At 49.8% G+C, this 71,196-nt stretch overlaps 1 protein-coding gene across 4 annotated transcripts; it reads right to left on the minus strand.

Moving 5' to 3' along the window:
• Positions 1–823: 823 nt before the first annotated feature.
• On the minus strand, positions 824–54,584 carry HRH2 (histamine receptor H2). Of its 4 annotated transcripts, none has more exons than XM_032594175.1 (4): positions 54,502–54,584; positions 37,524–37,664; positions 31,268–32,846; positions 824–3,742 (listed from the first exon to the last, which is right to left on the minus strand). In XM_032594175.1, the coding sequence occupies exons 3-4, from the start codon at positions 32,341–32,343 to the stop codon at positions 3,550–3,552; spliced, it is 1,269 nt and encodes a 422-aa protein (XP_032450066.1). In that variant the 5' UTR covers positions 32,344–32,846; positions 37,524–37,664; positions 54,502–54,584; the 3' UTR covers positions 824–3,549. The 4 variants fall into 4 exon arrangements, with proteins under 4 accessions (XP_032450066.1, XP_032450065.1, XP_032450067.1 ...); XM_032594174.1 differs by lacking the exon at positions 54,502–54,584 and adding an exon at positions 38,974–39,165; XM_032594176.1 differs by lacking the exon at positions 37,524–37,664 and having other exon boundaries at positions 54,502–54,571.
• Positions 54,585–71,196: the final 16,612 nt, after the last annotated feature.

Genomic DNA, 71,196 nt, shown 5'->3' on the forward strand with positions numbered 1-71,196 from the left:
CCCACGTTCAGGATTCCACAGCCTCCTCTGGCCTCTTCCCTTCCCTCCCAGGGGACACTGCTCACCCCTGTCCTCAAACGGTGACCTCAACTCTGGTCAGCTCCCCCTTTCACTTTCCAAACCCTCTCATCGGTGCCTTTGGGACTCACTCCTGGCACAAACTCCGTGAACTTCTTCTTGACCTGGCGGTCCCTTGCCTGTGCCTACTCTACTGCAGACTTCCTTGACGGACACGTTTTCCATTTAAAAAAAATTTTTTTTCAACGTTTATTTATTTTTGGGACAGAGAGAGACAGAGCATGAACGGGGGAGGGGCAGAGAGAGAGGGAGACACAGAATCGGAAACAGGCTCCAGGCTCTGAGCCATCAGCCCAGAGCCTGACGCGGGGCTTGAACTCACGGACCGCGAGATCGTGACCTGGCTGAAGTCGGACGCTTAACCGACTGTGCCACCCAGGCGCCCCTCGTTTTCCATTTTAAAGATCTCCTCTTCTCCTACTTCACAAAGGCGTCTCGGAAGCTGGCAATTTCAGAAATACTCCCTTCTATAAACCCTTATCGAGAGCCTACCACGTACCTCGCTCACAGGGCAAGCGGGACAAAGGCCTGATCCTTCCGACCAGCCTGTCCTTCATTGCCAGCATGGTGTCCTATGATGAAACCTTGTTCCCTGAGGACTCTTTTACTTTTTAAGGTAGCTTCCAAGTTGGCTTTTACTGCAGTGTTTTCTCATAACTCTTTTTCTAAATCAAGACACGCCGTACGATGAAGTCTGGGGAGTATTCCTCACCAGGAAGTGAAAAAATAAAACCGCGAGGCAGCATCTGTTTCGATAGCTTTATTGGAACACGGTCGCAACACAGAACATGGATCTGGGGACCCACCGCAGACACTCCTCCTCTAGACAGCATGTGCCCCACTTCTGCAGCCAGCAGAGGCTCTAGGAAGCCTCCAGAAGGGTGGCGGCAGCTCAGAGACAGACCCGAAGGAGGCCCCTGCAGTGGCAGGTGGTGTGTGGGCACAATGGGTTGGAGCCCTGACCAGCTGAGACCGTGATCAGCCAGACCAGTCTTATGCCTCCAACTACTTGGCCATGACTTAGAGACCCACCTGCCTTAGACCCCCAAGAAAACTTGAGGAAGGGATTCTGGGGCTTCCAGATGGAATCCAGCCAAGAAATTGAGCATCTCTGAGGGCCACTGGGGCAAATCATGCCTTCAAGTATGCTGGCAGATAAACTGCTTAAAGCCCCTGCTATGTGCCAAACGCTCTTCTAGGGACTAGACATACAAAGGTCCAAAGAAATAGGCAGGGCCCATGACCTCCTGCGTGGGGGAGATGGACAGAGAACCACACAGATGACTGTAAATTACAAACAATCAATGGCTTCTGAGGAGAGTTCTGGGGTATGTGAGGGAGGCCTGACCTAATAGGGTGGGTCAAGGAAGACTTCCTCAAGAAGTGATATTTCAGCTGAGATCTCATGGTCTCACGTCATGGAAACAGCCTTGTGCATGGCCTAGTAGCTGCAAAGAGCAATAAAATAAACAAACAAAAGAGAGAAGCCAGTGGGGTTGGGGTGAAGCGACAGAGGGGACCATGGCAGGAGGAGGCTGGAGGGACAGGTCAGGGCTGACCATGCAGGGCTGGTGGGCCATGAGAAAGATGGTTTCTTGCATGCGCGACGTGACCATATTAGTGTTTTGCACAGCGCGTTGTGGCTGTTGGGTGGGGAGGCAGGCTGGAGGAAGGCCAGCAGGGAACATGGAGAGCTGTCAGGAAGCTGTCTCAATTGTCCTGACCGAGGGATGGCAGTGGGGCCGAGTGGGGACAGGGCAGGTGCAGAGAATCAAGCAGAAGGTGGGGACATGTGGAACTAGGGCTCAAGAAAACTGAGCAAGAGGAGCTAGAAAGGGAGGTGCCAAGGCTGACCTCCTTGGCCAGTGGCTCGGGCTCTAAAGCCAGTGGCAGACGTCTGAGACTGGGAACCCGGAGAGGAGCAGGTGCAGCGAAAAGGTCTAGAGTGTGGTTGTGGACATGCTAAAAGCGAGGTGCCTTTGAAACACCCAGGCTGGAGGTCGTGGCTGGAAAGCCACAGTCGTGGCTGGAAAGCTCCCAGAGGAAGCTTGGGGTCCAGGTACAAATCTGTGAGTCATTTCCTCACAGGGAAGCCTCCTGGTAACTTCAGTTAAGAGGGCGCAGACGAGGTCACAGAGGGAGAGAAATCGCAGTGAGAAGAGAAAGCCCTTGGGACAGGCACACCGGACAGCCGGGGAGAGGACAGTGAGTCGCAAGAGGACTGAGAAGGCATAGGTGTGCAGGGAGGGGGACGCCACGAGGGGGTCTTGGAACCAAGGAAGGAGTGGGCTCAGGGAGGGGCAGTGGTTAGCAGTGAGGGTCCACGCACACCCTCATTTCTCCAGGCTGTCATCACCCTCACTGCCTTGGGTCTCATCAACAACCCTGTAAATAGGCCATCCTACCCCCTTGGACAGAGGAGTCAAGAGATGGCCAGAAAGATCGCTACTGACGCACCCAAGGTTACGTATCCAGCAGAGGGCGCTGTGGGGCCAACTCCCCCCACCCGGCAAGGCCACCTCTCCCTCTAGGACTCCGGCGCACTAACCACCACCGCCCACCCCGGACCTGCCCCGAATGTTCGAATGCTCGCTCTGCTCCACACCACTTCTTGATGAAAAGCACCAGAGAGGGTTAGTACTGCAGCATGAAGGGATCCCCTAGGCTCCGGCTCTGAGCCTCGCTAAGAGGCAGGTAGGCTGAGTCAAGGAAATACCTTGATCTCTCTCCTGAGAAGCAGTGCAAGGTCATGGCAAGAGCCTGGGCTTGAAGCCGGGCTTTTTACCCATGCTCCCACTTGCTAATTCCCTGCACAGCTATTTTTCGAGTGCCTCCTATGAGCCGGGAACACATACTAGCTGAGTACCCTGAGGCAGGCCCCGGTCTTCTCTGAGCCTCAGTTTCTACTCTGTCATGTAGGTTGGTGATTCTTACCACATGTTATAAGGATTATGTGAACTCATGTAGATGAAGTACCCGGCACACAGAAGGTGCTCATTAAAGGCTAATTTCCCTCCTTTCCTTTCTCTTCTCTTCCCTTCCCTCTCCTTCATCCTACAGAACCCATGAGGGAGTGAGAGACTAACTCTTTATGGCAACGCCGTCTGCTGTGCTCAGAGGGCCTGCGCGTTCCTGCACGTACAAATCCATGCACACACCTGTGCACGCACCTCCAACGTCCAGCCATCTCTGCTCGTGACTCAGGGCCAGCACCAACGTGAGCTCTGAACCCATGGGATTCAGTGGACCCAGACCCAGGAGAGTTCTGAGCATCTGCTGAGAATGCCCGGCACAGGACAGGCCGCACCACACTAGACCCAAGGACCCCGGCACCCCGCTGCGTGCTCTGGGACTCCCTAGACTCGGGCTAGGGCGCATCTTCGGTGGCTCTGGGGGCTTCTGGGTCCTTAATGGCTCCAGGAGTCAAATCTTGGTGACCAGAAGCAGTATCTTCTGTGTCCTGGGCTGGGTCTAGACAGCCTCGGAGGGCAGAGTCCTCACCGCTTCCTGGGGTGGTGTCCTCAGTGGCTCCTCGGACAGTGGCTCGCCTGGCTGCTCCTCTGAGGGGCCTCTCACGTGTCTCTGGAGGAACCTAAGCCCCCACAGACTCTTGCAGCAGCTTAGAAGGTTGCTGGAGCACACAGTGCAGGATAGCGCTGGCTTCCTGAGGAGACACAAGCACAGGTCAGGGCTGAGGTGACCATGGAGCAAGGCCAGTGGGCCCAGGACCTAGCCTCTGGCCTTTGCTTCCTCTAAGCTGGCCTTGGGAAGGGTGGGGTGGGATGGGGTGGGAGCCCTTCCTTTGCCACCAGGGCTGCCCACGTGCAGCCGGGACTTCCCTCAACCCATAAAGGAGACAGCATCCAGGAGACGTGCTTTCCGATCTCAAGTCTGCTTCTAACATGCTCTGTGTGCCCCTGAACTCCTCTGAACCCCAAACGGAGGAAAAAATAACCACCTTTCCAATTTTTGGCAGGATTAAGTGTCACACAGTATGTACGAAGGTATCCCACACATTGTCTGGCTCACAATAGGAGTCCAGGTAATGTTTGCTGTTTCTGACTCTAGATGAAATGGTTCCCGAACAATCTACAGCACGCCTTGCAGGAGTTCGGGGGAAGGCTGGGAGAAGAAGACACACAGATTTATTCAGCCTTGCCTTAAAATCAGTTGCGAACACATCTGTCCATTAGAAAGTGTGCTCCCTAAAGGCAAGGCACTTGCCCCGACAATTATGGCTGGCATATAGTAGTTCCTCCGTTAATCTCTGTTGAGTCAATCTGATCAAAGAATAGATCGCTGAAGACTGAGTTAGCCCAAAGCTTGGTAGGAAAGTTTTTAACAAAGCATTTGGCATACATTTTGAGGAATAAGAGGATTTCCCTCACTTCTGGGCATACAAATTTCCTTGGCCCCGTTGCCTGCTACAGTGTGGATGGCAGACCTGCTTTTCTCTTTAGCTACTTTCAGGGAGTCAGAATTCCCTCATCACTTTTATTTCAAGCTTCATGAAGTCAGAGGGAAAGGCTCAGCGTGGCGCCCCTGTTTTCAGTGCCTGGAGACCTACCCAACACCTGCAGATCTCCCTTTATGACCGAGAACAGGTGGCAGGCTCCGAGCTTTCGTCAGGCGATTGGGTCTGGTCAAACTTTGATCAGACCTTGTTTTGTGTCATTGTATCTATGTTCACGAGTTCTTTGTGTTTTCCACAAGTGATAGTACATTTCCATTTATGGTGACAATATCAAGTTTCCTCGTAAATAAATTTCAGCGCAAGGTGTGTTATCATGCAGGTGGGAGAAGGCTATGGGCTGGACTGGATGGGGAAGGGAATGCGCAAGCAGCTGCGGTTTGGGGAGTGCGGTTCCTCGTCCCCGACACATTCCAGCTCACCCTCAGTGCAAACACAGGAGAAGCTAAGTAGTGCATGGTGACCTTAGAGACTCTGTCTGGGGTCTCTGTAGCTCCAGGGCAGGACAAAATAGCTCTGTCTAAAGCCACCAATGCCTCCTACTTTCTGGCTTCCCTGCCTAGGCTGGAGTGGTAACTTTCCTTGTCGGTTTCAAGCTGGGAGCCACGCATCGCTTGGTCCTGAGACCCACTGCAGTTCCTGGGGGTGTCCTGTGAAACTCACACGGGGCCTCAGCTCCTGCCATCATCTGTTAAGGTAATCTGGCTGCCAGAGGAATCAAACTCCCTGCTCCTCCCTTCTACATAAAGAGAGCAAAAGCACCGAGCTCGCCTTTAGAATCTGTTAGATGGGGGTTGTGGGTTTGGATGCCTGGCTTTGTAAGACACAGATGACAGTGGCCGCCGACCCCCTAGCTTTCCTAGGAGTGTAGGTACGCTCCAGCTTAGCCACTGCTAGAGTCCTCAAGTGGCCCAAACTCTCTCTGTAGGTCTGGCCAGCCCTTCTCTCCCCAGAACACCTGCCCTCGCCTGGACCTCAAGGTCATACCCCTGGCACCTCCGAGGCTCCAGTCCTCCATGCCAGCCAGTGTACATATTTGACCAAGCAGGCAGGTATCTACCCTTGGATTAACATTCCAGACGCAGCTCTGATAAACCGATTTTCACTGAAATTATCAAAGAAAAGCTAGCTGTGGCTAGGAAAGAACTACCTCCCTTCAAACGAGCTTCCACATCACTTAAAATAATATTATTATGGAAATATCACATGATCCTGGTAAAAAATTCAGGTCGGAGAGACAAACAAAACAAAGAAAATAAACATCTCAAATAACTCCTCTACTCAGCCATATCTTTTTGTTACCTGTCCGTTCTGGCATTAAATATTTTTAAATGAAATACATTATACACCCAAAGAGACTACATAAAAAACAAAAATGCATCATTTAAAGAATATAAAAGAATACGAAAATGGATACCAGTATAACCACCTCTCAGGTTACGAAACAGAATTTACCAGGAACTGACTTGTTTCAGCAAATATTTACGTATCCCTAAAAAACATATTGCAGTGTTCTGCCTGCATTTTACTTTTTGGGTCGGGTGTGGGGGGGAGGCTGTAAATTACAGCTTTTTTCTTTTCATGAAATAATAATTAATTCAGCAGTATTGTCATTTTCCAAACGGGGACAGTCCAGATTTAGCTCCCACAAGGCTGTTCACAGATGACAATCATCTTGAAATAAAACTTGAGTGGACAAATGTGATTTATCTGCCCCACACGCCTTCCTTTGGGAACCATCCACTCCCCACAGCATGTGGTCCGGGTGGGAGTGCAATCACTGGGCCCCATCCCCTAGGGGATGCCTTTGGATTAAGCTATCCACGTGGCAACAGTGACTGCTTGAGAGGTGAGTCCATAACTCAAACTGGGAGAAAGAGAGTCCCTTCCACGACTACTGTATCTTTCTTATGAGGCAGAGAAGCTGGGAGCACGTGAAACAAAGGTAAGTCAAGGGCTATCCAACTGAATTACTATCGCTTGCAACCGAAACACTTTTGTCTAATACAACAACACAGAGCATTAGTTGAGGTAGACTATTTCCAATATGGTCAGCAAAACAACCTTCTACAACATTTTATAACTAAACACAACCAACCTTCTAGACTTTATGATCACAGCAGTGCTCTAAACCCTTTATGGCTGTAAACAAAACAACTTTTACGATATTTTGGAACCGCAAACGTAAGTTTCACATGCCTGGAAAGACCTGCCACCTATTTGACGTTTTGAGTGCATTTAAAAGGCTTGAAAAAAATACTGGCTTATTTATCGCTTAATACACAGTTGCAGATACTAAGATTTTGGTTATTTAATGCATGTAGTGGTTTTGGGCATACACAATCTCTCAGCATACATCTCAATCATTATCACTTAGGTAAGAAGCATAAACTTATGTAATAACTATAATTTACTCTGGACTGAAAACATGTCACCGCTTGTAAAAAAAAAAAAAAACAGAAAAAAACAAAGATTAAAACTACAAATCGAAAGTATTTAAAATTTAGTATTTCCCTTTTATATAAATGAAATCATGTCTTATGATTGTTCTTCTGTAGCTACCTTTTGTTGTTACTGTTTAATGCCATATTTTTTTTCAGTTAATTGAAACTGTGTTGATGCATGTCCCTGCAGTTCATTGCCACTGTTGTAAAGTAGTTCATTACATTGTACTCCAATTTATTTGTCCATTCACCTGTTGATGCACATCTGAATTGTTTCCATTTTTTTTCAGTCATGTCCTTATCATACTTGCTTTTGAATTTATACTATAATGGCCTCATCAAATGAATAAGAGAGTTTCCCTTTTTCTCTCCTCTGATAGGATCTGTGCAGAATTGGAATGATTTGTTCTTGGAGTACTTGGCAGAACTCCTTTGAAAACCAAGTATTACTGGTGTTTCATTCATTTTATTTATTTTGAATGGTTACAGGACCATTCCAGTTTTCTCTTTCTTTCCAAGTCAGTTCTGGCAAGTTTATTTTGCTAGATAAAATTCCCTATATCTGAGTTTTCTGTTGTTTAGGGCATAGAATGGATTACAGCACTCTTATTATCCTTCTTAATCTCTGTAACATCTAAAATTTCTAAAATAATACCCCCCAGACTCTTATTGCTTACTTATGATGTTTGTGATTAATCTTTGTAGTTCTGTAAATTTTACTTTACGTATTTTTGAAGCTAGTTTATTGGGTATGTACAAGTTGAGAATTACTATCATTCCAGTAAATAGAATCTTTTTCAAAATATGGTGACCATATTTATCTTTAGTAATATATTTTGCTTAAAATTCACTTTGTCTGATATTAATATAGCTACCCAGATTTCTTTTGGTTAGTATTTGCCTAGCATATTGTATTTTTCTTTCCTTATACTTTCTACATTTTTGTTTCCTTAAGTCTATTTCTTGCAAAAAAAACATTTGTTTAGGTTAAAAAAAAAACAAATCGGACAGCCTTTATTTTTCTTAAGTGGTCAGTTTATTCCATCTACACATATCATGATTACTGATATACCTTGACTGATTTCTTCAATGTGATTTTGTGTTTTATATTTGCCCCACCTCTAACCTTTCCTGTGTTTTCTCGCTTTGCTTTAAATTTTTTTTAACGTTTATTTATTTTTGAGACAGAGAGAGACAGAGCATGAACGGGGGAGGGGCAGAGAGGGAGGGAGACACAGAATCGGAAGCAGGCTCCAGGCTCCAAGCCGTCAGCCCAGAGCCCGACGCGGGGCTCGAACTCACGGACCGCGAGATCGTGACCTGAGTTGAAGTCGGACGCTTAACCGACCGAGCCACCCAGGCGCCCCTCTCGCTTTGCTTTAAATTGCCTTTTCTCCCCTCATTCTCTTTCTTTCTTATCTTGTGGAATCTCTAGCCTCTTATAAAATAATTTTAAGATGCATATTTAACATAATAAAGGCTAGTGGCGTGGAGCCCTCCTCTGCTCCTTAGTTTGCCATCCATGCCAGCTGTAAGTTGGGATGAGACATTCAGCCAAATTTCAATATTGTGTAGACCGTACTACGTTACAGAGTCCAGAGAGACTGGTAGGGTTAGTATCTCCTGACCCCCTCCATAGTCCCATGGCCTGTCCCGCCCTGAGCCCTAACCCTTGAAGCTAGGATGTAAATGGGGGTTCTTGAGGGCACGTAATGCAGTGTCCACACAGTAAGTGCCTATGGTAAGCAGTTGTCGTTTTCACCTTTTCCTATCATCGAGTCCCCTTCTCTTTGGGATCCAGCCTTCCTCACTCTTTGCCCACGTGAGGGAGGGGGTTGACCTCTTACTCTTCGCCCTGGCTCCAGGCCTGGGTGCAGAGGTAGACACATGACCCCCTCCCCCAGCCAACAAAACGTAGGCCTGTAACTTTTTGGTTGCAAAAGTTGGAACCATAGGAAAGGACACATTTCCCACTGGACCTGCCAAGGTGGTAAGATGTGACCTCGGAGCTGCTGGCGGCACCCCAGGGAGACTCTGACCGAGGCTGAAGTTAACACAGGGTGGAACTGAGTTGAAAGGGGGAGAAGGATGAATTTCTGACGACGTGTGTGCATTGGGAGCCAGCCATCCTTGAAGCTACTCTTGTTCTCTACAGTTTTATGAGCTGGTTCCCCACCTCCACCAATCCCAGCCTCTTTTAACTGGGATTCTGCTGCTGGTGGTCAACAGTGTCCTAGTAATATTCCTAGAATCTGAATTTGAATCTGAATCCCCTCTTTTCATACGGAGGGTGTTACAATATATTCAGCCACCCACAGTCTGGATCTCATTTCAGCGCCACGCTCTGTAGAGGAAGCCTTGCCCAGGTCCTCCCTGAACCTGGGTTTTCTCATCTGTGAAATAAGTTGATAAGAGCAACCTCACAGGACATACCGTTAATGACTGTCAGTGCCCTTTGCTATAACCTTCTATTGCTTATAGTACAAATTATCACACAGAACCACCACGTGCACGCATCCCTCTGCTATTACTTCTACCTGTGTCTTTGCACACGTCCCGTTGCTTGAAATGCCTTTCTCTTCTTGCCGTTCAACTTCTACTTCTGTTTCAAGGTTCTGTTCAGGCATCACCTCCTGTGGGAAGCTGTCTCTGAGGCTTCCCGGGATCGCCGAAATCTGCCCCAGCTCCTGGAGCCCCTCTGCTGAGGCCCTGACCTCCTTGGGATAACTATCAGTTTCCCTGTCTATTTCCCAGACTAAAGCCAGGCACCGGACCTCTCGTCTGCATCCCACTGTCCAAGTTTATCGTAGGCGTTCAGCCATGTGTGTGAAAAGGAAAAACCCAATAAATGTCAGTTTCGACAGTGATTCTCCCATGTTCCGACTTCCCCAATTCACAGATTGGCAGAAACAGAAGCACTTCCCCTGCCATTCTGGCAGTGCCTCTGCTGTGTGAGGTAGCCCACGCCGGCTTTATTTCCATATCTACCTCTCTGCGGCTAGCCTGGAAGAGCCTCGTGGGCAGGAATGCCGGGAAGGGCAGCGAGGGACGCCGGCCGTTTCAGCCAGCACCTCTGAGGCTAGCCATGTGCCGGAGAAAGTGTGAGATTTGGGACGAGGAGTCCTGAGTGTGGTTTGAGACTTCCTCATTCTCCTGCCGTTGGGTCGCAGTCAACTCCATGCCTTCTCCTGGGGACAATTCCAGTGAAAGGGCTGGGAGAGGAAGGCCCCCCTTCCCCCTCGTCTCCCGCAACGGGCCCAGCCATTGGCTGTTTTGTACCTTAGGGTCACCGAGAACCAGCGGTCGGGGGACTGTGTGTTGAGGGTCTGGGCTCACGTCTGAACGCAGGTCCTTGCTCTCTGGTTCCCAACAACACGGCAGAACCAACCACTGCCCGTGTCAGTTTCACCTACATCCTGGGAACTGGGTCACCGGAAGTCCTTTCTCCTCTATGAGGAAATGCAAGTGGAGATTAGAAAGGGGAAGAGGCTCTCTCACATCCTCAGAGCCAGCCACAACCCACCAGAGGTCTCTCCCCTGCCTCAAACTTCTGTCATAATGAGGGGTGACCCCCCCCCTCTCCAGGCCAGACCTAATTTCGGGTTGCTCTGAAGTAAGCTATGAGGTGGCAATTTGGGGACACCACGACGCCCAGACACCAATCAGAGTATTATCTTCCTATACCTGTGTTCCGGCCACAAATTGATAGTGCCTGATAGGCCGAAATGACCGAACTTCAGGCCTCTCTGCTCATGAAAGAAACTAATTTTTCACGCCCTTCTCTTAATTTTCTGGAAGCAAACACGGAGAATTTGCCTACACCAGCATCTGCTTTGAAGGGACGGTGGAGAGGTCTTTCTGTCCTTCAGCAGCCAATGCCAACAGCAAACTGGACAGAGGCTTCCTGCAGGAGTTTCGCTCACACGCTCGGTTCACCTTCATGCCAGACAAGGTGAGAGGCTTCCCGGAACTCCCTGGGACTCAGTTGATATAAAGAGGTAACAGTCATAAACCATTGGGCCCTTTAAATTTTCTCCCCATGACAAGGGAAATAGATGGTGACGGTCCAAAAGCTTTAGGCTCCTAAAAGGGATCTTGATTAGGGACCTCACAGGACATGCATCCCTGCGTGCTGGAGCGTCACAGCCTGGGACTGCTCTGGGAACTCAATGACGGAGGGGTTGGCTGCGACTCTAGCAGTCCCCGAGGGGCCTGCCACAGAGCAAGTATCATGAGTTGTACTGGCGAGTGAATAAGTGATTCACAAGAACTAGCATTTACTCAGTGCTCATGCGCTAGGTCCTGACTGGGCAGTTTTGCATCCTTTTTCTAGTTAACCACTGGCACTATGAGGCAAGCACTGGTGTCCCATTTCACAGACCAGAAAACTGAGGCTCTGGGCATCTCAGTGATGCCCCTAGGTCACCCCATAGCAAAACTCAAATATGAAACAACGGCCGTTGTCTCCCACCTGCACCCCCTTCCCACTGGGGCACGCTCCTTCTGGAAGACCAGACTGAATGAATTTGATAGAATGAGCTAGTATGAGAGATGTGGAGACGGTTAAGGGCGGGGCCGCTGGTCTCAAGTGACTCACGGGTGAGGGTTGGTGTGTGGACACACACAGCCGTGTGGGTGTGTGAGCGCGTGCCAGGGCCTGAGTGTGTCCGGGCGTGCATGGGCAAGACTGTGCGGCACAGAACCATTCCTGGCTCCGGGCCTCAGGGGAAGCGACGTGGAGCAGGTGGCATCTGAGCTGGGCCTGAGGCGATGGGTGGGAACTGAAAGGGGATGTGGGGAGGGGGGGAGGTCTCTTTGGGCAGAGGAGGCAGCCTGAGCTGAGGGCTGTGTTCTGAGAGCAGGGGTGCCTAGTTCATCCGGCGAAGGAGGAGCCCCGGGATGTAGCTGGAGAGGAGACGGCACGGGATCCTATAGCCAGAACATGATGGGCGCGGTGGGCGGGTCTGCATGGGACCTGGCAGGTGCTGGAAGCTGCAGGATGTGGGGGGGGCGGGGAGGGGAGGGGTCAGGAGCCCACCGATGGACAGTCTCAGCTCGTGGCCAGCCCTGGCCCTTCTCCATGATTTTACAACTATGTGGGTCAGTGAGATGGCACCCGAGTGAGTGCCAGGCACGGGGAAGGAGCGTGACCCTTTGTCCCGTGTGCCCACCACGGGGAGGGCAGAGGCTGCAGGGCGTGGGGCTGCGCAGTGTTCAGGGGTGTTCTCTCTAAGACTCTCGGTCACCAGTCATGTTGAGCATTTACCGTGTGCCTGGCCTGCCAGGTGGGCACCACCCACATGTTTGCAGATGAGGGGAGCAGCCCTTCATGGAATTAAGTGACCTGACCAAGGCCACACAGCGTGTGGGTGGAGGAATGGGGTTCTTGCCATGTCTGCTTGGTCCAAAGCCTGTGCTCTGAGCCCTGAGAGAAAGCAAGTGATAGCCGCCATCCCCGGAGCGACCCCCCCACTCCGGCTCTCAGCATTTATAAGTATGAGTTCATTTAATCCACACACCAACCCCATGGGGTAAGTGCTATTACTCTCCCCGTCGATGGAGGAGAAAACTAAGGCACAGAGAGGTTAGGAAACCTGCCCGAGGTCACACAGCCAGTAAGTAGAGCTGGGTGTTACAGCATGCTGGGCTTGTTGCTTGAAAAACTGAAGGCGTGGGGGGCCCTAGTTTCACTCAACCCCTCCTGTGCCTCCACGTTATCCACATCCTGCGGCTGTACTCGGACCGCCGAATAATAAAGTGCTCATGGGTTGGGCACTTAACCCTGAACTCTCCAGCACCTACATGACACATAGGATATAGTCGTTAATTTATTATCTCTGACAGACGAGGAAGTCTGGGCCCCGAGAACTTTAGTCAGTTGCTCAGCGATTCCCAGCAAGCAAGTGGCAGAGCCTTGAGGGAGCCCAGTGTGGCCCAGCTGTAAAGCTGGAGACGCCCTGCCCACTCTGCCCCCTTCCAATACACAACGTGGCTCTCGGGGAGGCCGGGCATCCTCCGTCGATCTGGGTCACACTCCGTTCCACCCTGGTCCCAGCCTTGTGCTTCCCCCGCCCTGTTGCTCAAACCCTCCAGTAACCCCCACGAAACTGGCATGCTTGCCCAAGCCTCTCCTTGAGACTACAGAACGTTTTGTAAAACTGAAGAAGGTTCCAGAGCCCCTGCCCTCTTGCACCAGTGGGTGCTTATGTCGGAAGAACCCAGGGCCCCTGAGTCAATTATCAAAGTCATTTCCTATCACTCGTTCTGCCCTACTTTTGTGAGGCAGGCGAAGTGGCATGCCCATTTTGCAGATGGGGGGACTGAGGCTCAGGCAGGCCTGGCATTTGCCTAAGGTCAGGTGTGGTCAGGTGCTGCATCGTGGACCGAGCTCCCTGAATCACCATGCTGGTCTCTTCGGTTTGAGACTTGTTTGCTCTGAATGGCTCAGGACCTGGACGTGTGACAGGGCCTCCTCTCTCTGACGGCTCCTTCCCAGCCATTTCAAAGACTCTTCTCCCCTCTTCCCTGTCCCCTCCGCCCCCTCCGGCCCCTTCTCCTTGCATCTATGTCCTGCCCTGGCCAGCCCCCCCTTACAGCCCTTCCAAGATGCTTCCCTTATGTGGCTTTGAGGAAGTGATACCTTCAGATGTGGCTGGCGGCCGGCAGGGAGGCCAACAGCCTGTCTAAAAAACAACCGTGCAAAGTGTAACAAAAGGCTTAAAATCTCCCTCCCCTTCTACCAGTAATGCTCTTCCCAGAAATTCAGTTTCTAGGGAAATAATCTGAGAGACACAAAATATCCTCTGCGTGGAGATGTTCATCACAGGGTTGCTTATAATAGCAAAAAAAAAAGAAAAAAAAAAAGTGGATACAACAGCAAAGTACGTAGGGAAACATTTCAGTCAGTGATGAGGCCCTTCATGCACCCCTCCCCCCGCAAGCAAACTGCCATGGGCCGGTGTCCACTGAGAGATACCCCCACATGCCAGGCACTGTTCTCAGGCCTTCATATTTATTCTCTCCTTTAATCCTGACGATTTTTTTTAAGTTGGTACTTAAAACGCCCCCATTTGCAGACAAACAAACTGAGGCAAGGAGAGGCTAGGTAAACTGCCCAAGGTCAGAAGCTTCCAGGCACCCCGACTCCACCAGACTCAACCACTCCCAGAGCCGTGGCGGTGACTGATGACCATCACCAGGAGTTAGTTGTTGAGGGCAGGCCAACGTGCCAGGCGCTTCTCCCTCTTGCTAGTCCCCATTGCCATTGCTGCCCACCCCCCCCTCCCCATCCAGGCCGGCGAGGGCACAGATGATTCCTTAGGCCCCAGACAGAAACAGCAGTGAGAAAGTCTTAGGGTGTTTGGCGTTCAAGAGCCCATGAGAGCAGTCCCCCACCACCCAGAGAGGAGGAACCAGCTGGGGACTGGGCCAGGAGCCTAGAGTTAGGTGGGAGAGTAGGCCCTGCCCCTGCCGCCCTCCCTTGGGGTCACTGGGGTGACTGGAGGCGAGGTAGGGGTCACTGAAGGATGAGTGTGGGGGTCTGAACGCACAGGGGCTTGTGCCCTACTCCCAGCTGGAAGCCAGGACAAGGGAGGGATCCCTTGCACCCCAATTCCTCTGCTCCCATGGGGGGTGCAGGGGGTCCCCCCCAGATCTCCTGGACCTACGGTGAGCCCCAGCACATGACTGGGCTTTGAGGCCTGCCTGCTGGGAGAGGTCCAGGGGGCTGGGAACCTGAAGCAGAGGCCAAAGCCCCTGAGAGAATGTGGTTGGTCTTCGGCAGTGCCAGATAGAGCCCAGGAGTAGGTCAGCGGTGTCCCCTGGGCCCGACCATGGTGCAAACACCATGGAGGGAACCTGGCAGGACAGGTCTATCGCGGTCCAGAGGGTGCTGTGGGGGTCAGACAGCCTGGGGAACTTCGCTTACCCTGGTGGGAAGGAGATGGTTGGGGGCGGGGGAGGAGAGTGGAGACGATCTCGTATTGAGTTGGTTCAACTTCCAAAGTCACCACGTTTACAGCTGGAAGTGACTGAGCTCTCGGACCTGGAAAGCATGCGTTTCTCCAGCTTCCACGAAATGGTCCAAGGGCACCCAGGGCGGAATGCAACAAAGAATCTTACAGCTGGGCGGGCACAGGGCACTAACAGCCCTGCTCCTTTCTCCAGCCTGGGACATTGGTGCTGTAAGGACCAGCCTCACTTTTCAGATGGGGACAGAGTCCTAGAGAGGGGAGGACTTGCTCAAGATCAACTAGCCAGCACAACGGGGAGATCAGCCCTCAGAGCTCTCTCAGCAGACCACAGCACTACACGGCATCGCATTGCCCACGAGCGCACCCCTCTCCCCACGCTGTCCCTTTGCCCAGAATGGCACCTCTGCTCCTCGGCTTAGAAAATTCCAACTGTCCTTCAGGAGTCAGCTGAGACGTTCTGAGACATCACCTCCCTCTGGGCCCTTGGTAAAGGAAGAGTGGACGAATGAATCAGTAAGACTTAGCAGCCCCCAAAACAGGAGACATGTGGCCTGCTGAGGAACTCAAAGTGTGTCACCTCTTGTTGCCAGGATATTAAAGCCACGTTGGCTCAGGAAAAGCCTGAAGGGAGGAGAGAGCCATGATTTCAGGGATTGCATAAGACGGCGACAGAAATGGGGTTTCTCTTTGACTTTCCATTTGAATGTTCCCTTTCAACAATGATTAAGTATTTATAGATACTGTGTTTCCAAAATCAGTGTGGAAGTTCCCTGAACCCTCTGGGCATTGGGACTGCCTTGCCGCCTATCCCAAATGTCCATCCCTGGGTCACAATGGCACGTGTTCAGTCCCGGAATGAGGAAGACCAGAGTCTCATTCATGGGCCTGTGATGCCCAAGCCTGTGACCCTCCCTCCACCCTGCAACCTCCTGCACAATCTGTACAGAGAAGCGGACCCACCGAGGCTTTGTAGAACCACTTTTTGCTACTTTTTGCCAGTTGGGACAAACTCCCCTGTCCCCTCCTTTCTACCTCTGGGCAGAGAGTAAGTGGTCCACGAACCCCAGGAGAGACTCAGGGGCTGTGGACACCCTGAAATGCACAGTGGGTCTCAGGCATTACCCTACTCCTGTCCCCCAACGCTGCCACACACAGCCCCTACGGGTTTAATGAACACCCCAAAGCTGAGAAGCCTGTGACCCACTGCTGTTTCTGTAGGAGCAGTGGCAGCTGGCAGAAATCTTAGCTCTCTTTAACAGATAAGGAAACTGGGGCTCAGAGAGGCATGCGATCTTCTCACGGCCACACAGCCAGTCAGTGGCAGAGGCGATGAGAAATCCAGATCCCCCATCTGCCAGGCTGGGGTTCTTTTGGCAGCCCCACCGTGCACCTGCTCTGCACCCCTACCTGCACTCACAGCTTGGGTCGTGACAAGGACACGTTTTCCTGAATTTGCCTCCGTAACTCAGAATGATTCATTAGTATGAAAAACATGCTCTTCGCTGCCCTTGCCAGAAGATTCTTGACACAAACACACTGGGGGTTTGGCATAAAATCTCTCCCTTGTTAAGCATTTATATATAATGAGGGTTGAAATGGTCCCTTGAGACTGATCCAAGCCCCCCATTTTCGGAGGAGAGATATGAGGCTCAGGGGTCAGGGCCTGATTTGAACAATTCAGTGGCACAGCTGCGATATGAATCCACAAAGCCTGCCTTGAACTTTCCAGCTGCTCCTTTGTAGAGGGGTGAAAGAGAGGAAGGAAGGAAGGAAGGAAGGAAGGAAGGAAGGCAGGCTACCACTTACTAAGCATCTACTCTATGCTAGGTGCTTTGTATAAATTGATGCTGAGCCTTATTGCTATCCCCACAGGGAGACATTTTCATCCCTGTTGTGCAGATGAGCAAGCTGAAGCTCAGAGAGAGCAGGCCATGGGCCCGGAGTCACAGAGCCCAGCAAGTGCTGGGGCTGGAACTGACACCCATTTCTTTCCCCTACACCAAGGGTTGGCAGCAGGCCAAATTGCCTGCAGGCCAAACCCAGCCTACCAACCTATTTTTGTTGAAATGGTGGTGGTGGTGGTGATAGGGGGGAATCAATAGAAGAATAACATTTCAGGACTCATGAAAATGATATGGAATTCGAATTTCCGCGTCCATAATAAAGTTTTATTGGAACACAGCCATCCCCATTCATTTACGTATTGTCTGTGGCTGCTTTCACATCGAAAGAGCAGAGTTGAGTAGTTGCGACAAAGAACATACGGGTTGCAAAGCCCAAACTATCTACTATCTGGCTCTTTGCAGATAAGATTTGCTGACTCCTGCCTGATGCCATGCAATTTCCCAGGGAGCCTGGAAAGTCCGCAGAGCTTCCCTTGTCCCTGCGCAAGGGTGTCAGGGCTGAAACCCAGGCCTCCTCCTGTTTGCCAAGCTGTATGCTCTGGGGCTGGATCCCCTGGAGAGGGGACCTTCACTCATTTGTTCACCTGGAGTGTTCACCCTCTTCTTATGGGGAGAAAGCTACTAGCAGTGGCCCCAAATGCACAGTTCCCCTTCCCTCCTCATCACAGCCCCTGGGAAGGCAGCCCCAAAGCATGTCCCATCAGATCTGCTGCAGAAGGAGTGGATAGCGAAGGTGGGGAACAAGCAGGGGCAGGGGTCTGCATGAAGCCAGAGGGAGGGAGGGGGGATGGCCTGGGCACAAGCTGGGGCTTCTAGCTGGCTTCAAAGGCACAATTCCCAGGGAGTGAAATGAGGAGTTCTCTACCTTTCAAGTGACTCCTGGGAAGTCACTATTTATTCTCCTTGACTTTTAAGGCTGTAAAAGGCTTCCCACCTCCTCTCTCTCTGCTCTCCTTCCCCTAACTTCCTCTCTGGGGGTAGAAAGGAATCTCATTCCCCAAATGCTCAGAAGAGACAGAAGATGAAAAGGATTAATTTCTTGCTGTAGCTTGTCTGCTCTCCTGCAGCTGTGCTGAAGCATGAGCACTGCAGGCCTGGGAACGGGTGTTCTGGGCAGGTGGCAGGGACAAGGGGAGTCTAGGGGTCCATGATACAGCTTCATGCCTGGAGCTCCCCAAACAAGGGCTATAAATGGCCAAAAGCTTCCATAAAGCCCAAGCGCTTTAGTGAATGGGACCATGGATGCAGGAGGGGTAGAAGGAAGAAACAGAGGGAAGAAAAGAAAACACAAAACAGAAAGGAAGAAAGGAAGGAAGGAAGAAAAGGCAGACAGAAGGAACCTGGAAGACATCATGCTACATGAAAAAGCAGGGCACGAAAGACCACACATTGTATGAAATGTCCAGAATAGGCAAATCTGTAGAGATAGAAAATAGATTAGTGGTTTCTTGGCTGGGGGCCGGTAGGGGATTGGGATCGGGAGGTGATCGCCAAAGGCTACAGGGTTTCATTCGGGGGGTGATGAAAATGTTCTATGATTGGTTGTGGTGATGCGGCACAGCTCCGTGAATATACTAAAAACCAGTGAATTGTATACTGAAATGGCTGAATTGCACAGTATGTGAAGTATACCTCAATAAAACTGTTACGGGAAAGGAATAAAGATGGAAGTTGGTGTCCAAGATGGCGGCGTAGGAAGACCCTGAAATCGCCTTCTCCCATGGACACACCAAGTCTACGGCTGCACATGGAACAACTCCTGCTGACAAAGGATGGAAATGTAGCGGCACATTTCTGTCCACAACAAGGCATAGAAGGGCCACATCAAGACAGGTAGGAGAGACAGAGATGCAGTCTCACCAAAAACCTCAACCCCGGCGGGATAATTCACAATACGGGAAGATCTCATGGGTCTGGACTCTCTCTCTGAGGAGAGAGGGGTTTGTGCTACACATTGGGCACCCCAACCTGTTGCACTTGCACTGAAGAGATGAGGCCCCCAAGCATCTGGCTTTGGAAACCAATGGGGCTTACGTCCAGGAAACCTGGGGTCTGTGGAGACGAGATACTCCTTTGAGGGACTTATGGCTCATGCACGGACTCGCTCATCAGGGGACCAGCAGAAAGGCAGCAGTTTAAGAGGTGACTGGATTGTACGTGCAGGAGATGCATTTGCGAACCTAGATTTTTGGGGGGGGGGAGGGGCAGAGGGAGAGGGAGAGAAAATCCCAAGCAGGCTCCGCGCTGTCAATGCAGAGCTCGACGCAGTGCTCGATCCCAGGAACAGTGAGATCATGACCTGAGCTGAAATCAAGAGTTAGATGCTTAATCGATGGAGCCACCCAGGCATGCTGCAGCCACCCAGGCGGGCTGCATTTTGCTAATCTTACAGTATTCGCCAGAGAGGGCAGAGGTCAGTTAGGACTTTGGGGATGGAGGTGCTGGTGAGCGCCATTTTTGCATTTTCCCTCTACCTTGCTAGCACAGCTAGGTAGGCCCCAGCCTCAACACTCTCTGACAGCCTCACTAAAGCTGGTGGGCAAGTGCAATCCACATGGGGGATACCCCTCGATCACCTGCCCCTTGTGGCCAGAGGTGCTTGTGTTTCCGGGCCCCATGGGACCCAGACAGTTCTGGGAAGGCTACTATACCCAGGGCACTGCACAGACAGCAGACTGAAACATAAGTCCCACCTGCCTCTGACAAAAGCCCATCTACTTGTCCTAGAGCTTTAACCGAGGGACAGGCTTCAGGTTTGCCAGACATCTAGAGGCTACCGAGGCACTCTCCGGGAATGTAGGCAAGGAGAAAGCCTTCCCTCGGCCTTTACACAGCTCACTGGCATCTCTTAGAAAAGAGCTTACACACTTGCCTGGAGCCCTGATTTTTGCAACAGTTGCCCATAGGACACCTCCAGATTTCGTGGTCTGGAGGCCAGCAAGGTTTACAATTACAGTCCCACAGGACTATATATATTTGCATACTTAAAAAGCTGCTGCTTAAGGATCTGGCTTCCAATCAGCCTGAAATTAGGTGCTGCCTATGATTACTCCCTTTGGAACACTGGCAGGTCTGGGCATACCTTCAACAACAGAGGCCTATCAAGAATAAATCAGGGGGCGCCTGGGTGGCGCAGTCGGTTTAGCGTCCGACTTCAGCCAGGTCACGATCTCGCAGTCCGTGAGTTTGAGCCCCGCGTCAGGCTCTGGGCTGATGGCTCGGAGCCTGGAGCCTGTTTCCGATTCTGTGTCTCCCTCTCTCTCTGCCCCTCCCCCGTTCATGCTCTGTCTCTCTCTGTCCCAAAAATAAAAATAAACGTTGAAAAAAAAAAATTAAAAAAAAAAAAAAGAATAAATCAGGATGGGGCCCCTGCGTGGCTCAGTCGGTTAAGCGTCTGACTTCAGCTCAGGTCATGAGCTCACGGTTTGTGCTGGCAGCTTCAGATTCTGTGTCTCCCTCTTTCTCTACCCCACCCCCACTCACGCTCCTCTGTCTCTCTCTTTCAAAAGTAAAATAAACATAAAAAAATTAAAAAAAAAAAAGAATAAATCAGGCTACTCAGACAATCACAAAGGTTTGAGGGACAAGTAAGAGCTGGGGCAAGGTTGAATGATAAGGTTCATTTCCTGTATAAGGCCACTCTTTCAAGACTGGGGGAGGTAGTTGTTTTGACTAATACATGGAAACAAACACAGAGAGGCAAGCAAAATGAGGAAACAGAGGGATATGTTCCAAACCAAAGAACAAGACACAAAATGTCAGAAAAAGATCTTGATGAAACAGAGATAATCATCTACCTGTTAAAGAATGCAAAGTAATGATCATGAAGATTCTTAGGAGAAGGATTGAAGTGAGAACTTCAATGAAGAGACAGAAAATACAAGAAAGTACCAAACAGAAGTGACAGAGCTGAAGAATACAATAATGGAACTGAAAAATACACTAGAGGGGTTCAAGAGCAGACCAGATGAAGCAGAAGAACAGATCAGTGACTTGGAAGACAGAGCAGTAGAACTCACCAAGAGAGAAAAAGAATTTTAAAAAGCGAAGATAGTTTCAGAGACTTATGGGAGAACATGAAGCAGAGTCACATTTGCTTTATAGGGGTCCCAGAAGGAAAAGAGAGAAAGGGGCAGAAAATTTGTGTGAAGAAATAATGGCTGAAAACTTCTCTAACCCGGGAGCAGAAACAAACATCGAGGAAGCTTGGAGAGCTCTAGATAAGATAAAACCAAAGAGAATCACATGAAGACGCATTATAATTGAAATGTCAAAACTTGGGGCGCCTGGGTGGCGCAGTCGGTTAAGCGTCCGACTTCAGCCAGGTCACGATCTCGCGGTCTGTGAGTTCGAGCCCCGCGTCGGGCTCTGGGCCGATGGCTCGGAGCCTGGAGCCTGTTTCCGATTCTGTGTCTCCCTCTCTCTGCCCCTCCCCCGTTCATGCTCTGTCTCTCTCTGTCCCAAAAAAATAAATAAACGTTGAAAAAAAAAAAAATTTAAAAAAAGAAATGTCAAAACTTAAAAAGAGAATCTCCAAAGTAGCAAGAGAAGACAACTTCCTGCATACAAGAGAATTCCCATAAGATCATAAGCTGATTTCTTGGCAGAAACTTTGCAGGCCAGAAGGGAGTGGCATGATATATTCAAATTGCTGAAAGGAAAAAACTTCCAGCCAAGAATACTCTACTCATCAAGGTTATCGTTCAGAATTGAAGGAGAGATAATGAGTTTTCCAGACAAGCAGAAGTTAAAGGAGTTCATCACCGGTGGCCTTACATGAAATGTTAAAGGGATTTCTTTCAGCTGTAAAGAAAAGGCATGAACTAATAACAAGAAAATATATGAAAGTAAAAATATGACCAGTAAAGGTAGTGGATTAACCATGCATAAAGCTAGTATAAAGGTTAAAAGATAAAAGTAGTAAAATTAACTAAAGCTATAATAATTAGTTAAGTGATATACAAAATAAAAGAATGGAAATATGACATGAAAATCATAAAACATGGGGGGAGGATATAGAGTTTTTAGAATGCATTCGAGTTTAAGTTGCTATCAACTCAAATGAGACATCTGTATACACTATTCTATGTGAACCTCATGGTAACCATGCGGCAAAAACCTATAGCAAAACATAATGAGAAAGGAATCTAAACCTCATACTAAAGAAAGGCATAAAACCACAAAGGAAGAGAGCGAAAGAAGAAGAACAAAAACAGTGAGGAACTATAAAACATCCAGAAAACTGACAAAATGGCCGTAAGTACATACTTACCAATCAGTGTAAATGGACTAAATTTTCTAATAACAAAACACAGAATGGCTGAAAGCATAAAAATAAGACAACGATATTCTGCCTACAAGAGACTCACTTCAGATCGAAGGACACACACACACACACACACACACACACACTGAAAGTGAAGGGGTGAAAAAAGATATTCCATGGAAATGGGAATGAAAAGAAAGCTGGTTTAGCTCTACCTATATCAGACAAAATAGACTTTAAAACAAAGACTGATAAAAGACAAAAAAGGGCACTATGTAATGACAAAGGAGTCAACACAACAAGATGGTAACACTTATAAATACGTATGTGCCAGCAGAGGAGCACCTAAATATAGAAAGCCAATACCAACAGAGAAACTGACAGCAATACAATGATTGTAGGGGACGTTAAAACTCCACTTTCATCAATGGATAGATCATCGAGACAAAAAAATCAACAGAGAAACATTGGCCTTAAATGACACATTAGGCCAGATGGACTGAAAAGATATATACAGAATATTCCATCCCCAAACAGTGGAATACACATCCTCTTCAAACACGTACGGAACATTCTCCAGGGCACATTACGTGTTAGGCCACAAAACAAGTCTCAATAAATTTGAGAAGACTGAAATCATATCAGGCGTCTTTTCTGACCACAACGGTATGGAGCTAGGAATTAATTACAAAAGGAAAACTGGAAAAATCACAAATACATGGAGATTAAAAAACATATTACTGAACAACCAATGGGTCAAGGAAGAAATCAAAGGGAAAATACAAAAAAAAAATACCTTGAGACAAAGGAAAATGGAATGACAACAATCCAAAATTGATGGGATACAGCAAAAGCAGTTCTAAGAGGGAAGTTCATAGGGATACAGGCCTACCTCAAGAAATAAGAAAAATCCCAAATAAATAATCGAACTTTACACCTAAAGAAACTAGAAAAAGAAGAACCAATGAAGCCCTAAGTTAGTAGAAGTAAAGAAATAATAAAGATCAGAGCAGAAATAAATGAAATAGAGACCAAAAAGAGAAAAAAAAAAAAAAAAAAAAAGAAAAGACCAATGAAACTAAGATATGGTTCTTTGAAAAAGAAACAAAATTGACAAAGCTTTAGCCAGATTCATCCTAAGAAAAAGGGAGAAGGCTCAAATAAGTGAAATAAAAAATGAAAGAAGGGAAGTTATAACTGATAGCATAGAAATACAAAGGATTATAAGAGACTGCCAAGAACAATTATACATTAACAAACTGGACAAATTGGAAGAAATGGATACATTCCGAGAAACATACAATCTTCTAAAACTGAATCATGAAGAAATAGAAAACTGGAATAGACCGATTACCAATTGTTAAAGAGACTGAATTAGTAATCAAAATCCCCCCCTCCCACTCCCTCCGAAAAATCCTAACAAACAAAAGTCCAAAACCACACAGCTTCACTGGTGAATTCTACCAAACATTTAAAGATTTAATACTTACCCTTCTCAAACTCTTCCAAAAAATTGAAGAGGCGGGAATACTTCCAAACTCATGTTAGGGCCAGCATTACCCTGATCCAAAATCAGACATGGACACCATAGAGAAAAAGAAAATTACAGGCCAATATCCCTGATAAACGTTGATGCAAAAATCCTCAACAAAATATTAGCATGTCAAATTCAACAATACATTAAAAGGACCACATACCATGATCAAGTGGGATTTATTCCAAGGATGCAACCATGCAAGCATGGTTCATCTCAAATTAATCACTGTGATACACTACTTTCACAAAAAAATGTATAAAAATCATATGATCATCTCTGGGGTGCCTGGGTGGCTTAGTTGGTTAAGCACTTGACTCTTAATTTTGGCTCAGGTCATGATCTCACGGTTTGTGGGTTGAAGTCCTGCATTGGGCTCTGCACTGACAGCATGGAACCTGCTTGGGATTCTCGCTCTCCCTCTCTCTCTGCCCCTCCCCTGCTCATGCATGTTCTCTCCCTCCCTTTCTCTCTCTCTCTCTCTCTCTCTCAAAATAAATAAATAAACATTAAAAAAAATCATGATTGGGGCACCTGGGTGGCTTAATCAGTTAAACGTTCGACTTCAGCTCAGGTCATGATCTCATGGTTTGTGAGTTCGAGCCCCACGTCAGGCTCTGTGCTGACAGCGTGGAGCCTGGAGCCTGCTTTGGATTCTGTGTCTCCCTCTCTTTTTTCCCCTTCCCCACCCCTGCTCACTCTCTCTCTCTCTCTCTCAAAAATAAATATTAAAAAATTTTTTAAATCATGATCATCTCAATAGATGCAGAAGAAGCATTTGACAAAATTCAATATCCATTTATGATACAAGAAAACTCTCAAGAAAGTGGGTATACAAGGAACATACTTCAATATATTAAAGGCCACATATGACAAACCCACAGCTTACGTCATACTCAACAGTGAAAAGCTGAAAGCTTTTCCTCTAAGATCAAGAACAAGACAAGGATGCCCCCTCTTGCCATTTTTATTCAACACCATATTGGAAGTCGTAGCCACAGCAGTTAGACAAGAAAAAGAAATTAAAAGCACCCAAATTGGAAAGGAAGAAATAAAACTGTTGCTACTTGCTGATGACATGATACGATATCCAGAAAACCCTAAAGACTGCACCAAAAAACTGTTATAAATGAATTCAGCAAAGTTGCAGGATACAAAATCAACATACAGAAATCTGTTGCATTTCTCTACAGTAATAATGAACTATCAGAAAGAGAAATTAAGAAAACAGTGTCTTTAACAACTGAATCAAAAAGAATAAAATACCTAGGAATAAATTTAACTAAGGTGGTGAAAGACCTGTACACTGAAAACTATAAAACACTGACCAGAGAAATTGAAGACACAAATAAATGTCAAGACGTTCCATGCTCATGGACTGAGAGAATGGACATTGCTAAAATGTCCATACTGTCCAAAGCAAGATTCGATGCAATCCATATCAGAATTCTGATGGCTTTTTTCACAGAACTAGAGCAAATAATTCAAAAATTTGTATGGAACCATGAAAGACTTTCTCCAGCCAAAGCAATCTTGAGAAAGAAAAACAAAGCTGGAGGTATCACACTCAGATTTCAAACTATACCACTACGCTACAGTAATCAAAACAATATGGCATTGGCGTAAAAACAGACATAGATCAACGGACCAGGATAGAGAGCCCAGAAACAAACCCACACCAACCTGTGAGCAGTGGTGGGGTGGGACTTCTACTGGGGCTCCCTAGTTCCACACCAGAAGCAGGAGAATACCCCAGCAGCTTTGCTGGGTAACAGCCAGGCACAGAGGCAGAGGTAACAAAGCAGCCAGTGGGATTCCAGTGTGCAGGGGGGCGGCCAGGCCCCTTCGTTAGGGGGGAGCTGCTCTGGGCACCTCTGCAAAAAGCACCATAAAGGCTGTTAAGAAATGCTGGAATCAGTGTGCCAAAAAGTTAGACTACTTTAGAACTCAAACGATAAGAGTAAACAAAGCGAGGCTCTTGGCGGGGTAAGCTATGGGAAACTTCCTTTCTGAGCAACACTCCTTAAGAAGAATGCGCTCACGGCTCCTGGAACTCTTTCACGCCAGCTGCATCCGCAGAGGCCGAACTTGGAGCAGCAGATGAAGTCAACCCCCCACTCTCTTGTGCCGCCAACCTCTGGCCAAACCCGGACATGCTGGGGAGACATCACGGACAGCCACAGAGCAGCAGGCTGTCGGGAACCGTGGGCTCCCACCCCTCTCGGAAGCTCCCTTTCTGTGCCCTCGGTGCGAGTTACCTCACCTCTCTGGGCCAGGGGGAGGGGCTGGGCTACCGTTAGGGGTGTCTTCCCTCTCCAACACCTGATTCAGAGCCTGTGGTTGGCTTCTGCTGTGAGGCCCGCCCCTGACACCACTATTTGGAGGGAGGCCCATTGTGACATCCAAGTTAGAAAAGGGAACCAGGAATTTCTGCCTCCCACTAGTTCCTGGAACTTCCCTCTTTGAGTCTTGGTTTCCCGATCTCTGAAGTGAGGGCAGCATTATGCACCTCTTAGAGTTCTTGGGAAACCAGAACTAGATATTCACGCATTCATGCATTCATGCATTCATGCATTCGTTCATCCAACAAATATTACTGTGCCCATCCTATTAGGGATACAACAGTGGACAACACAGACACGGTCCTGCCCTTGGGGAGCATGCTGTCCGGGGGTGCAGACATTAAACACACAGAAGGCATCAAGAGGAATAAGATAGTCTGGACTGAGGCAAGGGTGCGTGGGGTACACGGCCTGTGAGGTCAGGATGAGACCTTTGTGTTTTATTCCAAGAGCATCAGGAGTGGAAATCTGCTCTCTGGCTGCGGAGGGAGGGAGAGCAGATGGGGAGGGGGGCCTGAGCGGACAGCTGACCAGGGGCCTCGGAGAAGAAAGCACCTTGCCCTCCTTGCCTTCCTTTGCATCTCTTCTCCCAGGGTCTTTCTTGAGCTCTGACTCCAGCCTGCAGGTGCTCTGTCGGAATGAGGAAGCGCCACACCCAAGCGAGACTGTTGATACTCCAGGTGCCCATGAATATTATCTCCCTGCCCTCGGAGATTACCCAGAGCAAATGAGCATGTAGAAAAAGGACCCAAGAGCCCTGGGCAGGGGCCCAAAGAACTCTGTCTACTCCTAGCTCCTCCAGTATTTGCATTGGACCTCAGATAGGTCACTGGCTTCCCCGTGTCCTCGTTTCCTCATCTGGTATCTATGGGACTAGCACTGAATCCAGGCTAAATTTAAGTCCAGGTAGCATTTACTGTGCAAAGACCCCAAGCTTTGGGGTCAGACAAGCTTGGGCTGGAATCCTAGATTCCATGTTTGAGGCTGTGTGGCCTGACGCTGGCTACTTTGCTTCTGGAAGCCTGCAGCTGGCTGAGGGCCCACACTTTGAGAACCACTGCCCTAGAATAACACCCCTCAGGGAGGAGGACCTGTGATTCGCTCATTGCTATGCCTCAAGCAGGGCTGGCGTATAGCAATTCCTTGCTGTGTGCCTGGGGAGTCGGGGTGCTGAGAGGTTTGTTTTGGCAATGGCAGAAGTGGGTCGAGGGTGGGTGTGGGCCGTGGGATGTTGGCAAGAAACAGGAAGAGGGTAGAGCTTCTAATGCCAGGTGAGGAGCTGGGCCTTGTGGTAGCTGAACATGGTCCCCAGAGATGTCCACATCCTCATCGCTGGAACCTGAGCACGTTACCTTATGTGGCAAAAAAGAACTTCACAGGTGTGATTAAGTCAAGGAATTCGGGACGGAGAGATTATCCTGGATTATCCTGGTGGACTCTAAATATAGTCACAAGAGCCCTTATAAGAGAGAGGCAGGAGATCTGGCTACAGATGGGAGAAGGGGATATGACAAAGGAGACAAGAGGGACAAGTGATGGGAGAGAGGGGTCGTGAGCCAAGGAGAGTAGCTGGAAAAGGCACGGACGTGGATTCTCCTCTGACGTCTCCAGGAGCAACCAGCCCCATCCACACCTTGATCTCAGACCTCCCAAACTGTTAAGAGAATCACTCTGTGTTGTTTTCAGCCACTAAGTTTGAGGTCATCTGCTACAGAAGCCCTAGGAAACGGCTGCAGACCCCTCTATCCAGGAAGAACAGTGGAGGCCACTGAGTGGGGCGGGGCAGCACACGGGGAGAGGTGACGAGGGTGGGGTGAAGGCAACCACTCAGGGGCAGGAGAGGCCACAGAGAAGGGAGGACGGGCCAGCTGGGCCCCTCCCTCCTAGAGTCTCCCGTTGGCTGGCACCCTGGCTGACCGTGTCCCTCCCTGCTCCAAGGGCAGGCCCAGGTAGTCCCTTCAGAATTCTCAGCTCAGACCTCCACCCACCTCAGCAGTGATAAGGGCCTTTGGTCAGGTCAGTGCTATCGGTCATCAGGGAAGCTGGGAGCCAACCTGATGGAGGGCCACATGAGGCCCTGATACCCTGGCAGTCTCAGCGTGAAAATCAACCTTTGGCTGTTCTTGGCCTCCTGCGCCCCCCGGTCCCCACCGTCATGTGAAACCCTCCAAGCAGTTCACCATCCTCCTCTGCCAAACCCCTCTGCCCACCGTTTCCAAGGCCTGGAGAACAGAGCATGGCCACAGCCACACAGAACATGTGCTCTGAAGGCTTTGGCTCTGTGGCCACTGGGCGTGATCGGGGCAGGCGCAGCCTGGCTTCAGCTTCAGAGCCCCTCTCCCAGGGTGGCTGTGAAGGTCAGAAGAAAAGATGGGCATACACAGGGCGCCCAGCACCCAGAGGACAGCCAGTAATGGGGGCTGCTATCTCTCTACTCAGAATGTGGCTCAGAATGTGGCTTTGGCTGACACAGTAGCTTGCATCACTTGGGCCATTTACTTCACTTTCCCGAGCCTCACTTTTCCCATCTGTAAAGCGGAGATTAAACAAGCACCTACTTCATGGGGTTGTGGGAAAAGCGAAATGAGGTCACGAGGCCGAAAGTACCACCCTGGATGAATAAGGTCTTTCCCGTCCCCGTTTAAGGCTCAGCTCAGAGGTCTACTCCCTGGGATGGGCTCCCTGGGCCACGAGCCACCTCATCCAGGCACCCAGCACACTGGGTTGCGATCCTTGGCAAGTGCTGCACTGAACCGCTGCCCGTCTACTCTGCAACCAGACCATGAGCGATTACAGGTGGTGAGACCGATGCTTGGGGTGGGGTGGGGTGAGGGGCTTGCTTTATGTCCCTTTGCACCCTTAGCACCCAGCACAAGGGTGGGGACAGGATGCCCACAGAATGATTACACACAGAAACAATGGCAAACATGTAAAGCTGGCACCCAGTGGGTACCCAGTGTCAGCTCTTGTGGCTGAGTACTTACTGAATGCTGTTCCCTAAGGATTAGGGGCGAAGGCAGCCTATAAACCAGGGGATCACACGGGTAAGAGCAGTGGCTAGTGGCATGCATGACTACACTGAATCGTGTCAATGGGCTTCTACAGTGTCTAAGCCCTTCTTCAAGGTCTACGCCCCGTGCTTTGTTCTTTGCTTCACGAGCTAAATTAGCTTTGTACTCGAGGTCACTTTCTGAATGAGGGAACGTGGAAGGACGTGGTCAGAAGGGGTCTTACCCATCAGGGCCAGATGTGGAAGTCTTTAGATCTGCATTTTGGAGAGACATTGCTGGGTGGTTTGGGGGACGGATCTGAGACGGAGAGTCTCAAGGTTAGGAGGCTGGAGCAGGAGCAACGAGGCTTGTTCCAGAAGGCTAGCAGTGGAGGGGTGGAGAGCCCAGGATCCAGGTCTATGGTGGGACACTCCATACCTGGCTGCTGCCAGGACCAGAGGGACCATGAGGCCCAGGGGTCCAGTTGGGCCATTTTGCTCCCACAGCACTCCCCAGGGATCAGAACCCAGAGGGTGTGGGTCTGCAGCACCTGTCCAAGCTTTTCTCAAGTCCGATGCTCAATTATTGAAAGGAGACAAACGTCCCATTGGGGTTGTAGAGCCTGTTCACATCTCTTGGCTCACTTGTGCATCGGGCAACCCTGGGAGGTGAGTAGGGCAGGCTGCATGAGGACGGACCCCACACTCTATGCGATGAGGAAACTGAAGCCCAAGAGGGACAGGGACTTGCTCAAACCGCAGCGTGAGTGAGGACAAAGCTGAGACCGGGGCTATGCAGTTGACTTTCCATCCTGTTCATCACAATAAATGCCCAAAATGTCACTTCTGCATCTCCAGTGCTCAGCACAGTTCCAGGCATGTGGTGGGAAGTTGATAAATGTTTGCAGATAAATGTATGTATGTATGTATGTATGTATGTATGTATGTATGTATATGTGGATGGATGGATGGATGGATGGATGGATGGATGGACAGGTGTATGTATGTATGTATATGTGGATGGGTAGATGGACGGATGGATAGGTGTATGTATGTATGTATGTACAGATGGATGTATATGTGGATGGAGGGACAGATGGATGGAATGGTGGATGGGTCAGTCACACAGACCAGCATTCTGGCACGGTCTGTTGGAAGAGTAAGGAAAGCAACATCTGTTGAGCACTGCAATGTGCCAGGTGTTCTACCAGTGCCCATTCGTTCACCCCTCTCAACAGCTAGAGCTCCCCCAGACCTGTAAACACCCTCTCCGTGCAGTGGGTGAGCTTCCTCAGAGCCACTCAAGTGTTTGATGGGGTTTCCCTTAATACCCGCATTGGCTTTGCCACCAGTGCATTTATCTACAGCTCATTCTGATCCTGTTTTATCTTTTCAGCCTGGATACCTCTTGGAGGTGGAATCCTGGGGTGTCCTCTCTCTTGCATCTCCTGTACCCCTAACATCCAATGCTCTCCTAGCCTATTTTTTTTTTATAGCCTCCTAGATTTTGCTCTATTCCCTTCTCCTCTCTCATGGGCCAGTACCACACCCTCTTCACCGATGGCCCCTTCTCATCCCTCTTGTCCACACCTTACAGGGAACCAGAGCTCTCTATACAAAGCACAGAATTGCCTGGGTTACCCCCACCCTTGCTTCTAATCCTTCCACCTTCCCCTTAGACCTATGGTATAAGGTCCAAGCTCCTAGCCTGACCTTCAAGCCTGTGCCTTCCCAATTTGGTCAGTCCTCTTTCTCTTCTGACCCGAGTGCCCCTAGCATAAGAGCTGGTGCATAAGAGATGCTCAACGAATGTGGACCGAGCTGGGTTTGTGGTTACTCCCCAGGTGGCAGCATCAGCGCATGGCCATTTGAAGGTGGTCCTGGAAAGCCTGGGTGAACACTTCAGATGACGAACCAAGTGGCAGAGTTGGGCTTCAAACTCAGGGCTCCTGATTGTAAGGACAACGTAGATAGAAAAAAGGGCCCATAAGTTCTGGAGTCAGAGGGCCTCTGTCCAGGTCCCAGCTGAGTGGCCCTGGCCAGGTTCTTTGAGATTTAATGTGGTCCTTTAAAAATGAAGGTACAAGATTCTACCTCAGGGGGATTTGGGAGGACGGAACCCCACGAGGTTTGCAAAGTGCTCACGAAGAGTTCCCAGCACAGAACGTTCAACCAGCACCTGGTGAACAGCCGCCACCTAAGGGTTATCACTAGTGGGTCCCCCTCCCCATGCACTTGTCCTGCATACAAATGGCTGGGTGGTTACCTGTCTGTGGCTCCTTGAGGGGCTGTGGCCTCTGTCCCACTCCACACCTGGAGCTTCAGGGGCTTGTCTTCCTGCCGCGTGGGTTCTCGGCTTTGATTCCTGGCCAGCTGAGAGCTGCCAGACCTCAGAGTAGTGTCGTGGGCATTGTGGCTGGCAGGTCCGCAGCGGAAGAGCTGCTGGTATGCCGTGCGGAAGTCTCTGTTTAGTGTGGCGTACAGGATAGGGTTCAGGGCCGAGTTGGCATAGCCCAGCCACAAAACGACGGCTTCAAAGGCCTCGTTGATGGCATCATCCCCTCTCAGCCCACGGTAAACAAACACAGTGAAATAGGGGAACCAGCAGATAATGAAGGCTCCCATCACGGCGGCCAGTGTCACTGTGGCTTTGTGCTCCCCGATGGTAGCTGCCTTCCAGGAGCCGATATGGTGGATCCTCTTGGCCTGATCCCGGGCAATCTTGAAAATGCGGTAGTAGGTGATGCACATGACCAGCAGAGGCAAGTAGAAGGTGACCAGCCCATCCACCAAGCCATACACCAAGTTGACCTGGACTTTGCACTTGGGGATGGTGTGGTTGAAATTGCTGGTCTCATTCCTGCTGTTCCACCCCAGATGGATAGACAGAAAGGACAGGGTGATGGAAATGACCCAAATTAAGACAAGAGACACAGCCACTCGGACTGGGGTGACCAGCACAGGGTAGCGCAGGGGGTCCGTGACAGCGCAGTACCGGTCGAGGCTGATCATGAAGAGGTTAAGGATGGAGGCCGTGCAGAGCATCACATCCAGGCTGGTATAGATATTGCAGAAGACCTTGCCGAAGCTCCACCTGCAGGATAGCTGGTAGAAGGCTGAGAAGGGCAGCACCAGGAGGCCAAGGAGCAGATCAGTGATGGCCAAAGACACAATGTAGCAGTTGGTCAGACTGCGGAGCCGGCGGTTCAGGCCCACAGCCAGGCAGACCACCACATTGCCGGCGACGGTGATGAGGATGAGGACAGCGAGGACCACGCTGACAGTGATCCTACATGGGGGAGAGTCCAGACAAAAGGAAGAGGCTGTGCCGTTAGGTACCATCCTGGAACCTCACGGCTCCTTCCTCTGCCCACGGCCCCTGGCCGCTGCTCGTTCAGCTCCCCCGGGTGCCAGTTATGTCAATCACTGGGCTCTAGGCTTCCGGGAGAGCCAAAAGAAAATGTCCAGACATGGGGAGGCTACGACGACTGCCGCAGTACCGCTTTTCTAGAAATAAATAGAGCCGTCTCCGAGGAGGTATTGGGCATGAACGTGAATGAAGAAGAGCGAAGGAAGAGAGAAGGTTCTTGGTTCAAATTCCAGTCCTCGAATTACCCCCTGCAGAGCCAGCTTCCTCCAAGGACTGAAGCAGGTCTCCACTCTCCAGGTCTTGCATAGAGACTGAGGCACCAGAGCATGTGTCTGGAGGTGGCTTTGGTTTTATGCAGGAGAGATCACGTGGAGATGTGGCCACATCGTTCTCCATAGCTGATGGATGCTCCCACCCATGCGACGGGGGTCAAGGACTGCTGCGTCTGCCTCTTAGGACCATTGGAGAACAGGAGCTGAAAATGCAAGGGTCAAGTGTTGAACACTTTGCAATCAGACTAAGAGCGTGACTGATTCAAGGTGAATCCGTCTAGACCTCGATCTCCCGGCGAGGCTCCAGGAGGCACAGGGCCAATCTGGACACCTCTCCTTAGGAGGGACTGAGGCAATCAGGATACACAGTGGGAGGAGGAAGGGAGGCAGAGTGCAAGGGACTGGACCACTGTGTCACCTAGTGAGATACGGCTGGAGTGGATACTTATACGGGAGAAAGAAAGAACTAGACAGAGACTCTAGACACAAGAACAGGGACTGCATTTGCTGTTCACTGCTGGTCCCCAGTGCCTGACCCCACAGGGAGGCATTAAGCATCTAATGGATAAATGATAAAATGAATGAATAAATCAGCAAATGTAATGAATTTACTCTGATAAAGCACTGAGAACTTGACGCTGTGGGTTTTACAAAACGTCACCACACAGTAAACCAGGAGCTGACAAAGTTTCTCAGGAGCAGGCCAGGTAGTCAGTATTTTCCGCCGTGCAACCCCCAAGGTCTCTGCTGCAATGACTCAACTCTGTCACTGTAGCACGAGGGCACCTACACAGACAAGGTGCAAATGAATGAGTGTGGCTGCGCTCCCAGGAGGCTTTACTACGGATGCTGAAATTGGGAATTTCACGTAATTTTCACGTGTCACCAAACAGTGTTCCTCTTTTGATTTTTTTTTCTAACTCTTTTTAAAAACGATTTCCAAACTATTCAAAAATGTAAAAGCCATCCTGAGCTCACAGGTTGCACAAAACCGGGCAGAGGGCCAGATTTTGCCCGCTGTCATAGTTCGCCAGCGGCACCTGCTCTAAACGTCTCTCTAAATCTTACTTTTCTTATATAGCAGCACACGTCATCGGTCAGCCAGCACAGAGCTCACTCAGCCTCTCCAATGGCTGCACAGCAGCCCGTGGGGTGGCTGGCCATGGTTATTCTATTATGCCCTTATCACGAGTATTTTGGTGGTTTCCAGTTCCTTCCTCCCTCCCTCCCATCCTTCCTACCTTCCTTCCACCTGTCCCCATGCAAACCCCACTTCAACAGAATGGCTGCACACACAATACTTCCTGGTTAAATCCCAGAGACTCCCTCCTACTGGTGGCATCCTATGATCCCAACTGATGAAAACAGCTAAGGCCCTGATGATTCCCTTTCACACAAGCTGATCCTGATTTTCCAGACAGCAGCTAGCAGGCAATCTACCGCAACCTGGGAGTGTGCAGAAATCAAGCTGACGGTAGACCCCCTCTCAGAAGCAAGCTAATCGCCATGTGACAAAAATTAAGCCTCTCTTAGGCTCCGGCCTGGAGCGGTTTTGCAACCTGAATACGAGAAGCATCATTTAATCGTAACCACTGTGTTGGTGCAAGGATCACGGCCTCTTGGTCACCTTCTGCCACTCCAGCTGGTTCAACCACCAGGCCTTGTGAGCTGGGCCTCTGGGTATTATTTTTAGAAGATCTTTTCATTACATAAATAACACAAGCAGCATGGCTCTCACTGGTACATTTAATTAACTGTGGGGGGGATAGCAGCAAAGCTCTCTTTTTTGAGCATCCCTGTCTCCAAAAGCAATTTTTTTTCTGAGTCTCTGTATACCTCTTATACAGGTATAGGTATTTGTGCCCTGGGACCAATGTTTTCCTTAGCGTTCGGGGTTTTCAAACCTGAATCGAAGCAGTCTCTCACATAATTCAAACTTCATCTGCCCTCCCTTCTTTCCTTCTCTTCCTTCTGTCTGTTCTTTTCAGCAAATACTTCTTTCAGAACGTAACGTGCCAAATGCTGTTCTAGGTGCTGGGGGCACAACGATGAACAGAGCAGCGGTAGTTGCGTTTTTCAGGATGTCTCAAAGAAGAACCACTCTGCCGAGTTTCTCTTTTACAGCCCAGGTCCCAGAAGTTTCCGGTGACCTCTCGTGAAGGCAGGTGAGCATCTGATGGATATGCGTTCGCCTGGAGCTTAATCCATCCTGTGCCTTCTGGGTAGAGTGACTGCCCTAGAGGGCCACGGCACCACAAGATCATTATCATTATTTTCATCATCACAGCTAACATAAAAAAAAACCAACACTTTCTTGAGCTTTCCTTTCAAACTTCCAAAGCAATGACATGCTTATGGCAGTAAACCAAGTATGCTGAGGTATACAGGAAGGGTCAACGGTTCGAGCTATAGCACACCCAGACTTTCATGCCCGGAAGGTGACTGCTGCTGACGCTTTGGTATGATGGGGGCCTTCCAGTCTCTTCCCCGTGCTTCTATTTGTACACAGGCACACACACTACACAATCCTGAGCGACCTCCTTTCCCTAATTTCTTCATTGCATAAGGATGCCCCTGTAGGTCACTTAGACCTAATTCGTTCTTTTGAGAACCTAGGCTGTGGCAATATAGCCTCTGTCACGCTAAGATGTATAAAGGATTCTGTGCCGGGGGGGTTGCAAGAGGCAAAAAGTGGGAAACGATCAGAGTGCCCAGCAGCAGGGGATGGCTCGAGACATTACAGCACCTCCTTACTGTAGGATAGCCCTGGGCATGGTGAGATCCCATATTAAATGAAATACCGTTTCATGCTCACAATAACTCAAGAGTGAGCGAAATCACTGCTCCATTTAATGTCTGAGAGACGGAGGCTCAGGGAGGCCAAGGGATGTCACAGCCCTAGTAAGTGAGCAGAGAGCCTGGATTCAAACTCAGCTCACACTCTTCAGCCTGCCTTACATGCCTGTGCTTCGATCAGACTTCAACCCATCCTTCCAGCTGGATCTCACCAAACACCCCTGTACTTGTCCCCTAACTTTGCCATTGAGGCAACCCAGGCTTTCCCCAGATGTATTAGCCCTTCTCACACCTGCCTTTGCTGTCTCCCTCACCTGGAGCTCTGCTCTTTCCTGTATTCACTTTAACTACTCTCCTTTCAAGGCACCGCTCAAACACTCTGGAGCTTTCCTGAATGCCTGTACTTTGTACCAAGTTATACCGTTGGCACCTGCTACCTTATAGTATAATATGGCTTTGTGTTTGCCCTCTCCACAGGGCCTGGATCTTGCCCACTTCTCTCCACCCCCTATCCACCCATCCACCCACCCACCCACCCGTCAACCCATCCATCCATCCAACATTTTCTATTGTCCATGTAACAGGAGAGGTACAGGGTATGTGGAGTGTGTGAGTGTGTGCGTGTGTGTGTGTGTGTGTGTGTGTGTGATTTCCCCACCTTGGAAATCTACAGGTATTCACCTCAGAATTCAGTGGGTCCGGTGAGCGTCTGATGGGCCTATTTCTCCCCGCATTTTATGGCGAAAATTTTCACACACAAAAAGTTGAGAAAACAACACAATCTTATCTAACACAGATCTTATCCAACTGTTCACGAAGACCAGATAATCATCTGTTCTACCTCTCATTCAGTGTGTGTGTGTGTGTGAAAATTAATTGAAAGTCATTAGAACAGGCTCCAGCCACTTCCTCTACTCATCTTGCACGCTGACCGCGGATGTTACAGCTGCGAGTCGCACGGCTTCCTCTCCTCATCTTTGTCTTAATAGCCTTTGAAAAGGCACCTTTGGGAGAATTTGCTCAGGGTGGCAGTACCCTGCACTGCCCCCGGGGAGGCTTCTGACCTTTACCTGCAGTGATCACCTAGCAGATGCAGCCATAACAAAGAGCGAGGCACTGCGGGGGCATGCTGGCCAATTAGCCTTCCAGAGCAGCCCCAGCCCAGCGTGATAAATGCACTCACTGCACTCTGATGTCTTTCAAACCCACCGTGCTGGGCTCTGTGCGGGAGGAGGTCTGATTGCTCTCCATTACGAGCTTCGGTTGGTCTCTAAGTTTAGATCCTTGACGTGACATTCAAGGTTCTTCGTGACCTGGTTCTGTCTTCTCTCTTTAGTCTCAGCTTCTGTCTGCCATGTGCAATTTCGTGTCCCAAGACAACACTTTGAGAAATACAGTGCAGGTGACATTGAATTCCTCCTGGTTTTGAAAGTCCCAGGCCCATCCTGACTCAGTGCCTTTGCACATGCTGTTCTCACTGCCGGGAATGTCCCTCCTCTCTTCTATTGACTGATGAGTCCTCGGTTTTCCTTCAAGGCCTGGCCTCCTCTGCTATCTCGTCCAGAAGCCCAGAAGCATTTGTTTTGCCCCCTCAATTCTACCTCCCACTTACACCCACCTCTGGCACAGGCTTGTGCTTTCTGGGGCACACTGGGTAGAATGCTGGGTTTTCAAGTGTCTCCGGAAAACTCTCCTTCTAGGGGGATCCTTGGTGATTCAGCATCACAATGTGTCTCCCCAGGAACTGAGTTGTGGTGGGTGGGATCCAGAATATCATTTTCCTCTGCATTCCTCCCACACAGCACAAAGAATACGGTCGAGGGCCACCCCACCAGCACAGAGGTAGCCCGGAGGCAAACCCAAGTCTACTTCATGCCTCAACTTCCCTCTCACTATTCCTCACAGAGGAAATGTCACTGGTTGTACATTCTGTTTGCTAACTAGAGGGATGAGGCCATCTAGAAAAGCCACTAGTCTCGAGGCTCAGGTCTCCTCCTTTCAAATTTTATCAAACTGAGTCCAGCATTTTCTTTTCTCTTTTCACTGGGAAGTAAAATGAAGTTCCTCTTTCAAGGTTTACGTACCTGAGTTCCGGGCACAGCCACCTGGGGAGCCGGCGTTGTGCAAGCTGCCAGCAATTTGGGGGAGATCAGTTAAGGCTTGGCTGATTGGGTTTCTCACTTGGCCTCACAGATGAATCTGATTTTCCAGGCAATAATTTTATACTAGGAAAAGAAAACGGTATTCATCAGACGACCCCTGTATGCTAGGTACCTTCTGGGTGAACCAGTAGGCAATCCTGTGAAGAAGGGTGATTTGATCCCCTTATGCTGTAAAAGTTGACACACAGAGAAATGAAGGAGAGTCCCAGGGGCTGAGAGCGGGGACTTTGGACAGATCAGTGTTCTAATTCCAGTGCTGTCATATAAAAGCTTTGTGACCCTGGGCACTTTCCTGCAACCTCTCTGAACCTTAGTTTCCTCATTTGTAAAATTTGTAAAATAATATGCCCCCCTTCACGTGGTGGATGTGAAAATGCACAGTAAGAGTCTGTAAAACACTTACTGCCTGGCACATGGTAGGTTCTCACCAAATGTTATCTGTATTATTGTCTAAAGCTGCACAGCCGGGAAATAGCATTCACGAGCACCTGAGTGCCTTCCAGGGGCAGACACTGTACTGGGCTTTTAAATACAGCAGTGGGCATGACAGAAACATCTAGAAGCTTCTGTTACAGTGGGGGAGACAAATATTAAGTAATTCACTGTAGTATTGCTCATTTAATTACAGTTCTCTTAAGAGTTATATATAGAAAGGGGAGATAGAAAGGCAAAAGTTATATATAGAAAGGAGCCAAAAAGATTATATAATGGGGGAGCTGCCCGGGTCCAGGAGTTAGTTACTGAAAGCTGGAGGAGATATTTGAATTGAGACGTTAGACGCCAACTCAATGAAAATGGGGGACAAACAGGTTCCAGACCGAGGGAACAGCTCCCACAAAAGCTCCAATGCAAGGCCTCTGGGGTAGAGGGGGAGTGTAAGCGTAGTGATGTGACTGGAGGCAGGAGGAGGCTCGCTGCCCTGCTGTTTACACGAGGAGATGGGGTGTGGCAGTGGGGGTGGGCCTGAGCTGAGCCCTGCCGACCACACCCAGTAACCACTGTGGGTTCGGAGACATAGAAGTCACTGGGTCCTGGAAAGGCAGTTCTTCGTCTTTATGAGCCATAATTTCTTAGAACTTTCCCCCTATAACTGGCCATTTCAAATGTCCTAGGTACCTGCTGCTGAGTACATCAGAAAGTGGCCCCAGCAACAGACCCTCAGGAGCTCTAACCCTGTCAGAGTCCCAAAAGGGCCCGAGGAATGGGGGTTATGTCACGGGGCAACGTTTTATTCTTTAAGGAGGGAAGACAAGCCTTTGCAAGCTCCAGAGTGGCCATACCCACACGGGGTGCTGAGCAAGCGTGACTAAGGCTCAGACGGCGGGAATGGAAATGACCTTGGTCCTCCCAGGGTCCTTTTCTTCCCACTTACCGATGCCAGCCGATGCACAGCTCCGCTTAAGAAATGCTGACACGCTAGGAGCCCTGGGGGCTCCTTCTTACCATCACTCGGGAGCCTGAGGCAAGCTGTGGGGCCGGGGCAGGGAATGCAAACCCAGTGGACACGGCGGGTCCCAGCCCCTGCGGTTCGGACACAGCCAAGCCCCACGGTGGGGGCAACGAGGAGCTGCAGGAATTCAAAAAACTGAAGTGTGACTCTGGCTGGTGGCAGGTGACAGCTGTGTGTGTGCACGCTCGCACACATATACAGAAGGCAACATTTTACTAAGCCTGGAAAACCCCATTAGTGTTAAGAACACTCAGACTCCTGACCCAGCAGTTGTGCTTCTAGGAATTTGTCCCGTGACTCCCCACGGTGCTGATCGTGTTAGCAAAAGCTGGAAATGGTGTAAAAGTGCACAGGACACAGAGCAATGACGCCATCGAAAAGACGGAGGAGGTTGTCTGCGCCCACTTGGGATGGTCTCCAAACATGTGCCGAGTGGGGGAATGTGTGTGTGTGTGTGTACCCAAGCATCCACACGCGGCTGGCTCAGGAAGGCCACCTGCCAAAAGGGCAAGGTGGGCTGCTTCCCGCGGGGACCTGGGGGCCGAGCCGCGTGGGAGTGAGACTTCTTTCGCCATGCACCCTTTGTGACCTTTTGGAATCTTTTGTACCTTGGGTAGGTATCACCTTTTCAACACCTAGCAGCCACACGGTCCGACAGGTGGAGGAGGGAAGGGGCAGAGTACGCTGGGCAGAGGGAACAGCACGCAGAGGCACGGGGGCTGGGTGATCAGATCAGTCTGAGGAGCAGGATCGGCCACGTGGTTGGCCAGGGCTCCGGACCAGGGTCAGTCCGCTCGGTCCGCAGGGGCCTTTGTAAGAAGTCCTCCACTCCAAGCTCATGGCCCTCAGGGACCATCCTCCCCCCACTCCCCCACAATCACTGCACAGGTCTGGACTCAGGCTGGTCATGCCATGCCCTCCGCTGCTTCCCCTGTGGTGAGCGTAAAGATAACCGCGCCTGCCACACCCTGTATGAGCTGGCCTCGGCCAACCTCTCTGGCTGATTCTTAGGGGGAAGGTGGAGCCGGGGCTGGAGGGCTGAAGAGTTTGGACTTAGTTCTGAAGGCAATAGGGAGCCACTGAAGCTTCAATCACTAGGCTCAAGATTGTCCAGGAAACCGGTAGAAGGTGTGGAACACATCTCTCCTGATCCCAGTCAGCCACCAATCAATGAGGACAGGAGGACACTCTTCTTCCTCGTTACCGCATAGAGAATGCTTACTTCGCAACAGGCCCAGGGCTCTCGATGTATACACCACCTCATTTACTCTTTATCACATCTTGAAGCAAGAGAGCTTTTCTGCATTTTATAAATGCAGGAACCAGGGCTCAGAAAAGTTCAGGAACTTGCCCCAAGTCTCAACACCATTAGGTGGATTTGAATCCAGGTCTGTCGGACTCTAGAGTCCCTATCGTGGGCCACTGTCTATTTAGCTTTTCCTGTGGGGAAAGGAATGATCCTTGGGCTTTTCAAAGAGATGGTGTGATTGGGCATTTGCGGCACAACATTCTTCCTGCTTCGCGATAACATTCGCGTTGGTCTTTCATTTGTGTGGTGGAGATTTCTAGCTCCTTCACAGCAGTGGGCTGGGTGTTTCATAAAAGCCCTGTAGGCAGGAAAAGACTTCTGGTTGAGACTCTTCTTACAGAGAAAGGTCCTAGACTCCCAGTCATCTGAGTTTTGGTCCCAACTTCCATTGCCTCCAGGGGCTCAAAGCCGGGCATTGTGTTTGCTTCTGTCCTCAAGAGTGTTGTGTTCCAGGGGGGCCTGGGTGGCTCAGTCGGTTGAGCGTCCGACTTGGGCTCAGGTCATGATCTCATGGTTTGTGAGTTCGAGCCCCGCATCGGGCTCTGTGCTGACAGCCCAGAGCCTAGAGCCTGCTTCAGATTCTGTGTCTCCCTCTCTCTCTGTCCCTCCCCCACTCACACTCTGTCTCTCAAAAATAAATAAATGTGCAAGAAAAAATTTTTAATAAAAAAAGTGTCGTGTTCCAAGAATGGCCACCCCCCTGCCACCACCAGTGGGGCCCCTATGCATAGGCTGAGAGGTGAATGGATCTGAATGTTGTGTGGAGTCTGGGACAGCTTGACACGGGTTGGGGAGAGCCCCACCCCCTCCTTAGTCCAGAGTGGGACGGAGGGAGGCGGGTCAAAGTGGACATTTTATTATGATGAATGTTATCACTCTGGCATCATACCTAGGGAGAAGGTGACCTGGACCAGAAGCTGGGACACAGATCACTTCTGTGTGCTGAGCTCCTACAGATATTCTCCTATCTCTGTGAGGCCAAGATGATTACCGTTCCTGTTTGACAAATGGCTCGGAGCAGTTAAGTCACTTGTCAAGTGCACACAGCTGGTAAGGAGGCAGGCAGCGGGCTTTGAGCCAGCCCTGGTTCTACGGTCTCTGAGTGTCCATAGGTTCCACACCTACCCAAGGTATGTACCTGGCCCAGCTCGTTCCCTATGTGTGTCACCAGTTCTTGCGAGGGTGTCTTCTTCTCAATGAGACACCCTCTGCAGCTCGCCTGACCTCTTCCAGGGGTTGATGTGGGAACCCGAACCACACCTGGTGACAATAAATTCCCTTAGTTATTATCGTTTGTCTGAGAAACTTTATTTCCCGTGTCCTTTTTGCTTCAATGAAGGTGAAGGTCACATCACATAAAGCTAACCATTTCCAAGTGTACAATCTGGTGGCATTCGGCACATGGACAATGTTGTGGCTACAGGACACGTCCATCACCCCAAAGAGAAAGTCCACACCCATTCAGCAGTAACTCCCCATCCCCCGTTATCCTGGTCTCTCCCAACTCCCAGCCTGCCTTCTGGCTCTTTGGATTCACCTATTCTGGATACCGTGGGCACAAAGTGCATGTAAGATTGGGAAGTGTGGGGCTGGGGGAGATCCCCAATTCTCCTTTCCACCTTCTGCTTCCCTTTCATCCACCTAGGTGCTCAGCTAAGTGCGTAGGCATCCTCCTTGACATCCAGCCTACCAGGGAGCCCAGGGAATCTCCCTCTGAAATATGTGTATCTAGGATGTGGCTACCTTCCTTGGCCCCTGCCGCCATCTTGGTGCTAGTCCAAGCCGGCATCATCTCTTGCCTGGACTTTTACTTTTAAGTTTCTTTATTTGTTTTGAGAGAGAGAGCGTGCGTGCACATAGGAGAGGGGCAGAGAGAGAGAGAGAGAGAGAGAGAGAGAGAGAATCCCAAGCAGGCTCCGAGCTGTCAGTGCAATACCCAACGAGGGGCTCAATCTCACAAACCTTGAGATCATGATCCAAGCCAAAATCAAGAGTTATATGCGTAAGTGAGCCACCCAGCTGCCCCTCTTGCCTGGCCTTTCATGACAGCTCTTGACCGGCTCCCTCCTCTCTTGCCAATGCTATACTGTGACACCCTCACCTTGGCTCATAAGGCCCCGTAGGCTCTGTGCCCTACCTCTCTGGTCTCCTACGTTATGCCCATGGCCTCAGTGGGCACGTGACCACCCTGGCCTTGTTCCAGTGCCTTGGACATGCCGCTCGCTCCCCCTTGGGGCTCTGCCTGCGATGTGATGGGCTATTGACCTGGATGTCCCAGTGTTGCCGCAAAGATCAGTTCTGCACAGGGGCCCTCCTTGACCCTCAGAAACAACTCTCTTCACCTCTATCATACCCCTCCACTTGGCTTTCCGCACAGCACATCTTTTTTTCCCGGCATTTTTCTTGCTTCCCTACTTGTTCGCTATTTCCCTGTCCCCACTGGAACACAGGAGCCATGAGGGCTAGGATCCACTCTGTCTCGCTCCCTGCAAGCACTTAACGAGGGCTCAATTAATACTTATCGGATTGACTAAATGCACGTTGAAAACAGCCATCATAACAATATCGTATCCCATTTATTGGGTACTTTGAAAGTGCCAACCGATGTTCTAAGTACTTTATATACTTTATCCCATTTAATCTCTGCAACAACCCTATTATGTGCATTCCATTCTTCATTTCCACTTTCTAGATAAGGAAATTGAGATTTATGGTGTTTTGTGATTTGGCCCAAGTCCATAGCCAGCAGCAGCTTGGCAAGTGTGGGAAAGGCCTGGGGAAGGCCTTTTCAGGGCAGGGGACGGACTGGGCTAAATGAAAACTCTGCCTTGGTTCTCCTGAAGGAGGTGAGACCCTGGATTGCCAATGTTTGCAAGGGGGCCCAAATCTCTGCCATCCAGGGCAAACTGCCCAGGGGGCCGGGGTGGGGTGGAGAGGGCATAGGGTTGGGAATTTGGACCGTGAGTTTGAGTCCCTGGTACGATTCTGACTTGCTATGTTACCTCCAAGTTTTATATCCTAATTTTCCTCAGCAGAAAGTGAGGACATGGGATTAGAATATCTCAAAGGTTTCTTCCAGCAACTTTATGTATGTGTGTATGTGTAGAGGGGGTGGGAAGGGTGCAATCATGAGCTCCCCAAATAAGAAAATAGGAGTGCTCTGGGTAGAAACAACATTCAGGGGCCACCTGGTGGTCAAGAACCCCTTGTTCAGCATCCCTGAAAGGTAGTCATCCCCAGTCACCTTGCATACCTCCAATGATGGGGGATTTACTATCTTACCAATAATTTGCCAACCAGTCACAGCCATTTAAAAACATACAGAGCCCTATACACGCTGTTTTGGAGGCACAGCCCACTGGATAATAAGTGCTTTGCAAAAATACGTATATTCCATAGAAAAGAGAATGTGTACTTAGCTATTTAGTATAACGAGCTGCCACTGACTAGCTGTCATAGTGTTACATTTGTAGATAGCCAATTAAACACTCATTACTCGCAATTTTGTGGTTTTCTTTTTGTATGTTGGGTCTGGTACTCGCGTGTGCCTGTGTGAGTTTGCAGACATTTTTGTAGGTTCCTGAAAAGCTCTGAAGCCCCACGGGACAAATCTAAGTCTCCTTTCCCAGGCAGCCCGACAGGGCTTCATGTGCTCCTGAGCTTCTGCTTCTTTATGATACAACAGCCCTCGGGCCCTCCGACTGGACTCACCACCATCATCTCTGCCATCGCGGCTGCCATCACCGCCACCACCGCCCTGCCCGTCACTGCTGCCATCCTCCTCCTCCTCACCGTCCTCATCCCCATCACCGTCATCACCTGCACCCGCAGCAGCCGCCGTGGCCACGGGAGCTGGGTGCCGGAACTGGGGCCTCCCTCCCTCTCTGATCTTCCTTCCCCCTGACCTCACTGCAGCTTGCGCCCTTCCCGCAAGGTACAGCTTGCTCTCACAGGCACGCGTCCTCGTGTGGCCGGCTGGGTCACCTTTAAGGACCCAAGCAGCAAACAGCTAACATTTGCCAGGAACGTTCACCCACACTGGCTATCTTCTATAATCCTCCCTGTCCTCTCCCACCTTTCATGGCCCCTCCCCCGGCCCATGAACTCATTTGGGGTCCTGCAGAACTCTGTGGAGCAAGCAGTCAGGGCGTTCTCTATTACCCCGTTTTGCAAATGTGACACAGAGAGGCCAAATGCCTGGGCGGAGGCCACACAGCAGGTCAGAGGCGGGAAGAGCCCTCCCAGGTTTCCATTCCCAACAGCTTGCCCTGTCCCACACCCCCTGTGTTCCCCACACCTCATTCGTTCGTGCACCACCTCCACGGCTTTTGCCAAGCCCACAAAATGCCAGTCCTGGTTTGTTTTTGTTTTTGTTTTTGTTTTTGTTTTACTTGCTATCTTTCTTTAACGTGTTTGAATTTATTGCAAAAGGAATGGCTCTTATCACTGTAACAATCAGCAGGATCCCTTTCCCTGCAACGGGTCACCCTGAAAATCAAGGCGGCGAAAACGCAATCAGTGTTAAATTCCGTGTGGCTGCTGCTGCCCAAAGAGCCAGCCTCTCTCCCTGTTGGAAAGGCAGGCTGGCGTGCCTGGAGATGTGCTTACGACGGATTAGCACCAAACTGACGCTTTCCCTGTGACACGAGAGGAGGACGTGAACGGAGAAGGGAATCCTCTCGCTGTGGGACTGGATGTGCTCTAGCATCCGTGGAACCGACCGCCCAGGTCCACTTTGGGACCCTCAGGGCTGCCGGCCCCGCCCCTGAGGAAGCATTTTGCCCACCGGGGAAGCCAACCCCGTGTCGGGGAAAGAAGCCGGGAACTTCTCTGAGGCTCAGTTTCCCCATCTGTACACGGGGCGTGATCCCACAGGGTGTGGCGCCGGTCAGATGAGATGCGACACGAAGGGCTGGCGCTAGAAGTGAGGCGGCACCCTAGCAAATGTCATTCCCAACCCCCCGGCCACTCTCTGCTCTTCCCTCACTGGACGTGGAGGCCTGCCTTTTCGGGGAGAGAAGGCACCCAAGGCGGCCAGAGCGGGGGAAGAAATGAGCGTGGCAAGTGCACACGGGCCTCCACGGGGACAGTCTGGGAGCAGGGGCAGCTCACGGTAGGCCCAGGACTGCCTACCGGGGCCGATGGACCCGTGTCCCCGGTAGCACGCTTGTCCTCTCAGCCTGCAAACCTCAGTGAAACACCGGGTCCCCCACAGCAGCTGCAGGGCCTCCTAATTCCAGCCCCGCTGCTTATCAGTGGGGCAATTCTGGCCAGGCCACCTGGCCTGGAGCCCTAAGTCCCCTTCCTGTGAAATGGGGATGATAATCTCAACAGCACAAAGGTGCGGAGAGGCTTGCGGGCTTAAGAGCAAGGCACTTCTAGACAGCCAGCTACCCTGCTGCTCCTGTCCGCGGTCACAGCAAGCACTGGCTTGGTGTCTCTCTGCCTCAGACTCCTCGACGGGCACAACGGAAATGATGACGGGTTCTACACATTTGACTATTGTCAGGAATAAACGGGCGGAGGCGTGGAAAGCCCTAGTAGTTGGGGTTGAGGGGGTGCAAACCCCCTACGGGATTCACAAGCCCTCAGCACCACGCTTGCTGCAGAACATGCCTTCCTCCAGCTCTCCCCTGGGCTCTGTCCTGCCCTGTCCCGTCTCCTTCCACGACCTCACCACATCCCCTTTCTCAGCTGTGCCCCTAGCAGCACCCCCAGCTCCTACCCTCTGCCCTGGGGAACCAACCCACGACCCTTCGGCATCTGACCCAGGTGCCAGGATTCCCAGAGACGTCCACTCAGCTCAGTCCAAACACATCACACACTGTAGGACCAACTGTATTGTTTACGACAGCTGAATACTGGAAATGACTTGCAGGCGTTTAAAACTAGGAGACTGGCTGAGCAAATTATGTCATAATGGAATTCTCATAGCGCTTACTATCACGTTTTGGAAATTATGAAATAATGAGGGGACCTGTTTTTTTTTTTTTTAATTTTTTTTTCAACGTTTATTTATTTTTGGGACAGAGAGAGACAGAGCATGAACGGGGGAGGGGCAGAGAGAGAGGGAGACACAGAATCGGAAACAGGCTCCAGGCTCCGAGCCATCAGCCCAGAGCCCGACGCGGGGCTCGAACTCACGGACCGCGAGATCGTGACCTGGCTGAAGTCGGACGCTTAACCGACTGCGCCACCCAGGCGCCCCGAGGGGACCTGTTTATATTTAAGTAATAAAATAGCAGAATTGAAAGTGTATATAGAAGATGACTGGAACTCAGAACTCCTACCTTATCAACCTACAGGGGAGAAAAACAACTAAAACTTATGTCTAGAAGGCAGGCTGCACAGTAATAGTGGTTTTCTTTGATGGTGACAATGACTTATTACTGTCTTCTTCCAGATCTCTTTACCAAACTTTTCTACATTGGGAATTAATTCTACGGTGACTAAAATGACAACACAAAGGTGCAGAAGTGCGTATGACATGCTCCTCTCATGTCAAAAACATGCACATACGTATACATGTAAAGCGTGTATGTTTTTGCGTAAAGCAAATTTGAAAGGATACATCACCATGAACTAACATAAGTGACCTCCTCTTTTGGGCAGAGGACTGGGCAAATGGGGGTCAGGGTGGAGGGAGGCTCCTTTGTATATTGTATTTCTAACCACACGGATGTTTTCTCTGATCAAAAGGTGAAAAGAAGAAAAGCCCATAATCGTCTAAGAAATCTTCAGCAAAGGCGGTAAGTATTTTTCCAAATGGGCTCTGTGGACATTTGTTCAAGTTGCTACTTAAAAAAAGGAATTTGTGGGGTGCCTGGGTGGCTCAATTGGTTAAGCATCTGACTTCAGTTCAGGTCATGATCTCGCGGTTGGTGGGTTCCAGCCCTGCGTCAGGCTCTGTGCTGACAGCTCAGAGCCTAGAGCCTGCTTCTGATTCTGTGTCTCCCTCTCTCTGCCCCTCCCCTGCTCACGCTCTGTCTCTCTCAAAAATAAACATTAAAAAAAAAAAAAAAAGGAATTTGTGCTGGAAGTACAAGGTCTTAATGGTGGACTTGACTTATTTTTCCCATGGAGCCCACCCTACAAATAATGCTCCCAGGACCACTTTAGGGAACGCAGAGCAAGGGAAAACTAGGAAGACTGTCCTGCCTCCCAGGCCCGAGGGTGCCCTGGGCCAGGCAGGCTGTGTGTGAATTGTCTATACCCACTGTGGGACTGTGGGGGTGTGGGCATGGTAACCCAGAGAGAGGATGCGTGCCCCGGCCAGAGGGGTGGCCACTGTGGTCACGATGGGTCAGTGCCACCAGATTGCCACGTTTTTCAAGAGAAGCTGGAAATCTGGATTTTAAATGAAGTCTTCTGGCTTTAAAATAAAATATCTAAACTTTTCAACTTTTTATTTTTTCTCTAACATCTTCTTCTGATTCCCTGTCAAAGACCTCCACCAACTGCTGGCTATGAGCTCAGCATGTTCCTGGTGTTCTCAGAAAGCTGGGTCTGCCCCGAGGATTTACTTCCATTTCTAACCACCCACCCTCTTTCATTATTACTTTGAGAACTTTGATCCAGATCAACATAAACTCACTGGCCAATTGCTCAGGGAGCTTGCCTTCCTTGTGGTTGAAAGTCAGGCTGACTTTCACCACCTCTGTCCCATGAGTGTGGTAAGGAGTCCCAGAGAGGGTTAACCCTAGCAACCAACTTTCTCGTGGGTCGTGAACGTTCTGCGTCAGGTAGTGACAAATGGTGGTGCTGTCGCTAGACTTCTGCTCTGGGGCTCTCCCGTCCTCTACAGCCTCAGTTTCCCTTCCCTTCCTGCCATCATGCCCTCTGTGCACCAGCCAGCCGGAAAGTCTCACCCTCCCTTTGACTCTCCATATTCTTGCACCTCAGTGCCTTTGCACATCCCGATCCCTGAGTCTGGATCACCCCCTCTGGCAGCTGCCTCTGTCCTCCATCCCTCAGCCATCTGGACAGTGCCACACTCAAATGTCAGCTCCTTGTGCCTTCTCTCTTATAGCCAGAACCCCAAAAGGCTGGCATCCACTGTTCTTGCGTCGTTCATTATTTAGACTCCCATTTCTCCTTCAAACCCGCCCCCACCCCCCACCCCCTTGCATATGCCTTCACCTTCCAAACAGTTTTTGAATCTGTTCCCTTTTCTTCGGCTGCAGTGTTCCACCCTTGATCCCAGCTCACCTGGACAAGAGCAGGGGCATCCTATGTTCCAGGTCTCGGCTCTCTCTCAGCCCCACCTGCCTCCGCACTGTGTTTTAGAAAACACAACCTGGTCACCTCAGTCCTCGGCCTAAAATCCTCGCGTTGCTCCCCGGCCTATAGGACAGAGTCCAAACTCCCCAATTTGACATTGTGGGATCCTGCCCTGTTGACTCCTCTGTTACCTCCTTCCACTGCCCCTTGCGCCTCGGGCAAAACCTAATTAATTGTCCTGCGTGCCCTGAGGACACCTGGAGGTTTCGTGGCTCAGTGTCTCTTAACCTCTTTCTCCACCTGCAATCCTCTTTGTCTACCTGCTGCCTTGCCATTGACCTCTGCACCCAGCTCTGGGAATCCTGCCCTGATTCCCCCAGGGCTGTAGGTTTGGAGGCTAGACCATTATTCTTGGCCGGAAAGGTGGGTGATCGCTGAGCTGAAAGTGGCCAAGGCGTCCAGTCCTGGCTGGGGCTGTTGACAATTCTTCCTGCTGCTCCTGGAGGCTGGGCACCAGGTCAAGGCTGCCACATGCTCCTGGAGACTGTCCCCACGGGGCTGGCGGTAATCAGCCATGCTGCCTGCTCCAATCTGTGACCAACTTGGCTCCAGCCACCTTTCTCTCACTGCCACGGCGCGAGGCCCGCACCCTCCTGGCAGCGCTGTCCCATGGAAGCTGGCATCAAAGAAGGACAGAGTCAGAAAGGATCTGTGAGATCAGCTAGTGTGCCCCTGCCTGGTTTTAGATGGGGTAGCGGGGGGCCCAGAGAGGGACAGTGGCTTGCCCTGGGTCACACCGTGATGAAAGGTATAGTGGTGCCTGGAGCCCAGGTCTTCCAGATCTTATCAGATAGGAAAGAAAGAAAAAGAAAGAAAGAAAGAAAGAAAGAAAGAAAGAAAGAAAGAGAAAGAAAGAAGGAAAGGAAAGGAAAGGAAAGGAAAGGAAAGGAAAGAAAAGAAAAGAAAAGAAAAGAAAAGAAAAGGAAATAGATCGAAGGAAACCTTGAAATGTGCTAGGGAAGGGAGGAGGGCCTTGAAATTGAGAGGACAAGGAAGGCCCCCCCTGAGGCTCACCCCAGAGCTCCTAGGTACATGGTGATCTGGCAGAGGAAAACAGCCCATGCAGGAGACTCTAGTGGGGACCAGCTTGCCTCCCTGAGGGCCAGTGTGGTCAGAGCACAGGGAGTGAGCAGAGATGCAGTCAAAGCAACACACAGGGCCCGATCACGCAGGGCCCTGTAGGCCTTGGTAGGGCGTGCCTTTTGGTCTAAGTAAGGGGGTGACACAACGAAGTTTTGACTCTGATCTGAGTGGACAGTTCGGCAAACGAGACATACAAATGGCCAACGGGCACCTGAAAAGAGGTTTGAATTCATCAGCCAGCCGGGGAACGCAAATCAAAACCGTAACGATAGCCCGTCATGCCCACAGAACCCAAAAATTGGGTAATAAGGGTTGGTGAAGATGAGAAGACACTGGAACCCTCATACAGTGCTGACGGGAACATAAAAGGTTCGGCTGCTTTGGAAAAAAGCACTCTAGTAGTTCCTCAAAAGGTGACACATAGTATTACTATATGACTTAGTAATTCTATCCTTGGGTATATCCCCAGAGGAAATGAAAATATATGTCCTCAAAATCTGTACACAGATGTTCACAGCCATATTGTTCATAATGGCCAAAACAGTGGAACCAACCCAAATGCCCATCAACTGATGAATGGGTAAACGAAATACGGTGTATCCATGAAGGGAATGTTATTTTGGCCGTATAAAGGCATGATGTACTGATACGTGTCACAACACGCATGAACTGTGGAAACATGCTACGTGAACTAAGCCAGCCACAAAAGGCCACACGTTATTCCATATTATCACATATTATATGATGCCACTGATACGAAATGCCTAGAATGGGCACTTCTATAGACACAGAAGAGAGACTGGTGGTTGTCTAGCCTGGGGTGGGAGTGAGGATTGAACGGGGAAGGACAGTTAATGGGTACAAAGTTTCTTTCGGGGTGATGAGAATGTTCTGGAATTAGATCGTGGTGATGGTCGCACAATATACTAGAAGCCACTGGCTTGTAGACTTTAAGTAGGCGAATTTTATGGCATGACAATTATGTCTGTACGATGCTTTAATTTTATCAGAGAGCACTCCAGTTGCTGATGGCGGCAGAGGGACAGCAAGAGGGCCAGGCGGCCGATAGTGCAGTCACAGCCTCCAGCACCCAGGACGTCCCCAGCACACAGGAGGCACTTAGGGACTATCTGTGGGTGCCTCACACAGGCCGATCACTGTTCAGGAACGCCCTTCTCTTCAGCTCCAGGGTTTCTTAACTCTGCATGGTTGACATTTTGCACAGGATAATTCTTTGTTCTGGAGGCTGTCCTGTGCATCCTGGGATGTTTAGCAGCACCCCTGCCCTTCCTCACTAGGATGTGAGCACAGCCTCCCGCCCCAGTTGTGACAATCAATATCCAGTCCCCAGTCCTAAGGGACTAAACTGACCCTGACTGAGAATCACGCCTCTAACCTCTTTTGCCCACCTGGTGAATGCTTGCTTACCCTTCCGGAATCATTTCCGATATCATTTATTCTGGGGAGCCTTCACCCTTCGTTCTCTGACGTTCCATGGTTTCTTAAGCAAATCCCATTGAAGCCCTGGCACACTGTATACACATCAGTCTTCCCCACAGCTGTGTAGAGATGGCACCTTATATACCTTTGGGTCCCCAGCATCTAATACAGAGCCTGGCCCTGTGGGGGTCACTACTCAGCCCTTTCCTCAGCCGTCAAGTAGGGACATGCACGGCCTCCCCCAGGTTTTCTGTGACTAGTGCTCACACGTGAGCTAACTGAATCTGCCCCACCCCTCCTGACTCTGCTTAGGGGTGTAGACTCTGGATCCAGATGGCCTGGGTTTGAATGCTGTGGGGTGCTGGGCCAGGGACTCAATTATCTAACTCTTGGTTACAGATCATTCTTCTCTGTAACACGGGGATATTGATGGTACCTACCTTGTAGGGTTACCATGAACACGTAGTAAGAACACAACCAATATCAGATATTATTGGCAATAACAATGAAGTATTCTTTCTTTTTTTCCGAGGGGCCTTCTAGGCCTCAACAGAGAGGTGGCCTTGTCACCGATAAGTGTCCATGTGCCAGTCCTGCCCTGGGTGTTGGCCAGGAGGAGGTGGGAGCGGGTGGGTTATACCATGCCTAGAAGCCAGAGGGTTCTATGTCCGCTAATGAGCATATTACATAAAATGTGGGAAGTTCAGAAATTGCAGTCAGGGAACAAATCTATAATCCTACCACCCACTGGCAAACATTATTAACACTCTTTGGTCCGTTTCCTTCCAGTCTTTTTTCTAAGTGCTTGCCACTAATTTGTGACCATGCCCTACATATGCATATGCATAGGCATGTCCCCATTCATTAAAAACTCTCCATTTTTAGTAGCCACATGGCTGTTCCATAATTTACTTAATTGATCCCCTATTTGACATTTAGGCATTCTCGGATAGTTGATGACTATCTTTGCATTTGAAAGAGCCTTTGTTCACATTCCCATCATTTCATTTGGATGGCCTCCCTTCTTTTAAAACATTTTTGGCAAAGGGATGCCTGGGTGGCTTAGTCTGTTGAGTGTCCAACTTCAGCTCAGGTCATGATCTCACTGTTCATGAGTTCGAGCCCCGCTGCTATCAGCACAGAGCCAGCTTTGGATCCTCTGTCCCTCTCTCTCTCTCTCTCTCTCTCTCTCTCTTTCTCTGCCCCTCCCCCCTTCACATTCTCTCCCCCCTCCTCTCTCTCTCTCAAAAATGAATAAACATTTATTTAAAAAAAAAAAACATTTTTAGTAAAGGAACCTCTCTAGCCTGCTGAGACACCCACTTTCCCATAGCTGGGTGCCCATTTTCCCATTATCAGGGATTTCCTCCCCAAAGCTGAGCTAAATCCTTGGGATTGGGACTTAATCCTGTTTCCCCTTCTCTGGGCGTTGGTGGAGATGGACCACAGCTGGCCTTGTTTTCCCGTGGGACCCATCAGCTGGGAGGGAGAGTTTAGTTAGTCGTCAGCAGAGTACGGAGAACAAAAAGTGTCCGTGAAGCTAGAAGTAGCCTGGGCCGAGGTTACCAGAGACAAGGTTAAGTGGGACTAGGTGGTAGAGGAAATGAAGCTGGCTGGCTGGGGTGAGCCGGCTTGATATCTGCTTCCTATGTGATGTTGATTAATGACCAGCTTTCCTTCCAGAGAAATCACCCCTAGAGAAATCACTAGGCAAACCCCAACCCCAGTGCTAGACTCAGACTCACTTTCCCCAGTGATGACATAGCAGCTCCCTCCTCTTACACATGGAACAAGAAACCAGCGCTGACTTGGTCCCCACCAGGTGCCAGGCCCCATGCTGGACACCTTCCACGGTCATCTTTTGGGGAGCCACCGTGGTACCATCACAAGTACTCTGGAGTCAGGCAGATCTAGGGCCAATCCCAGCACAGGCACATCCTACCAGCGTGACCATGTGGCAACCATTCACCCTTGTGAGACTTGGTTTCCTTGTCTGGAATTTTGGGGTTTAATGACACCAGCTTCCCAGGATCCTTGTGTAGACTACAGCCAACATTGTGTATACAATGCACCAAGTACAGGCCTGCACAGGGCAAGGGCAGGAGAAATGTTATTTCTCGTTCCATTCAATTCTTGTCGTATCTCAGGGTCAAAGATGTCAATAAATGTAATCTATCTAATTGCCTTTCATAACCTCCAGCGACAGAACTCATTAGTAAGTATGACTTTATAACTTCCCATTACAAATAAGATACTGAGGCTCCAAGAGATTCCCCCAGGAGTCTCTCAGGACAGAGACTGTCACCTCACAGTTTTCATGTCTTAGAAAACGATCAGGATGCATGTCTAGACTGGAAGGGACTCCTGCTCCCTATCCCAGTTCCCAGGACCCCGCTTCATGCCCAGACAGACCACTGGCCACCTCTGGCAAAGGAGAGCAGAAGGAGCCTGGCCAGGACCCCGCTTCATGCCCAGACAGACCACTGGCCACCTCTGGCAAAGGAGAGCAGAAGGAGCCTGGCCAGGACAGATGAGTTCCCAGGAGGCAACCAGAACCAGGAATCTGGCCATGGAAGTTAGGGTATGACAGCTGCCACTGGGGGACACCACAACCTGCAGGTACTTTCCTGCCCCACTTTCTTATCCTCATAGCCTTCTCAAAGGGGGCAGTGCTATACCCCTCTTCACGGGGTGGGAAACTGAGGTTCACAGGGTCAAGGTCAACGGCACTTTCCCTTAAGTCAGCGAACTGGGATTCCTGGTTAAGGCCACTTGCCCAGCATATCCTGGAGGCAAATCGGGCCAGGCGAGGCCAGCTCCGTCCTCGCTACTGGGCATAGGGCAGCAGCCCAGGAGGACGAAGGCCAGATGCCTGGGCTCCCTGAGGAACTCGGAGCCCCCCTTCCCGCCCGCCCCCAGCCCTCCACTGGCTTTCCCTCAGCAGAATGTGACTCCACGCTCCCGCAGACAAATCGCCCCTAGAAAACGCCGCCGCTCAGAGCCTGGGGGCAGGACAGAGGCTGTTTCGGTGCAAGTGGACTTTCCAAATCCACCCCCACCCGGGCAGCTGGGGCGATACACCCCACCCCGCGCCCTGAGCACTGCTGCGAAGCCGAACCCGGGCTGCGTCCCGTCCTTGCAACGCCCCCTTGGCGCGCGCACGACCTCGGCGGGTCACGGAGAAGGAAACTGAGGCTCGGAGGCGGAGGAAATCGCCCAAGGTCAGGCGCAATCAGCGAGCCCCGGGGCCGGGAGCTCAAACCCGGGGTCAGGGTCGAGACGGCGGCGGGGACCCCACCCGGAGCCGAGGCCTCGCGGGGAGGCGGCGGCCGCGTTACCTTGAGCTGCTGCGCCGTGGGGCTCCGGCTTCGGCTCCGGGCTCGCCGCGGTCCTGCGCCCGCGCCGGCTCCGCTCGGGGCAGGGATGGAGCGGGCGCCCGGCCTGCGCCCCGCCGCTCGCGCCCACTTCCTCGTCTCCGCCCCCAACTCGCTCCTCCTCGCGCTCAGCTGCTCCCGCCCTCCCTCCCTCCCTTCTCCCGGTCTCTGCTGCTCCCCTCTTCCTCTCCCTCTCTCCTCCCGCCTCCGTGCCCAGCACACTCTCCCTTCGCTTTGCTCGCTCCCCACACTCCCAGGCCCCCACGCTCCCCCACTTTCTCCTAGACCTTCCTCCCTTCTCTCTCTGGCTCCGACGCTTCCCCCTTCCCCTTTCTTTCGGTCACACTACCCTCCATCCTCTCATTTTCCCACCTCACTTCCACCCACCGCCCCGACAGCCCGGGCTGGGAGCCGGCGTCCAGCTGTGCGGTGATCCAAGTGGAAGGGAACTCCCGGGCTGGGGCCCAGGGGTCAGGTGGCAGCCTTCCGCAGGGGTGCCCAGCGGCACCTGGAATCAGGCTACATGAGAGAGAACGGTCTCGTTTCAAGGGGAGAGCCTGGATAATTCCGGGATCAGAGGAACTTCAGAAAACCCCAGAGTGGATTTGTTCTAGTTGAAGGAAGGGATGGAGAAAGAGAAGAGGTAGAGAGGAGGGAGGGTCTTGGGAAAAGGGAATTTGGGGTATGGAAAATGGAGGTTCAGATGAGAAAAATCTCTCTTAAATTTCAAGATGTCAAGGCTGCTGTGCTCACCACGCAGCTCTGGGTGGAGGGAGCTCCCCGATGGCGGGGGAGGGGGGCAGGATGGCCAAGGGTGTTGGCCAGACCTGCATAGTCAGCCCAGGGTACGAGAAGCAGGTGGTCAGATGGGCTGCCCGTGGTTGCTCAAGGAACCTGATATGAGCAAGGGAGTTTGTGCAGAAGCTAGGCCAAGGAGAGCAAAAGGATCCTGGCTCAGTTGACCATACATTTCAGAGCCATGCTGATGATGACTGACAGCACACCAAGCCATTCTGTCACTATGGGCCTCACCCTGTGCTTCTGTGTTGGGATACTGACTAAGGCCACAGACCTCTGCAGCTCTGAGGTCACAGCTTCTGCGGGAGGAGGTTGTAGGCCATCCATCCAAGTCACCAGTATCCTGGAATGACAGCAAGAGCCTCCAAGCCTGTCTGGGGGACTCCACACTTGCTCACCTACAATTCACAAAGCAGCATAGGTCATCTCTAAAAAAAAAAGGTGCAAATCACCTCTTGCCCCTGTACTCCCTTGCTTAAAACCCTCCCATGACTGCCTGTTGTAGTTAGAATAGAATCCAAGCTCCCTACCACTACCAACATGATCTGGCCCACTTCTCTGACCTGATGCCTCTCCACCCTCTGCCTCACTCCGTGTGCCTCAGCTATGGCAGCTTCCTCCTTGTGCCTGGAACAGGCCATGCTGGACCATACCACAGACCGTTTGCACTGACTGTTCCTTCTACTAAGAAGGCTCTTCCCCCACGTCTTCCTGGCTGCTCAAATGTCAGAGAGGCCACAAGGCCTGCTCATCTTACCTAAAGCAGTCACCTCCTTACCACAGCGTTTTTCACATCATCCTGTTTTATTATGATGAAAACACTTCTCAGTATCTTCAAAAAACATTTTTGTTTTAATGCTTATTGTCTGCTTTCCCAGGATATCACCGGTGAAAGAGCAGGAACCTTGTTTGTATTGTTCCCTATGTCTCCCCAGAGCCTGTAACAGTAGCTGATACATAGTCATAAATGCACAATAAATGTTGGTTGAATAGGTGAATGAATGAATACTATAACGAAAAGGTTTAGGAAAAAGGAAAGTCTCTTGACCCCTGCCAAGGGAAAAAGAGATGGTCTTGAGATAGAAGTGGAGAAGGAGGGAGGGCACAGCTGGAGGGAACAGCATGGAGACAGGTTTAGGGCATCGAACAGCCTGGGGCATTCAGGGTGGGCCAGCCAGCAGGAATCAGATGTGGGGGGGGGCAGGTGGAGGGGTGGGGAGCTTTAAGGACACCTCAGTGATGGGACTTTGGACTTGATCTTGTGAGCAATGGGAAGCTGTGGCAGGTAATCGGGAGGGAGGCTGGAAAGGCCGGCGTGTGTATCCTGGAAGAGAGAAGGCTCCAGAAATCTCTCTCTCTCTCTCTCTCTCTCTCTCTCTCTCTCTCTCTCTCCTTCTCTATGAAGGGTTCTCTGAGGGAGCAGATGAGACTCCAGCACGTGGCGCTATGGTGGAAATAGCATGAGACAGATTTGGGCTCTGTAAAGAATTTTTTTTAAAGATCCAAAAAGGAAAATTGGCTCTGTGTGGGTGAGGTTACTGTGCACTCATAGTCGGTGCCTCTCCCAGAGGGAGGATGATATGTCTGTGACCCGTTTGGCTACTGATGTGTTGGTGAAGGTGATCTGTGTCACTTCTATGCAGGAGGGTCTGTGACAGCCAGCGTCTGCCATGTCACTCTTTTGTCTTGAGACTGGCTCCAATCAGGCAATGTTTCAGGCTTCATCACATTGGGTCCCGGAGTGAAGTTCCAGAACCGGCCCCAGCCCGCAGGGGACATGTAGGGTAATTGAGTGATAAATTTGTTGTAGGCCATTTGGATTTCTGGAGTCACGTGATGTTGCGGGATAATCGTGGGCGCTCTTTACTAAGTCGGTTCAGTCAAGCTGGTTTCAGCTTATCACAGCACTTACTAATTACTAGCTGTGATAGAAGGTCAAAGAGGGCCACAGCAATTTGGCCCAAACCCCTTTGCAAAATGGCAGCACCTCCCACCAAGAGGTGGAACCTGTGTCCCTTCCCCTAGTCTGGGCCTGCCTTGTGACTTGCTTTGGCCGACAGAAGCCAGCGGAAGGGATGCTATGCGACTTCTGAGGCTAGACCTTAAGAAGCCTTGGTGCTTCAGCTGGCACTGTCTTGGAACAGTGCTCTGAGACTGCCAGGCCGCAAAGATATCTGGGGTGAAGGGTCACATGCAGAGAGATGGCCAGCTGTCCCAGCTCTCACAGCCACATGGCTGAGCACAGGGAAGACCAGCAGAAGAGCCACGCAGCCCACACACAGAACTGAGGCAAATGATGCATCTCTATTGTTTTAAGTCAGTAAATTTTGGGGTGGTCTGTTACAAAGCAACGAATCAGATAAGGGGCCTTGGGAGGAATCAGGTCTCTGAGCTCATTTCCTTGACCATCACATAAGCCTAACAGTAATGTCTTCCTCAAAGGGTTTAGATGAGGCTCAGATGAGAAAAGAAATGGACATTAAATTCCTTCCTTCCTTCCTTCCTTCCTTCCTTCCTTCCTTCCTTCCTTCCTTCCTTCATCAACACACATTGACCGGACCTACTGTATTTCAGGCCCGGGGTTGACTATGGAATACAGCAAGGAACAAGATAAGCAAGGATCTGAAATGTGAGGAGGAAAAAGGCAATGAGTAAGCCAGATCATTTCAGCCAAATGTAATTGCCACGAGAAAAGCAAAGCAGGGCAATGTAATAGAGAGGGCCTGGAGGCAGTGCTTTGTTAATGATGGTTGGAGAAGGATTTTCTTAGCACATGACGGTTAAGCTAACCCAGGTGTATGATAAGGGGGAGCAGCGTCCCATGTAGTAAGAGTCGTAAGTACAAATGCCCCAAGGTACGGAGAAGTTTATCATGGCTGAGTGCATGAGGGAGAGGGGGAAATGGTTGGAGATTGTGTTGGTGCAAGGCCATGGGGGGGGGGTATGTAGATTTCATCCTAAATTAAATGGAGCCAAGGAAGGATTTTAACAGGGAAGGGATACCCTTTGTACACTACAAAGCAAGTTAGTACTAGAGTTATTGCTGAGGGCATTTCATGGTCAGTCACCCCACAGTCTGGGATGACATTTGCACCCCCTTCCAGCTCTAAAAGTTTCCAGTTCTGTAACAGATCTGAAAAACCTTTGGAAACTACTAAAAGCGTTGATCATGTAGGAAGTTGTCATTATTACTAAGAGGCTCCCCACCTTGTAAGAGGGCTTGGGATCTGATAGCCTAAATTTTCTCCTTGCTCTGAATACTTAATAAAAGCCATCTTTCAAAGGAAACGGAAGAAGCTTCTTATTCTGAGGAAACCCAAACCACTATTTGACCAAAATAGAAGAAAAAAAAAAAACAACAAAACGTGCCTTCTTTGAATGAGTAATCTCTGCCGAGTCTGACAGCTTAAAATTGAAAAAAAAAATGCAACAATTAAGATAACGAATGACATGGCATAGTGATAACATTTACTAAAGTGGTCTGCGGAAAATTCCAGCGAAACCCACTGGTTTTTTTCATCAGTTATTTCTTGTCTCTGTCCTGGGCTCTCGGGTGGCTCTGGGTTTGCGGTAGGGCACCTGAGACTGTAAGTGGAAGTGTGGGATGCAGTTTCCTGGCCATCATGTGCTCTGAGTCTTGAGAAAAGCTTTGGAAAAGTCTCAGGGCTGAGACTGGGGTACCCCAAAGAGCCCAGATTTGCCAATTTCCCTAAGGTCTCTAAGCTTATAGATGTCCCAGTTCTGGCTTACAAGATAGGAGGGAACACAATTTGTTGGATATATACCATCTTCTATATACTGTGCTGGATTTTTTTGTATAAATCATCTCAAATAATTCTCACCCATAGCCTTATGAGGGAGATACATTTGTTATCCCCCACCAGCACCTCCTTATAGATGAAGAAACTGAAGCTCAGAAAGTCAGAGTTTTTCTCCAAGGTCCCACGGCTAGCTGGGGAATTCAGTTGACTGGTTCCAAAGCCCCATCTTTCAACCAGTGGGCTCTCCTGGTGCACTCCACTCGCAAAATAGAAGGTTCTGTGGGAATCCAGAGTTGGAAATGATGTGTTCAGCCTGAGTCTCCAGCCTGCCAGCCCACCTTATGCATTTTGGACTTATCATCCTCCATAATGTCATGAGCCAATTCCTTAAAATAAATCTCCCTCTCTCTTTCTAAGTTTATTACTTATTTGGAGAGAGAGAGTGCTTGCACTCATGAGTGGAGGAGGGGTAGAGAGAGAGAGAGAGAGAGAGGAAGAGAGAGAATCCCAAGCAGGCTCTGCCCTGTCAGCTCAAAGCCTAATGCAGGGCTGGAACCCACAAACTGTGAGATCTTGACCTGAGCCGAAATTAAGAGTGGGATGCTTAACTGACTGAACCACCCAGGCATCTCTTAAAATAAATCTTTCTATGTCCACATTCTATTACTTCTGTTTCTCTGGAGAACCCTGACTAGTACATAGAATATTACTATGTACTATTAGCCATAATGCAAGGATTTCCTGAGAGCAGCTACAGGATGTATTGGCCCGTACAGGCAGCCCCGAACTGGCACTCCAGTAAGAGAACAGGGCGCAGAATGAAGAAAAAGCCAGGGTTTGGAATCAAGCTGGGCTGACCCCCTGGATGCCTGACTGGGTTATTAATCCGCGTTCCAGGAGGCAAGGAGTTGGGATGTGAGGGTCAGAAGGTGAGCCTGGGACCCAGCCAAAGACGACTTGGGCAGCTTGTCCCTGGCCTGGGGGTTGGGGGCGGGTGCGGAGGGCTCTGCTGTTGTCTACAACAGCGACTTCCACGACTTCCACCATGCTGTCCCGGCCTCCATTACAAATGGAGGTGGTCATGTGACCCAGCATGACCAATGAGAAGGGAAGTCTTTTGGAGGGGGATGAAAAATTTTCCTCCTATAATAGGAGACACAGGAAGCACACCTCCTCCTGCTTTGTTCTGCTACTTCCGTCCTTTGATCCTGCAGGTGTCGCAGCCCTGTTGTGACCCTGAGGGAAAAACTATGAGAACTGCAAAGCAATGGACTCAAAACCCAAAATTATAAGGCTTTTGGACCCACTTTTTCACCTGTGAGATAATAAGCCCCTGTCCCTCTTAAGTCAGGGTTTCTATGATTTATAGCTGAACACATCCTGATTCGAAGAGGAAATGCAGAAACACGCAAAAAATATGACCCCATCCCTAATCTGCTGCCCTTTGAGAGTATGGTGACCCAATTTTCCTCTGCTGGGACATTTTCCTATCTGGTCCTGTGTCACACTTAGATATTACTTTCTCTGCAAGTTCAACCTTAAATTCCCAGGCTGGGTCACATGCCCCTCCTAAGAGCCTTCTTATCCTGGTGCACCCTCACTTTCATAACGCATCCCAAGAGGGGGCAGGAAAAATGGCGGTAGGAAGCGGGTGAGATCTGTTCCCCTCAGCAGGGTTCCACTTACATCTCATTTGCCCAAGTCTACCACGTGGCCACCCCTCGCTGCAAGGGAGGCTTGCAAAGCGACAACCTGGCCCCCCCCAGCCTCCAGAGTGGGAGGCAGGCAAAGGGGACGGCTGGGAACGGAAGTGCCAGGTTGGCCACGAAGCAGCGTCTGCCACAAATGACAAAATTTCTTATTAAGTTCTTGGACGTTTCAACTGCATATTCTTTTTCTTTTTCTAAAGGGAAATACTTTAATTACTTTTTACCAATTCTAAACGTAACAAAGCTGGTTGTAAAAATGCAAACCATACGGGTTAAGCGAGTTTCCTGAAATCTTGTTCCTCCAGAGATAAGCTGATGAATAATTTGATCCCTGTCTCATTCCAGACTTTTATCTATACGTAAAAATATATTTTAGGTATTTATTTATTTACAAAAATGGAAGAGGGTGTTTTTTTGGTAAGATCATAAACAGATCACACCTTGCCTTACGAAAAATGGAATACCACCCGCCAAAGCTCTCTGCGGCCACTCCCTTCACTGCTCGCCCTCTGGGGACCCGGGAAAGGATACCACTTCTCTCCACCCATCTGTTCCACTTTCATCTCCTTCTTTATTGATCAGCTCCTCCACTTAGAGAAGGAAGCTCCCTCCTAGCTTCCTTGTAGGTTTCAAAATAAAATATAGCTGTTCTGAGAATGTGAATTACTGTAGATGTGTACAAAGTCACGTGTAATAGTGTGAACTCCACCCCAGTTGGTTCTCTCAGAGTATTGGCAAGTAACTATTTGATGCATATCTTCCTGGTTTTCTTGCTCAGTGGATGATGATGGTGCAAGCCTCTAGTTGCTGAGCACTTAATATGTTCCTAACATTGTTCTAAGACAATACATGCTTTAGTCTTCATTAAAACAACCATTTGAAGATGATACGGTTATTTCCCACTTTAGAAATGAGAAAGATTGAGATTAAGTAATTTTGCTCAAAGCCATATGGCTGATAATGTCAGAGCCAGGATTCAAACATTCAAACCCAGCCACCTTGAATCTTACACACACACACACACACACACACCATAAACATAAATAGAAAACTATGTTTTTTTATAAAATAAAAACCCAGTGCTTTTCTGCATTGTTTCCTATATATAAAGTTTTACCTGACTCTTTTAAATTCCTAAAAGATACCCCATTATATGGATCAACTATACTTTTTTTTTTTTTTTTTTTTTTTTTTTTAGCCAATCTCCTATTAATGGACATTTAGTTGCTCCCGATTTGTCACTTGGCCCTCTTCCTCACCAGAATGTCTGACTTGAGGCTTTAGCTATGTGGAAGTGACTTAGGCCTTGCCCTAAGGTGACCATTCAGCTCATCTTCCTACCACCAGACCACAGCTATATAAGTCATCTCTTCATTCAGATCTTCAAGAGAGAGGATCTGATGGGTCTCAGGCCAGCAGATAAGCACATGTGACTCCAAAGGCCGGAGGGAAGGCAGGTCCTTTGGAAGGGGCAGTGTGTGGGGCCAGCAACCTGCCAACACCCTTTGTTTTTTGGTTTGTTTGTTTGTTTGTTTTTCCAGTGTTGCCTGTTCATGAACTTTGCCTGTTTTTCTATCAGAGTGGTTTTCTTTCCTTATGGGCTTATAAGAGTTCCTTGAATATCAAGCTTTGTCTGTGCTGCAGACATACTTTCTCATTTTGTTCTTTGTGTCCATGCCTTGTGCTATAAAGTAGCTTTAAACTGCAATGTGATTAGATCAACTGATCTTTTCTTTAGCATTATTGACCCTCCTGTCCATCTGAGAAAGGCCTTTCTCAACCCAAATGGTCTCTATTACTTTCATGAGTTTTGTCTCACGTTTAAATATCTGATCCAGGGGTGCCTGGGTGGCTCAGTCAATTGTGTGTCCGACTCTTGATTTCAGCTCAAGTCTTGATCTTATGGTCGTGAGATGGAGCCTTGCGTCAGACTCTATGCTGGGCATGAAGCCTGCTTAGGATTCTCTCTCTCCCTCTGCCCGTCCCCCTCCTGTCTCTCTAAAAAAAAAAAAAATCTGGTCCCTTAATTTTGTCTATTGCTTTTATGGATTTGTCTTACATTTAAATATCTAATCCATTTTGGATGTGAGAGCAACCTGGCTGTGACATCCGTCACCCCATTATTGCCAGGGTTGATTCGGCTGATCTGGCTGGCCAGGCTGGTGTCCCCTTCCTTCCTCATGGCTCCCTGTGCATCCTCTCAAAGCCATGTGCTGCCGAAGAGAACGAACTTCCCCGATAGAGGAGTACTGCTCTTCGGTCAAGGGTATAGGAGTAGTTGCGCTCTCCCACTAGAACCTCCAAACAAGCTCTCCAGGTCCATTTGTAGGACAACATAGGGTGGTCAAGCTTTCAAGATTCCAGACACATCCAAATGAGGCGCTACATGTGGCAGTCTGCCTTTAAAACAACAGCTGTGGGGGCGCCTGGGTGGCTCAGTTGGTTAAGTGTCTGACTTCGGCTCAGGTCATGATCTCACGGTCCGTGGATTCAAGCCCTATGTCGGGCTCTGTGCTGACAGCTCAGATCCTGGAGCCTGCTTCGGATTCTGTGTTACCTCTCTCTTTGTCCCTCCCCCACTCATGCTCTGTCGCTCTGTTTCAAAAATAAATAAACATTTAAAAAATTTTTAAACAACACCAACAAACACAAACAAAAAAAAACCCCAATAAATATCTCATCCATTTCAGATTTGTTTTTAAAATCAAGTTAATAATCTCTCAAATAATTATCCCAACACAATTGGTTGACTAGACCACCTTTTCTCTACGGATCTGCAATGTCTTGATGTCCTATCATATCACATGTTGTGGTGTTCATGAGCAAGGGACACTAGAGTTGGACCGACATGGATTTTTGGCTCTGCTCTGCCACTTACTGGCTTGTGACCTTGAGCAGGTTCATATCTCTGGGTTTATGCTTCCATATGTGTAAAGTAGGGTTGATCAGGATTCCTGATTCACAGGATTACTAGGGGATGCAATGATACAGCACAGGCACAGCACTCCACGAACATCCTTATGATTATGATTTCTTAAGTTCCCCGCCTTCAAGAGCCTATGCCTGGATCCTCACTGTTTCCTTCCGTCTGCTTCTGCCGCAGAACCACACCATTCACATGACCCTAGTTCTATAGTATATTATCTATTAGACTGGAAACTTCTTGAGGACAGGGATGGTGTTCTATAACGGGCGTTCAATAAATATCCACAGAAAGAATGAATGAATAGCGTGAGCTCCTCTCCTTATTCCGTTTCTTGAACATTTTCTTGGCTACTCTTGAACATTTTTTCTTCCAAATTAATTTTAATGAACGTGCCAAGATCTTCTTCTAGGCACTAATGGGACTTTTATTGGCTTTACAACAAATTAATGGGGCAATTTGAGGAGCAACCCAGGAATGTGATCTGCAGTCCCTTTACCCAGACTTCCTGCTTTGTCGTGCTTCGCAAAGCGGCATCATGTCTTTGCTATCGGCCTTGCCCGCTTGCCTGAAGATTATTCCTGGCTATTTTGCTATTACTCTTGCTCTTTCGAAAGGGGTCTTTCTCTACAATAGTAACTGAGCATTTAGAATCTTGAGTTGGACCTCTCCTTCCTTCTGAACTTCTGTGGTTCAGAGCACTGGCTTTGGAGCCTGGCAGATCTGGGTGCTAAACCACTTAATAAGCGTGTCACCTTGACAAATCATTTGACCACACTGCGTCTCACTTTCCTGGTCTGTGGCAGAGAAGTGGTGTCTGCTCCATGCATGTAAACATTCAGCAAAATATTGTGGGTCCCGCTTTTAGGGTGTTGCCTGGTATCCTTGCAAATATGCAATAAATGTCTGCTCTTACGATTACTTAGTAATATCACTGACATAAATATTTTATAACCCTTAAGCAATGTATTATCGTGCTGGGCATTTCATTATTGCTACATACAAAAAATATTTCTAACCCCCTCTCCCCACCTCATCTCTTTGGTAGCTGGGGACCCTTCTGTTCACTAAGCACATGTGTTGAGTACTCAGTCTAATGACCTTTCAGATTCTTAAAGTTGATATTGATGTTGGGTGTGGAGATGCTGGAAGAGCGTGGGATTTCTCTGCCTAAGACCCTGGAGCCTGGAGCTGGGAGGCAGGAAATCTTGGGCAGGATGAGGTGGGTTTGAGGGAAAGATTCTGAGAGAGAGACAGAGAGACAGAGAGTGGAGAGATTGAGTATGAGATACACAGGTAATGGGAAAGGAGGGTTGAACCAATGTGTCAAATGTCATGGGGATTTGGGAGGTAACCCCCCCCTTCCTAGCTCCTTCACCCCTACACACTCTTATGGCTACCATGGTTTTTTTTTTTCGCAATGCCACCGAGCTGGGTGTCCTACAATTCAACCCAATTCTGACACCATCTACTAGAGACAGCATCAGATCCTGCCAGTTAAGGGCTCAGTCCCACAAGACTGCCCCCACCCACTTCAGATGCCAGTCTGAAGACCAGATTGCCACCCGTGCTTCTGACTGACCAGACCGATCATTGGCCATTGGGAACTGATTCATCCTCCAGCCTCCCTCCTCTCCCCATAAGTGAGAAAATAAGGGGTTAGGGGTGGGGACCAGAAGTTCCAACCCTCCAATCACCCGGACGCAGACCCACCCCCACTCTCTCCTGCCCTCCTGGCAAACTGCCCACTAGCTGAGCACAATGGATTCTCTTAATAAATCCCTACTAAATTTTCTCAAAACCTGAACCGGGTGCCCAGATTTCTCAATCTTTTTTCTCACATTCTAAGCGTGACTGATGTCTTGCCGGGTAAAGCATGAGCTCCCTTATCTGATTCTATTCCAGCCCAGCTCCAAAGAGAGGGGAGGCTTCCCTTCCAATCCTCAGCCAGAATTCTCCAAAATGAAGGGATGCCTCTTTCCAGAGGGTCTGCAGATTCAGCTGGAGTTCTCCAGCTGACTAGATGGAAGATGTCATATTTTGAATATTCACTGCATACCCAACGTTGAAGTAAGCATGTATGTCTATATAATAAGTTCATTTCACTCTCATAGTTACACAGGTAATCATCCCTGATTTATGGGTGAGGAAAGTGGGGCTTGGAGAGGAGGAGGCCCTTGCTTAGAGTAACATACGAGGCAACCATATGTTGTGCGTTGCACAACTCCAGGCAGTGACATTCGTAAACTACGTGAATTCGCTGGTAAGAGCCAGTGCCAAGACTTGAACTTGATCTTTCTGGCCACACAGTGCATGCTTTCAATCACTGCGCTACGTGCCTTTGTAGAAAAGAAGACCCATGAGTCCTCAGAACCCACCTTGCCCAGAACTTGCAAACTGAGGAGCCAAGAGTTGTGTCCAGCCTGTTTTATTTGTCTGGCATATTGGAGTCAATGGTTACAAATTCGAAGATGTCACCTAAAAACCCAGACTTTTGTCTTCTAAAAAGTCAAACACTGGGTTAAGGCTCACAAGGTAGCATTGGATGGGAACTGAGGAGTGGCTTTCTTGACAGGGCATGAGTTCTCTACTTCACTGAAGTCCCCACCCTTCCTTTGGTCTTGGACACTTGTCCACCTCCCTCATGTGCATTACCTCCTGGGCCCTGCAGTCACTGGGCTATGTAACTTCTGCTACAAATGTCTAATATACATACGTGAGTCCTTGCCTTCTGGGTACTCCCCAAACCATTGCCCATGTGGATTCCTCCCCTGGGAAGCCCAGTTCCCTTTCTCCCCTGAGAAACTCCTACTCATTCCTTGAGCTTTAGCTTGATGAGCCTCTGATTGTCCCTCAAGTATTGCAATGAGCTATTTACTTCTCCCTTCCCCCGGTGATGGGCTTCCTGGGGACTGGGGAAGTGTCTTTGATCCCTTCATCCCTCCTCTTGCCCAGCATGATATCTGGCCCAGAGTCTGTAGACACTAATCAGCTGGTCTATCTCCCTTTCCCTCTTCTCCCTACTGGCAAAAAACCCCCCCTAAGGATCAGAAAGGACATGTGACTTTTCCCAGAGCACACAACACAGACCATTTGAAGAGTAGGAAGAGCTCTTGGTGACCATTTTCTAGAACAGCAGGCAGAAGGGAGTAGCAGCTGGCTTGAGGACCCCCCCCCCCCCCCCGCCGCATCCCCCACAACCCATTGGTCTTCTCCCAGTGCTCACAGTCTCTTTTCCACATTCAAATTCTGGCTCATGCCTTGACTGTGGTAGAATCATGAACTCCCCATCCAGTTCTATTCTGTCCCAGCTCCAAAGAGTGGGGTCTTCCCTATTTCCCTACTCTGAACTCAGCAGAAAGAACACCTCTTCCCCAGGCCCTCAGGTTCAACTCCATGTGGGGGACGGCATCTGCTAAACTGTCAGTGACATTCCCTTTGAATTCTATTTCCTAACAGAGCCCGGGAATTTTTCTGGATTTCCAGAACATCTAATGCCATAACTGGGTTGGGCAAGAATGAAAAGTGGGGACCCCTGGCATTTCTCAATTCCCTTCGATCCCTGAGCTCAACGAAGGAAGCCCTACTCAATCTATTTTGGAGTTGCTGATGACAGAGTGGAGGAAAAGCTCAGTCCCAGGGCTGGGGAGGTCACCCATGGCCCAACCTTACTGCTGTCCTTATTAGTATATCACAGATTCTGGTCCCAGGACCTCAAGCACAGCTGTATGCCCCCGAGCGAAGGCTATTCATAGACCCTGAGAGGCCCCAGCTCTCAGGCAGCCAGCCAAGGCCTGAAGCACCCATTCTCTTCTTGCATGGGTGCAGCTTCCTTCCAGAGCCAGCACCAGTGACTTTTCCCGTAATCAGGAAGGGCTCCAAACTACAACTTGCACTGTTCTTGTTTGGTTTCCTTTGGTGATGAACAGTCTTTTAGTGTCCTTCTGATTCTGTTCACCGCTCCTCGAGCTCTTATCAGATTTTGGGTTAGGGGGTGCGGTCCTTGCCCTCACAGAGCTTATTATGGTCCAGGGGGAACACAAAAAGACAAGCAAAGAGTTACAGCGCAGCAAATAAACAGTAGAAATAAATACGACAAAGCAAATCCTATGATAAAGGAATATATGATGTTTAATATTAAAAAAAAAGGAAGCAACAGATTTTCCCATCCAAACAATGCCCTCTTCTGCAGCCATCAAACGGGGTGTTGATATCTGGTGTGACCGGGATAGAAAGGGGTTCAAGATACGCTGTTGTCCGAGGCCACCAGCCAAAGATCGCCAGGAGCACATCTGTGGTCAACAGGTAGGTTTATTTGGCTCGCTACAGTGCGGGGGGACGCAGCCCAGGGGGATCACAAGGATGGGGTTGGGCTGGGAGAGTTCCTCAGAGAATTTAAGTTTGGGTGATTCTAAAGTGGAATTAAGGAAGTGGGTCTGGTTTGGATCTTGTCAAGTCACAAGGGCAATTCGGTCATTGGGTATCTTAATGCATTTTATCTTGGAGCCCGTGAAAAACTGTCAGTCATTCACATTAGTCAAAGGAGGGGGTATTTAGTAACTTCTGCGGCCTCTGAACAGGTTTGTCTGTGTCTTAGTCAAAACACAGATGCAGCATGGGCCAGGGTGAGCCCCGCACCACTGAGGCTCTGTGGTGCATTGAGCATCGTTTATGTTCAGATGGGGACATCACAGTCTGGCAGCCAGCAGAGAAAATTTCTATGTCTCATTGATAATTGGCAAAAAAAAAAAAAAAAAAAACCCACAAAAAAACCCAAACCGGTTTCCAAAGTTAGTACGCACAAATACATAATATATAAGTACCAATACGTAAGTATGAACTTACCTCTTTTCTTTTGGGCAGCAGGAGTCAACAGAAGGATGATATAGAAGACTGTCGCCTGTCAGGGTCTTACATTCACAGGTAGTAGCTCACATAGTCCTCTCAACACCCCTGTCGCTGTTCGATAGAGGGAGCAACTAAAGCTCAGAGTGGCGGGGGCGTCATGATTTGAGCGCGGGTCCAGGAGAGGCCACAGCCAGACACTTTCGACTGCCTTAGGCCAGCTGAGAGGTAATAATGAATCCCCTGTAATTCAGCCACAGCAGGCTCGAATGGTCTGCCCTGCTCCAATGTGCGTGGGGAGAAAGCTGTTCCGAGCCCTCATCCGGAGTCTATCTGATCCAAGATTCCCGAGAGAGCAGTGGGGTGGTGTTTGGGCAGACCGCTGGGAAAGTCCAGGGCACAGGCCGTTCTGACAAAGGGCTCAGCTTCCAGAGGCCCCCTAACTGCCAGCTGATGGTCGGCTACCAGGGCCTCTGCCGAACAGGCAATAGGCCTCCCTGTGACCTTACCCACTGATCTTATCTGCCTACAGTAGAAGGGCGTCAGCCACACAATGGCATTCCTTCTGTACCACATGCAAAATGAAGTGTGGGGGAGCCTAGCACAGCCAGAAGAAACCCCGGAACTTGACTAGCAGGTGCCCCCATCATCTCCCAACGGCACCCCAAACCCAGCATCTTGACTGCAGCGTGTCCTCGCGGCCCTCCCAGGCCTCCTGGTCTCCCCGGCAGCCTTTCTTCTCACCCCTGGGGATGATTCCAAAGCTCAGATCCAGTCTGGCATGTCCCCCCTTAAAACCATCCCAAGATCTTTCAGCCTTTTGCTAGTGCCTTTTCCCTGGACCCACCTCCATTCTTTCTTCCCCAAACCTGCCAGGTGGGAAATTTTGGCAATGGCATGGGCTGAATTCCCCGTCATTGCAGATATTCAAGCCGAGGCTGGCGAGGGGTTTTCTCTGTGACTCTGGGGACCGAAATTCTAGGAGCCCCCTCATTTCTGGCAAGCCCTGCGGGGGGAACAGTGCAGGTCCTCAGACTGGCTCAGCTTTCCTTAGAAGCCATCTGATAGTGGGCAAGCCATTCATTGACTCCCTGGGCCTCCTCTTTACAGTGGGCATGTTGACGCCCACCTAACAGGATAATTGTGGAGATGAAATGTGACAAGGCTCATTAGCCCCTAATGCAGTTCTGGGCACACACATGGCAGGTGTTACTCTGTCACTTGGGCCCCAGGCAGACCTGCTGCCTTGTGCCAGAGCCCAGGCCTTGGGTCTGGACTGAAAGCCTTTAGGGGGGCAGGAAGCCCACCGGCCCACTAGGAGGGCTCCCTTCTCTCCCTTATTTCTGTATTCCTTAGGTGTGGGTTTGTTGTTCCCCAAACATTTCCTACCTCCTAGCCTTTGCTTATGCTGTTCCTTCCACCAGCGCATCCTCCTCTCCGTGTCTATTCACATGTCCATCCAACAATACGTATTCGTTTTCTGACCCTGATTTTGTGTCAGACACTGTTGTAAGCCCCGAGGATACAACTGTGAACAAAGCAGACGGGGCCTTTGTTTCACGCAGCTTGCATTCTAGTTGGAAGGGAAGTAATGACATTATTAAAACAGGTAACGTTAACTGCAGTGTCCCATATGGTAATTAGATGATGTGTCTGGTGGGGTGGGGTGGGGTGGGGTGGGGGTTGGCTGCTTTGGGAAGGGAAGTCAGGGGTGGTTGCAAACTGCAGAAACCAGCTCTGGTTAGTGAATGCTGGACAGGAACTGAGTAGGGCACTGGGTAGCTGGATGGCTTTACCTGTATTAGAGAACAAGACTTGGAAAGGGGGCAGGACCCAAGAGAGACCTCAGCCAGACCAGCCATAGCACAGTCAGCCTAGAAAGCTGCCTGGCACCCTCTCTGCTGCCCTGTTGGGCCCAGGATTTGATTGTTTTCACCACTGGGAATAGTTTCTGGTTGTCCCATTGGAATGGCTGAAGCTAGATCACATGCTTGCTCCATAATTCCCAGGGGGCAGGATAGAGAGAAAGAGAGAGAGATAGAGACTGGAAATCTACCGTTCTTGGACCTCCCTGATGTGAAGGATGATCTATTTTTGAGTAGCCGAGAAATGATAAGCGCCTGAAGCGTGGATGCCTGATTTGAGGTCTAAATGATAAAGAACAAGTGATGCAAAAATGGGGGTAATAGGCATTCTAGAAAAAAGAAGTAGCAAGTGCAAAGGCCCTGGGACAGGAACGAGCTTGATTTATTCAGGGACGGAAAGAAGGCCATGTGATGGGAGAGCAATGAGTGAGAGAGGGACCGGGAGGATAGATGGGCAGGGGGAGCTTCCACGCTTTGCAATGCCGCCACTGCCACAAATCCCCTCCCTCTCCCCCTCCCATCTCCCCAGATTCAGTAGAGATTGCCTGGCTCTGAATTTCCTCCACATCTGAGTTGCAGTATCTCGTGAACACCGCATACTTTCTGTCTGACCTAGCAGTTATTTATGGGCACGCCTGACTCCGAGAGCCCCCAGAGGGTACATATAATGGTTGTATTTTCATTTCTGTGTCTCAGGGCCCAGAGAGAGCTTGGCACAGGAAAGTTCTTAGGATAGGCTGAATTCTTTAATCAGCAGC

This window comes from Lynx canadensis, chromosome A1, assembly GCF_007474595.2.
Source record: "Lynx canadensis isolate LIC74 chromosome A1, mLynCan4.pri.v2, whole genome shotgun sequence".
NCBI classification, from domain to species: domain Eukaryota; kingdom Metazoa; phylum Chordata; class Mammalia; order Carnivora; family Felidae; genus Lynx; species Lynx canadensis.

What these genes read in the sequence shown, in the direction of transcription:
- HRH2 (XM_032594175.1), bottom strand. Translation starts at nt 32,343, where the DNA reads ATGGTACCTAACGGCACAGCCTCTTCCTTTTGTCTGGACTCTCCCCCA. An exon ending in CCTCAAGGAGCCACAGACAG is followed by an intron (nt 3,743 to 31,267) that starts GTAACCACCCAG and finishes GTGTCTCCTCAG; the next exon opens with GAAGCCAGCGCTATCCTGCA.